Here is a 71,383-nt window from a genome sequence, read left to right as displayed (position 1 = left end):
GTCACCTGGGCCTGTGAGGGTTACGAGGTTTGAAGTACGTTCCTGGATATCCGTTCATCAGACCGTTCATCAGACCGAGAGGCTGCTGCAAACAGTAGGTGGCGTCATAACAAACAAGGGAGACATTGACCTAAATATCAACCAACTTCACTTATTTCTTACACAAAATTCAAGCACTTTCAATGACCCATGATTATTTTGGGTGATTTAGAAAAACTTCCACTCACCTCCGAGTGTTTGTATCCCGACATCCACACGTCACTGGGGAAGTCGAACACCTGAGCTTGTGTCATGTGGGCGGAGTACGGCTGCTGGTAGTCGTTCATGGTGTAGTACAGGCCATAGTTGTTGTTGCACTGGTCCAGTTGGGGACACCTGTAGCCGTTTTTGGGCGCGTACGAAGGAACCGTCATGGTTTTGGCCTTGATCCTGACCATCAACGGTTTCCCCTGAAACACCCGCACTTCCTCTCTGAGATATTTAAAGACCTGAGGACAAACACACACACACACACACAGTAACCCTCTCAATCATTTTGGTTTTTAATCATTATTTGAAATTATTAAATATATATATATATATATACATACACACACACACACATGCATACATACATACATAAATAAATGAATGAATGAATGAATGAATGAATGAATGAATGAAAAGCTGGATTTTTACCTGCTGTGCGTCGGCTTCAGATGTGAAAGTGACGAACCAGTTGTCGTTATTTACAAACTCGCAGCTCACGAACTTGGGCAGATTCTGTCCATCAAAGAGAGACTCCACGTCCTGCACAACAGAGACGTCAGTCACACCGACACATCGCTAACCTTTAATCTCTGTATTAAAGGGAAGTTCTGAAATATAATGTCAGTTGCAGTAGAATCTTTATGAATATTCTTAAGTTATCGTAGACCAAGTCTTTTATTGAAGTGGCTAAAATCAGAGGGGTTAGTTGCTGTGTGGGATGTGGACTCTTACCTCACGAGGCGTCGTGTCAGGGATTTCACGGAGGATGAGAACACATCGCCCCTGTGTGGGCCGGACCTTCTGTCCACACGGCGCCACCTGGACCAGAGGCAGCGCTGCAGTGACGGACAGTTATCACATTTAGTGATTTAAAAAAAAAAAAGTCATGAATACAATTTTTTTTTTTACAGTGTGGAAATCCAGAAACACTGACATTTCAGGATGTCGGAGAGGACGTCCACGTCTGTGCAGAGGCTCTTGACCTTGTCAAGGCTCGCGATGGTTGAGATGGGGACGTACTGGTCGCTGTCCATCTGAGACTTGAGGTACAGGTCACTGCTGAGCTGCTCGCTGTGAACACAGAGGATCAGGATCAGTCAACACTGTCCCTGTTAAGGCCCCACCTGCTGGTGAAGGAGTGTATCTTTTCTCTTTCTGTGTGTATTGTGACCTGTTCAGGCAGGATTCCAAAACGGTCCTCAGCTCTTCTTTGACTTGATCTGGAAGAAAAAACAAAGGTCAGCAAACACACATTTTTGTTCCAAGTAACTTGGATATTTGAAATATTTTTCTTAATTTTTCATTGTTGTTTTTCATTGAAAATACAGTGCTACTAAATTGTATTTACACAGCACCTGTTACAGATAAAGAATCACACAATTGTTCAGTAAAACATAAAATACCAGTAAAAAAAATAAGTTTGTTTAAGCCTATAAACAAACAATAAAAAACAGTTGGAGAACTTCCCTGCAGTATGAAGCATGTGCACTGTGTAATCAAAGCTCCCAGTTGTCATCAAAGCTTTGACACCAAAGCTATGTCTTCAAACACTTATTATTTTATTTTCCTGTCTTTCATCTGTAACTGATCATCAGAACCCGTACACTTTGTCCATTTACACACTTTGAAGTCGTGTGTAGAACAAAACCTTAAAGACACTCGAGTTGTCCGCCATACTTGTTCTGGTCACCCTTCCCAGAGGGTAGGGGTTTATTGAGCTGTAGGAAGCAGCCGGTAAAAATATGGACACTCATCAAACTAAAAGCTTTCATCATTTAACGGCTATATTTAATAAGACAGAGGAAAAGTAGAAAACTGGGTACATTTTCATCAATTGGCTCCTCTGATTTCTAAAAATCAGCTTCAGAAAAACCCATATAGGTCGACCTCTGGCCAAGAGTGAAATAAAACAAAATGTCCCACTAAATGTGTCTATGAAGAGACATGGAGGAATATGAATGGTGGTCCTGGACGAGCAGTTATGTGAAAGACGGCAGCTTTAATAAACCCAAACTAGATCAGACTGATACCTGTAACAGGAGGATGAGTGGACTCTCCATTGACCACAGGTGCTTCACCGGTCAGTATCTTGAACTCAACTGAAGTGGGATCAGCCACGACCTCAACGAGACCCATGTCCTCCAGATGGAAGTCCGACACAAACCCTAAAACAAAAACAACACCCCCCGTCATCCAGCAAATACTAAATCACACTCTTCCTCACAGACGGCGAAATATCATAGTTTTTGTTGATTTTAGTTGTGGAGTTGAGGTTGAGGTGACTCCATCTCACCTTCAGGGTCGGTCACAGGGTCGGTCAGTTGCAGCCACGGCTGCTGAGCCTGAGGGTAGGCGGGGCCATGGACCTCCACGTTATAGTCATGACTGGTCCAGACCTCAGCGTCTGGGTTGAGGCTCGGAGCAGCAACGGGTTCCTGAAATTAAAACGACGAGGCTACATATGACTCATGAGTTCATAACAAAGCAAAGGTTTTACTTTGTTACATCATTCATTTTTCCACCATTTGTTTGCTTCTTAAATGTGAATATTTTCTGCCGTCTTTGCTCCATATAACAAAGAAATCATTAAAAATGAATCGTTGTTAGATCGTGGACAAAACAAGACATTTGAGAACATCATTATTATATACAACAGACCACTTACAGACTGAGTACAGTCTGTGTGCCACTCCCACACACACGAGCCCTGCGGCATCACAGTGCTGTAAGGAAACGCTCCCAGCAGAGCCATGGACGGCTGCAGCTCCGACACCGAGGCCGGGATCTGCTCCACGCCACCCCCCAGCACGCCGTCGTCCTCGGCCACGCCCTGAGCCCACTCCTCCAGGCCCAGCTTGATCCACGGGTGAGGGTAGAGACAGCACGCGGAGGAGTCGGCGTCTTCCCCGAGGAGCTCCGACACCATCTCCCTCATCCCTCCTTCACCCTCTCCCTCCTCTGCGACCGCGTGACCCTGGAAGTGAATCTCGTAAGACGGGAGCGAGGCGTAAACGTCGATCTGACCCGGGTCCACCGTGATCATGGAGATGTTCTCTTCACCATCAAATCCCACAGTTGGAGTCGTGTACATGTCACAGACACTACCGTCAGCGAGGACTTCATTGTCTTCATGCTGTGTCTCTGTGGACAAAAGACAAGATGCCTCTGCAGCTGCGTCCAGGTGGACATGAGAGTTCAATATATCTGTGGGTTCAAAGGACAATGGAGGACAGAAGGACAGATGCTCTCTGGAGACGAGGTAAATCTGAGCCTCCTGGGAAGCCGTTTCTTCCTCCTCACACTCTGCTGGATTTACTTTAATCTGGATTTTGCCGTTTCGACTCACTGGAGCATGTTCCTCAAAAGATGCACAAGGAGATGAGGAAGAGGAAGTGACAACAGGAGTGCTGCTTTCAGCAGAAGGAGGCTGAAGGAGACAACCTTCACTCTCACCCTCAACAACATCCTGAAGACTGATGCTTGGATTGAAAGTTGCAAGCTCCAAAAACAAATCTGGGCCAGTTTTAGTTAAATAAACTGAAACAGCATGTTCCTCCACAAGTTCGCAGTATGGATTTCCAGACGTCACTTCACAGATCTGTTTCTCACCTAGATCCAACATGGAATTATTTGTAACAGGTTTAGGAAACAGGAGTTCTGAATCCTGATTTTGTGTCTTAATGCTGCTCAATTCAAAAGTGGGATCATTTGAATTAACATCAAATTGTTCTGTGGATGTGGATTTGGGTAAATCTGAGGTGAATTTACAAACATCTAATATAGTTGATGTGGTTTCAGGTACAACTGATGTGGTTTCAGGTACATCTGACGTGGTTTCAGGTAAATCTGACGTGGTTTCAGGTACAACTGATGTGGTTTCAGGTACAACTGATGTGGTTTCAGGTACAACTGACGTGGTTTCAGGTAAATCTGATGTGGTTTCAGGTAAATCTGTGGTGGTTTCAGGTACAACTGATGTGGTTTCAGGTAAATCTGTGGTGGTTTCAGGTAAATCTGTGGTGGTTTCAGGTAAATCTGTGGTGGTTTCAGGTACAACTGATGTGGTTTCTGGTACAACTGACGTGGTTTCAGGTAAATCAGTGGTGGTTTCAGGTACAACTGATGTGGTTTCTGGTACAACTGACGTGGTTTCGGGTACAACTGACGTGGTTTCAGGTACAACTGATGTGGTTTCTGGTAAATCTGTGGTGGTTTCGGGTACAACTGACTTGGTTTCAGGTAAAAGTGATGTGGATTCAGGTACAACTGATGTGGTTTCAGGCAAATCTGATGTGGATTCAGGTAAAAGTGATGTGGTTTCAGGTACAAGTGATGTGGTTTCAGGCAAATCTGATGTGGATTCAGGTAAAAGTGATGTGGTTTCAGGTAAATCTGATGTGGATTCAGGTAAAAGTGATGTGGTTTCAGGTACAACTGATGTGGTTTCAGGCAAATCTGATGTGGATTCAGGTAAAAGTGATGTGGTTTCAGGTACAACTGATGTGGTTTCAGGCAAATCTGATGTGGATTCAGGCAAATCTGATGTGGATTCAGGTAAAAGTGATGTGGTTTCAGGTACAACTGATGTGGTTTCAGGCAAATCTGATGTGGATTCAGGTAAAAGTGATGTGGTTTCAGGTACAACTGATGTGGTTTCAGGTAAATCTGATGTGGATTCAGGTAAAAGTGATGTGGTTTCAGGTACAACTGATGTGTTTTCAGGCAAATCTGATGTGGATTCAGGCAAATCTGATGTGGATTCAGGTAAAAATGATGTGGTTTCAGGTACAACTGATGTGGTTTCAGGCAAATCTGATGTGGATTCAGGTAAAAGTGATGTGGTTTCAGGTACAACTGATGTGGTTTCAGGTAAATCTGATGTGGATTCAGGTAAATGTGATGTGGTTTCAGGTACAACTGATGTGGTTTCAGGCAAATCTGATGTGGATTCAGGTAAAAGTGATGTGGTTTCAGGTACAAGTGATGTGGTTTCAGGTAAATCTGATGTGGATTCAGGTAAAAGTGATGTGGTTTCAGGTAAACCTGGTGCGGGTGTGAGGCTGGTGTGGCAGGTGAAGGTGACCACTTCACTGGGCAGTGACGACAGAGTGGAGATGGTGGAAATGGACGACACCTCTGTGAGAACAGTGTCTGCTGTGCCTCTGTGGACAACACCTTCATCACTGCTGCTTCTGCAGATGTTCACAGGGACAGACCGGCTCTGCAGGGAGGCTGAATCCACTTCAAAAGGTTTTCCAGAAAAACACACAACATCGCTCTCCTGTGTCTGCAACAGTTTGAGATCACATCCTGAAGAGCTGAGGCTCTGACTGGATGGAATTAGTTCAGGAGACTCAGTGGCTGCTTGTGGACTTTGGAGGTTGATAACTTTGTGCTCCATGTCCTTAAAAACTCCCTCTGCAGGTTTGTGGGCCTCCAAGTCCATACTCTGCTCCTCTGTGACATTCATCTCTCGGTCTTCATGCTCCTCCTCAAATGCTTCACTCATCCTGTCGTCTGTGGATTCTTCTGCAGCCTCTACACTCACCAGGTGATTAAGATCTCCAGGATAAGAGTCCTCAGTTTCTGCCTGAGGACATGAGGTGGGCAGCGGTGCAGGGTCAGAAACGGGGTGAGAAACAGGATCAGAAAAAAGTTCAGGGTCACATACAGGTTCAGAAACTGGTTCAGGAACAGAGTCATGAACAGGTTCAGGGAGAGGAACAGGGTCAGACACAGGTTCAGAAAGAAGAACAGTGTCAGACACAGGTTCAGAAAGAGGTTCAGGGTGAGGAACAGGTTCAGACACAGGTTCAGGGTGAGGAACAGGTTCAGAGAGAGGTTCAGGGTGAGGAACAGGTTCAGAGAGAGGTTCAGGGTGAGGAACAGGTTCAGACACAGGAAGCACATGTCCAGGTGAGGTGAGTGAATCATCAGAGTGTAGATGTGAAAGGATGGTCAGAGACTGATCAGGAGTGGGTGACAGTGTTAAAGCTGGTTCTTGGTCACATGAGCAGCTGGTGGTTTTAGGTTGTGCGGCGTACGTGTGGACTTCAGATTCCTCTGCGTTTGATTGGCTGGGGACTAAAGACATATGTGCAGCTCTGCGGGGGAAGAGAGCCGTTTCTGCAGCAGCTGTGTCTGCTCCAGCTGTTTGGGTGTAGCTGGGATCATGTTCAAGGTCAGCTGCGTCAATGGAACATATGCTGTAGAAGCTCCGGGTCCTTGTTTCCACACCCTGACACAGTGTAGTGACCACGTAGATTTCATCATTTCCCTCGTCCTCCTCAGCTCCGGGAGAATCCTGCTGCTGCGTCACCTCCTGACTCGGCTCGTCCTCTGACTCCGCCCTCACTGTGACACGTCCAGAACATCCAGGAGCAGGAAACCTGGTCAGAGCTGAGCCACACCTGGTCGGTTTGTGCTGCTCCTGACTGACACAGGAGGACCTGGCGTTCTCAACCACCTTCTGTGTGACTGGATTCTGGGTGAGTACCTCCATATAGGGTGCCGGTTCGCAGCTTGGCAAGGCCGCGCGGACCCCACCTGCTTCTGTGTCCGTGTTTGAATGTATATCTGTGCTGGCTGCGATAATAATAGCCTCCTCTGCTGCTTTAGGGTCCCTCGTGCTCGGCACAGTCACGTTCTGGTCGTCAACACAAACTTTCACTCCTGGACGTCGTCCCTTGTCTTCCTGAAGTGTCTTCGAGGACGGTGTCTCGTCTCGTAGGGACACATGTTGAGCCAGAGCGGTGGCGTGCTGCCTAACCTGCTCCGTCACCTCGGTCGACCCGTGGTGGAGCGTCGGCTGTAACAAACTGCTGGTCTCGGTGTGTGGGCCGGGGTTGAGCTCCTTACTAAAGCAGCAGCCCATCTTCTCCGGCCTGGAGTGGGATTAAAAAAACAAACACTGCTATGGCCACACACACACTCGCACACACACACACCAAGAGCCTACGCGACACAAGCGAAAATCATGAGCGGCTCCTCACGTCGTCTCAGCCACATGCAGAAAGAGACAAGAGCCTCTGCTCCCCACGGCTCACCCCCTCTTTACTCCCTCCCCCCTGACCAGAATAGCCCATGTGAGTGAGCTCACATGTTCCTGCCACTCAACATGTGTGTGTGTGTGTGAGTGTCTGTGAATGCATGTGGAAGCCCCAGTTAGGCTTCAGTTTGAGAGGGTCAGCACATGGTGGAGAGGGAACCAATCACAGAGCAGCAGTGCAGCATTTTCACTCCACCTTTATCTCACCCATCATTCACATTTAGACTGACTTAGTTTTTATTTATTTATCTGCCTCAATGGATCATTCTTAACTCTAAGGCTGAATCCCAATACCACCCCTTAGCCCTCCCCCTTCCCCCTACCCCTTTGTCAGAGTTCCCCTTGGCCCTCAAAACAGAGTTGAGGGAGCGAGGGGTACGAACGTTCCCCTAAGAAATGAGACACACCTCCATTACGTCATCACGTCGTCCGGACTTGACGCTCGCAGACTGCTACATCAACAAGCCGATGCGATGCTTGTTGATGTAACAATCCAAAAATGCCGTCCTCACAAGTAATGTCTGTTGCCTGGGCTATTTTTCTGTTTTTACGACTGTCAGCTGCTAACAAAGACATCGGCGGCGACGCTGTGAGGAGTGTTCACACACACAGTTACAGCGACTGCAGACCCGCTGCATTACCATAGCCACACACACACACACACGGTGCAGAGGGAGAAAGCTGCTCGCAGACAGAGCGGAGGAGAGCGGGGACAGAATCTCCTGTTCTGTCCTGAAGACGTAACTGTGCACTCCGGCACAATTTGTTAATGTTAAAAAAAAATAGCGATAGCAGCTAGCTAACCACTTACGAAAGGAACGCCGGGATAGCATCGGCTACGACTAGCTAGTAATTCAAAACAAACTTGACGAGTGATTCAGAAACACCGTTGACAATTGAAGAAGACCACAATACATCATTACACATGACTGTCGTGATTAAAATACTGAAAATACATTGTGCGAGTCTTTAACGGCCAGCTTTCAAACTTCGCTGACAGGTGACGCGGCGGAAGCTGCGAAATTCCTCGAAGCCCTCCGTTTCAAGTGTGGTCCTGAGGAAGCTTCGTTTCGAGGGCTACGTAGCCCTACGGCTTGGCCCTACCCCTTAACCCTTATGAGAAATGAGACAACACTACCCCTCACATGAACGCGCAAAAACAAGGGGTAGGGGGAAGGGGGAGGGCTAAGGGGTGGTATTGGGATTCAGCCTTAAACAGTGCAATTTTAAAGCAGTCATTAAACAACCATATTCTCGCCAAATAAAAAATGAAATTTAAAACAAGAAACACACATTTAGCCAACTGACAATGTACAATTGTAGCTCACGGTAAAGTATCACAGCCACAATAAGCAGTGTAAAATTGTGCAAGGACTCATTAGGCATTCACCCATCCAATAATATACACAAATAAACGTTTTTTGTAAATATAGTAACAGAATTATTTCTATTTCATTGAAGTTTGAAGAAACTTTTTGACACTTTTTGATTCAACAAATGTGTTATTTGTCTGTATTCTTGCCCGTTTTAGCCAAGACCTCTTGTAAAAGAGATGTTCAAATATGTAAAAGACATTCCTGGATAAAAAATAAGTTTCACTCTCAACAAGTACAGTAGTGTGGTAGTACCTGGTGGACGCAGTAATATCCAGGAACAGATGCTCCGTGGAAGAACGTCTGTTGGAGTTTAACGGACTTCATGTGCCTGTGGCCAGCAGGGGGCAGTATGAGATGATGTTGATGGTCACCACGGCGACTGGCAGTGATGGGGAGAAGTGAGTGAGTGACAACAGCAGCAGGCACAGTGGAAACAGCTGTTTTCATCAATAATGGGGCAAAACTGTGACGACCGTGGCGACTGTCAAACTAATATTCACTACCATTTAACAGGATTTTTTTTAAACTGTAAACTATAACCATCTTAACTATTTCCAGATGTATGTTTAATATAAGATCACAGTCATTTCAGGGCAGAGAAACAAAAAGTACAATTTCAAGCATTTCTTTAAACAAATCTTAGAAATTTAACAAAAAATTCAAACATGTTATCATAATCCAAACATTTTTAAAGGATTCTATACGATCAAATAATTATTGAAATTCAGCCTTATCTGTGTCAACACTGGATTGATTTAGCATTTAATTAGGCAGTTTATTAACTGACTATATAAAGAGTTAGTTCAATGTTTTTTACAACAATTAACCAGTTAATAGACGATTAAAAACATGGAATTAATTTGGTATTTATAAATGTTTGATTTACGGAATATCAAAACAGCTGGAAAATTAAAACATTTAAGGATCTCAAGCAAACAAATATGCAGTTATAATACAGTGGCTAACTTAGCTAAGCTATGTGAAACTTGTAACACTAAAACAAACGTTATTATTAATAAAGAAAAACATTCACAAACGATTTTCTAAATTCATTTCCAGTATCACCTTCACTTTAGTAGGCGGCCGTAAGTTAATTTCATGCTCAGGGACGATACGATAATTCACGTTCAAGTAAAGCGAAATGTAGCCGCGATGCTAAACGGTGCTATAGACGCTAAACGCTAACAGCAGGTTCTTTACTAAACGGACAGAAACGGAAATGTTAAAGCTGCTAAAAAGTAGCATAGCCTCTGGGTTACAGCAGCGTACAACAACACGCAATAACGGAACGGTTGGAGATGCTAACTGAGCTAAACACCGGGAAGGCTATACGAGGCTAACTGCTAAGCATCCGGCCGCCGTTAGATAACAGTTAAAATGCTAATAGCTTCTGCTGCTGCTAACAGAGTCCCGAGTTCTTTCGAGTGCTCTTTTGTTTATTTAATTTATTAGTGGATTCTGTTGTTTTACATTGACCGTGACACAGGAAGAGGAACTCACCTGTCCTCCGTGAGACATTCCTATGGAGCTGCTCACCCAACGCATAATGCCAAAAAAGGTGACTTCCGCGTTTATTTGCGGGTTGCGGGCGCCATCGCCCATGCGCAGTAGTGTTACTCCCATAACGTGAACGAGCCGTCCGCGCGGCGCGTCCATGAACAGCGAAAGGCACGATGGGAGTACGCAAATGACGTGCGCGAGTTGGAGAAATGACTAAAACCGGCCGCCCTTATGATTATCCCATAACTATGAGAAACTAAGTCATAACTATGAGATAATTATGATACTTTGTCGTAATAACAGGATTCTCAGTCATAATTATGAGAAAATAAGTCATTATTTTGATAAAATATCCCATAATTATGAGAAACTACTTTCAGGAAAAAAGGCAAATGCAATATGTCAAGGTAATTAGTTTTAATTTCCTTCACAAATGTTAATTAAATGTATTAAAATGACACCAGCGACAGAAGTCTTCAGTGCTACTACTACTGTTAAAACAAGTTTTATTTTATTCACAAACAAACATATAAAATAAAATAAAATCATTTATCAACAGGAAATTGCACGAGTCTGTTCACAGTTTTTTTTTCCCTGTCGCTAAGAAACTGAACATATGTCGCACAAACACAGAGGAGATCAATCTTCAGAGTGTTATTTTGAGTGAAAAAGATGTACAGAAAAGAGAGATTAGTTTAATATAAACACAGATTTGTTTCTTTTTCTGAGCACAAACGACTGAGTGAAACTGCATCGGGAGAGTTTTCCTGCTGAGACTCGAGTCTTTTTGTTTTTTTTTATCGTAATCTCTCAGACAAAGACGACGATGAGTGACAGAGAGGAGGCAGAGTTCATTCACTGAAGCTGTGTTCCATTTGTTGTCCGAACTCAGAATTGCGAAACTGGGAAACTCGCATTTGTTTCCACGATAAATCAGATGTACATATCGTAATGTTTTCATTTTTAACCATCGACAATGTTTGCATTTTTCTACAATGTTTCTAAATTGTTTGTGCTATGTTTCTATGATGTTTGTGCGATGTTTCTATAATGTTTCTATGATGTTTGTGCAACGTTTCTATGATGTTTCTATGATGTTTGTACGATGTTTCTATAATGTTTCTGCGATGTTTCTATGATGTTTATACGATGTTTCTATTATGTTTGTGCAATTTTTCTATGATGTTTGTGCAATGTTTCTATGATGTTTGTACGATAACAATGTTTGTGATATTTGTACAACGTATCGATGATGTTTGTATGTGGTTTCTATGATATTTGTACGATATTTCTATGATATTTGTACGATGTATCTACGATGTTTCTACAATGATTGCTAGCCTGAGACTTTTTCTGACTTTTAACTGGAACATGACGTCACTCCGAGTTCCAACTTCCGATCCAAACGGAACGCAGCGTCGTACTGTTTTTTCTATCACGAGTACAGGCTCCAGTAGATGGCGTTGAAGAGCAGGTAGGACAAAGGAAACGCCAGGCGTGAGTACGAGTCGATCATGTGGCTGTTGTTGACCAGCAGGTCCACGTTTTCCCGCACAGACCGCTGCCTGCGCAGGCGAGTTCCCGCCATCGGGGGGCGAACGTCCATGCTCTGAGTCGGAGTGGCGAGAGGGTCGGGTGTCGGCGTGGGCGCCATGCGAGGGAACGGCCTCATCTCGATGTCGTTGTCGTGGAAACAGCCGTCGAACGCCATCGCCTGGCTGGCATTGAAGGAGGATGGGATCTGAAAAGGTAAAGACAGTATTTTCCCACTTTATTTATGATTATAACACACAGAGCGCCCCCTACTGGCAACAGAACAATAGACATGTCAAGACAAGTAAAACTGTGTGCACAAGCCAACTTGCGGTTTATAGCCGATCTTACCCAAACTTTAAGTATTTGATCGGAGTCTGCCAATATTGTGTCATAATTATGGCACCACAGCGCCACATAGTGGCCGTTGCATTGAATTATATCTTATTTTTTGTGCAGTTTTTCCATGTTTGTGGGACTTATTGGAGGACTTTCCCAGTGCAGTACCTCCATTTATCCACTAGAGTGAGCTGTAGTGCAAGTTATAAGCTGTATGATTCACAGTATGGTTCCCCTGGTTACCCTGCCCCCCCACCCCCCCACCCCCCCTCAGGTGTTGACCTTTCCCCTCTTCATCTTCCTCATCTCCTCCAGCGTGGTGCAGTAGTTCACCGCCGCATATTCAATGACGGACAGGAAGACGAACAGGAAGCTGGTCCACAGGTAAATGTCCACGGCTTTCACGTAGGACACCTGGACAAAAAAAAACAAAACACATTCATATATATATATATATATATATATATAAATTTATGTTATAATTATAAAAAAATGTTTTATTAGTGTTTTATTTCCAGATTACAGATATCTTTAGAGCATATAAATGATTCCAATTGAAACAACAACAAAAACCTTTATTTTGAAATTATGTGGAATATTGTCGCAAATATCATTATTGTGAGATAGTTTTAACAGTTTTTTCCCCAAAAATATATATTTTTTGTCACATGTTCGGCCCCCTAAGTCATACTAGATGATAAAATAAGTTTAACCATATTTAAATGACATTATACCCATAAGGATAATTCAAAATAGACATAAATTCAATATTATTAAAACAAAAAATATAAAAAAATGTCATCAGTATTGTAATTTAAAACATCTTTTTCTCCATACAAGTGTATTATTTTAGTGTTTTATGTTGTAAAAAAAAAAAAACTTTTCTACGCAATTTAAATGATGTGATAAAAATATCTCTTAAGAACTATTTTCATTTGAATGATTAAATAATGAGGTGAACACAGGTGTGATACCTGCGGCATGGAGGCGGAGACTCCTGTGATGATGGTGGACATGGTGAGAACTGTGGTGATTCCTGTGAGGAAGAAAAACACGAACGGTGAATGAATGGATTTTATTTTGTATATTTAGTGCCCGAGGACCTAATGAAATACCTGGAATTTATGTATTTTCTTCCTAAAACGACACACTTTAAGGCACTAAAAGTTGGTGATAATGGACAAAAAAATATAAAAATATAGGAAATATGTAAAAGTGGCGCTAAATTACTCAGTAGCGCCCCTAAAGGTGAAACCTGGTAGGACAATGTTGAAACTAAGTTGCACCAAATTTTGTCACAGCCCAAAATAAACAAAAATGTCTATTAGCACCATGGCCTCAACTCAACAGGAAGTCAGCCATTTTGAATTTGGCGTCCACATTGGCGAATTGCAAGTTTCATAAGTTAACTATTTCGTCTGAGTGCATTTTCAATAAAAAGATGGAGCTGGTTGTTGATGTTCTGACCCAGTGAGACTCGAGCGGGAACGGCTCTCCTGTCGATCCAGAAGGAGACCCAGGACAACACGACCATCAGCATGGTGGGGAAGTACGTCTGCAGCATGAAGAAGAAGATGTGCCTCTGCAGGATGAAGTTAATGAACAGGCGATTGTACCAACCTGACGATAAAGACATGAAAGGACAACGATTTTTACACAACGTGGACTTTTTTTTTATACAAGAAACGGAGGTTTGTAAACAAGTCACTCTCCTACACCAAAGTCCATCAGAGAAAATCAGTGATTTTAGCTCACGGGGGACACAGGAGCTGCTGGTCTACTGATGAAGATGTTTACGTGAAACATCATGGTTGTGTAACTGACACACACACACACACACTGACACACACACACACACCTGTGCTGCTGTAGAAGGCCAGGCCGCTGGACGCCTGAAAATGTTCGATGAAGAACTGAGACAGGACGATTTCGTCCGTCCTCAGAGAGTCGTTCCCGTTCTTCCAGTAAAGCATCAGGTCGTTCTCATTGTAGGCGTCTGCAGAGACAGACAGAGAGAGAGTGTGTGTGTCTTCTTGTATTTGTTACCTCTTAAGGACCTGTCCAGTCATAAACGCTGACCTTGTCAGGACCGGTCGTCCTCATGGAGGGTATTTCATTTTACAGACTTGTCTTTATGTGATGTACCTTTTATTTCCTAATTATTAAATAGTTTACTACTTTTACTGCATTTCTTCAGTGTCTATAAAAAAGTGTGTGTGTGTGTGTGTGTGTGTGTGTGTGTGTGTGTGTGTGTGTGTGTGTGTGTGTCTTACAACTCTCCAGCTCCAGTGAGCAGTTCTGTGTGTCCAGTGGGAAGCTGCTGAAGTCCATCGAGCAGAGAGCTGTAACAGTGACCCTGAAACACACCCACACACACACACACACACACACACACACACACACACACACACACACACACACACACACACACACACACACACACACACACACACACACACACACACACTGCAGTCATTCACTGTGCCCTGGAAGGACCTCTTGTGCTGTTGCCATGGAAACCCGGGGATCGTTTTCCTTCTCCCTTTGTCTCACCGTCTCAAACCGTTTACCTTTGTCAAATCCCACCCGTCTTCAAAGGAATCGCACGTGATTTACGTCACGTCCCGTCTAAAAAATAGAATTTGACAAAAGCCTCCACAGATCTCAGAAAACGTGAACAAATCAGATTAATTACACCGCCTGATTAAAACCTGAACACAGAAGCTCACTGTAACTGACGTCACGCAACAAAGGAAACAACGCCGTTCTCCTGAAGAGAAGCAAACAGGAGACGCTAACACATAAATCAGACAAATATGTCCGACAACTCGTCTCTTCACCAGCTGTTTTCCTCTTAAAAGTGAAGATGGTGGAGAGGTGTTGTGCCAGAGGCAAGCTAACAGGCTAACAGCTAACGGGAGAACATTTTCACGGATCCTCACAGATCCAGTGGGTTAATCACAGCTAAAGAAGATGGAGCGATGGGAACAAATCATGGACTCAGACTAGATTTACCAAGAGCTGATCTGCACAGCAACGCTAACACACACGCAATCTTTATGCAAGAGATGACGGAAGAAATGCAAGAGAAATAAAAATAAAAAGATAAACGTACAATAATAACAGCAATAGTTGGCTTAAAATCTAGCAAGAAAGTGCGTCAGACTCACAACAATCCACTCTCTAACGTCTCCTCCCACAGTCCTGTACCTGACGCTGTAGAGGATGTTCCCGTCGGGGTAAACCCGCAGCATGATGTTCTCCATGGTGGTGTCGTGGATGAAGGAGCGCTTGGAGTGGACGAAGAAGACGTCGGGGACCCAGATCTTCTTCACCAGGCGAGAGTCGAACGTCCTGCTCTGGTTGTTGCGAGACGGAAAAGCCAGCCGCTCGTCCTTCCAGTAGTGACGCAGGTAGAGGGTCATGGTGAAGTCCTGCAGGAGGATCGATATAAAACCAGAGCACACAGGACTTTAATCGGTCTATTCTCGTCATCACCTGCTTCATATTCAACGAGTGAATGAATAAAGTGAAAAAATCTGTGACTGAAAACAGAAAAGGCTGAAGGTTAAGGCTTATTTTAGCCCATTCATTAATAAATTAAAGTACAGTTAATCAAATAACTAACTCTAATTAACATTACTGATGTTTAATTATAAAAGGTTATATCACACTTGTGCTTTAATGGACAATAAATAACAAAATGAACAAATAGAGTTCTCTTTACGTTCAAATGAAAGTCCACCATTGTCCACCACATACGTGGGTAATATAATTCATCTCTTTGTGGAGTAAAAATGTTTATAAAACAGTGTCAGAGAGTTTTTTTGATCCCGAGCTCCTGGGACAAAAACTCTGTCATGTGTCACTGTCAGCTGTAGGAAGTTACGTGGCCAGCTGAGAAGGTGAAACGTTACGAACCGGACGAAGGCTGCAGACAGGAAGTGATTTCTGGGATTTCTTTTTGACAACTAATTTGTCCATCCCCATAAATGAATAATAAATAGCATGGAGAGCAGCTTCTTACATAGAGACACAGTATTGTATTGAGGGTGAAAAGTGTGTTAACGAGTTGTTGCATGAAGTTCCAGAGTTTTCTCACCATGTTGACCTCAGAGATGCTGTCGATGCTCTCCACCTGCACATCGATGCCCACAGGAATGGCTGCACCTGGAACAGCAGAAGCAACACGTCAATAAAACGCTCTCGTATTATTACACAGAAATAAATACAACGCCATCAGTTACATTTGATACAATATTCAATACTGTTTAGATTCTTCAGAGGTAAGAACTTCCCTGTCACTGTCCAACACATCACTGCACGACCTCACATCCTCAGAAGACACCTCAAGTGCTCTGAAGACCTACTAGAAACTTCCTGAAGGACATTTGGAACGACTACAACCTTCAAAAATCCCAAGAACAAGCTCCTTGCACCTGCAAGACTGAATGTGCCTGGACCTCTAGAACCTTGTTACTGACCACGAAAAGTTTCACAACTACATGTAATATATACCCAGGACCTTCAAGATCTATAATATCCCAATATCCAAATATACCTCTCGAACCTTAGGACCAGAAGAACCTTCTTCGTGTCCTCCTAAAATCTCATCCTCAACAGTTACTACAGCTTCCTAATATTCTCCAGATCCTCCTTCAGGACATACAACCTTCTCGTTGACCACAACAACCCCAAAATACCCCAAGAACCTCCTTAAAGATCCACAGAACATCCTAAATGTTCACCAACATAACAGTTACCTGGAGTTTTTAATAGACCTATAACCTTCTCCAGTTGTGTCGTTGACCACTGAAATGTCCAAAACTATACGCTGCAGGTTTTCCTGAGACCTAAAGAACATTCTCAACAGGTACGACAACCTCACCTAACACGCACATAAACTTACTTAAGTATGTTGAACCTTCTTAATGATCACAAAAACCTCCACACATCATCCAAATGAATTTACTGAAATACCTCTAGAACCTTCTAGAACCCACAGACCCATAGAACCTCAGAGAAGACCAGTAGAACCTTCTAGAAGAGCCTGGAGCGTCACAGAGATCTCAAGGTCTGTTGTATGTTTGTTTCAGAAACTGTTAAATAAATATTTGGAGATAAACTCGTCTTAAATGAAAAGCCTGGCTCCTGTATCTGCTCTCAAACCTCAGTTTGGTCAAACACCGACCACAGCATCAACATCCGTGTCTCCACCACACCATCCGCCTCATTAGCAGATCGGGCTCGTTAAACCGCTAAACCCCTCACAGGATTTGTGCACAAAATAAAAACATCAACACAAATCCCACAACAAGCATCAATCACATCTGCTCACGCCTCCTCCTCCTCCTCCTCGACGTCCTCGTAGGTTCTCAGGACGTCCGTCCACCACGTGACTCCGCTCCGTGGTCTCCCTCTGTTTGTAAATCTCGGCTAATTTAAGGATGTAACCGCGACTGAAGCTCATTCCGGCCTCGACCGCGCGCGCCAGTTTTTAAGCTTCTACTCCTCGTAAGATTTTCCTTCTTCTCGGGAGACGGGGGTTTAAAGTTTAACGATGAGTGGTTATGTAGTGAAGGAACGAGTCTGTGACTTCTGACCACGGTGACCGAGTGGTCACTTTCTCTTTCTGCAGTGACGACTCAAAGCTCAGCAGACACTTCATTAGGTAAACTGTTCAACTGCTTTTTCATGCTAATTGGCTAATCTCAGAACCTCAAACCTTCTCAATGACCATGAGAACCTCCAAACAACACACAGAAACCCCTCAATGCCTACCACTCAACATCCCCCTGAACCTTCTCATCGACCTCTACTGCTTCAAAACACTGACTTTAACTTACTCCAGACAAAATGTCCCCACAAATATAGGTTTTTAAGTTTTTTTTGGACCTCACAAAGATATAAACACACACGGTCTGAGTTTCTGACCCACGTCTGGATGTGGTTGACCAGGTTACATTCCTATTTTCACCCTGAAGGGCACAGAGTATGTGTGACAGCTCGGGCCGTAAACCTGCTGCGACTCGGCTTTGTCTCCGTCCGACTCGCAGAAACCACCAGCGGTGCTGAGTCAACATTCAGCGTCGCCATGGCAACGGCTGCCGCCACCGAGAAGAACCTAAAACTGAAGGTCACTCCATCTCTCGCTCTCTTGAGTGTGTGTTTGAAGTGTGAGGGTGGGTTTTTTTTAGACACGCGTTCAAGAGGAAGTCAATTACGATCTCGGGGATTTTAATGTAAACAGGGTGAATGTGACCGACTATAAACTATAAAGGTTTGATCTTAAAAGTCTCTGTTTGGTCAACTCTTACAAGTTCACCAACCCAAACCCCACATCTAGCGTCTAAAAATAAAAGGTGTGAAGGAAGCTCCAGGTGTTTTAAAACAGGGCACTTGGTTGTGTTTGGTCTTGTCGCATCTGTCGTTACCAAGCAACCAATTCCTGGGAGCTGATGCTGAGATGACTGTGAAGTTGTACGTTCAACGACAAAATTAACAAAACAAAGAGTCTATTAAAGCTCACATAGAGTGATCCTGTTGCACATATATGTTAGTTATGGAGGTCTACTTACATACATTAACTTGTTTTTATGGTCAAAAACCTCCTAGTTGCTGTAAACGAGCCGATAGAAATCCTCTTTTCTGACGCTGTTTCCCAGCCGCGAGATTTGAGACTCAACTCTCTCACCCAGAAGACAGAGTCTTGTGATTGGCCAGTACCAGGAAGTGACATATTCAGTACACCCGCTCTCAGAAGCACAGCTCCCCCCTCTGGAACGGTGGATGCACTGCTCTTCATTATCAAAACATTGTTTTAACAGTGTTTAAAAATAGCTTCTTCATGACTCCCCGCCGCAGTCCCTTTTATGACTTTGACCCAGAGTCAGAAGACACTGTCGCTCGTGAAACACCTCCACAACGGACGTTATTCTTCTTCTGCGGTTCAATGTACGCAACCAGATGTGCCCGGACTAGAGTAGGATCTGCTGTTCAGGAGAACCGCTGTTTACGTAAACGGACCAGATTTTTTCAGAGATCTCGCTGAGCCGAGATTACAATAAAACACAGCGTTCTCAGCAATAGCTGAACTGTTTGTTTAGAACCTTCAGGGCTTCATAAACAAGGTAATGACGCAGATACACGCTAAAAAACCAGCGTTAATTGAAACTTCCGGTCTAGGTCTGCTTTAACAGTCTTTGTGGACTGTGCAAATTAGGGTTAAAATAATTTGTTGAAAGATTTGATCGCATGTAACACAGAGAATAGATAAATTAACTAATCAATTAATATCTAAATACCTGCAAAACCAGGTATAAGTTGTTACAGTTATCCACCAACAAGAAACAACAACAGAGAAAAGTAGAACAACGGCGTTGTTGATTCTGTGTCACCAATAGTTTATGATGTTGATGAAGTTCTCAAGTATTTAGAGCAAAAGGAGGAGGAGGAAGAGGAGGAGGTAAATTGGGACGTCCACGAGAAACATCCGCCAAGCAGTTAAACCGATGTTTGAGAGATAAGATTTGTTACGGCGTGTCACCGTTTTGAGGACATTTGGACGCGTCTTAGCCAAACTTCCACCACACAGAACATTCCACGGTGTTTTCATGGAGTGTGCCAAAGAAGCTGACCAACGTTTGACTCCGGTTCAACATCAAATGTTGGAACATTTGTCACACATTGATAGAGTTATGAGATGTGGATTTGTTTTAGCTGTGATCCAAGCAGCTGACGGTTGGAAACACAATCTTTGCATCTCTGACCAGAAGTTTCTGTGTTCTAATCTGACAACAGTCATTACCAGGAAAGGGACCGTCATTTGTGGGAGTACGAATATAAATCATTTGAAAAAGTTGGTTGCACATTTTCTGGGATTTGTTATGAAAAAGGTCACATTTAGAGCAAGGACAGGGTTTATATTTGAATTGTTTGGGGTCGTACATACAGCTGGGAATCCACCTTCAATACTTGGTGGTATTTAAAAAAAAGTTAATACTTTTGTAACATCTACCAAACTTTGGATTGGCTATCGACATTCAATACTTTTGTAATATCTATCGGATTTCAGATTGGATATCTATCTTCGATACTTCTGTGGTATCTATCAAATTGCGGATTCGCTATCTATCTACGATACTTTCGAGGTAACTGCCAAATTTTGGATTGGATATCTATCTTTGATACTTTTGTGGTATCTACCAAATTTCAAATTAGGTATCTATCTTTGATACTTTTGTGGTATCTACCAAATTTCAAATTAGGTATCTATCTTTGATAATTTTGTGGTATCTATCAAATTGCGGATTCGCTATCTATCTCCCATACTTTTGTGGTATCTACCAAACTTCGGATTGGCTATCATACTTCAATACTTTTGTGGCATCAGATGAACTTCAGGCTAACAAAGCTCCTCAAACTGACACTTCTTTTGTGCTAAATGACGTGTTTTGACGCACTTCTTTTCGCTGCAGGACCTTTTTAAACTTCATTTATCTTTGCACCGATCTTCATATGGTCTGAAGATCTTCAGGTGAACCTCAGGGACAAACACGAGGGGGAAAAACTGCTGGTCTCTGCTTTTCCTGCTCAGCCTGTTTGACTCTCAGATAAAATCAGTCGACAGCTTCAGGTGGTCACATTTTTTCCCGAGGTCGGTTGGAAGTTAATGAAGTGAGTGACAGTGAAAATTTGTGTCAGTTGAACAGTTTTCTGAACTTAAAATGTACTAGTTTTTCATAACAGTACAGTAACAACATAGTAATGGTAATTACTATGTTGTGATTTTGTTATAGCCGTTAATATCAGGGTAATTACATATTATTTTGAATATATATATATAAACACACACATATATATACATACATATATACATACATACATATATATAGCAAATATTTTCTGGTTTCTTTGCTTCATATAACAAAGAAATCACTAAAACTAGGTATTTGAGATACTTTTTTACTTTTTATAGACCAAAACACTCATCGATTAATTAAGAAAATAATCAACAAATTAATAAATTATGAAAATTATTTAGTTAGTTACAGCCCTAAGCTTTACAGCAGTGATGGGTCGCAGGAGATTTATTCAGGCCCCCAAACACATTTTTTGAAATTTTCCCAATCCTTTATGTGTATATGTTTTAAATAACGTATAAAATAAAGTTTTAGTATATTTACCAAACACTTTTTTGAAATTATTCATCCATTATTTACATATGGCTGTAAATTAGACACAAATCTGCTCACATCGGGTTACGATGTTGGAAGTTTGATAAACGCAGCTTATACATTCTAGTTTTTTTGCATCCGTGTGCTTTTAAATCAAAATACTTTAATCCCAGAACCTGTCGCTGCACGTTGCATCAATTCACTTAGTCATAAGCGGCATAATGCAGCTCTAAGGTCGCAGTGGGATTGTTTCCTGTTCAACCTCTACCGTCGTTTCCCCGATCGGAGGCGGACGAGAGGTGGCGGAGATTAAGAGGTGACTCTCGAGGGGAAAGACTCGTCAGACTACGACACAATCCACACACTGACTCAGCTCAGCCGAGCGTAAAAAAACCCTGAAACACGGTAATGTAATGAAAGCTCAGCTCTGACACACGGATCTGTAGGTTTTTTTCTGGAGCTCAATCCCACTCATGACAAACAACACACTCATCCATACATCAGCTTATTTTAGATCAGAAGAAGTGGGAGTTTTACCAGTCAGGAGAAAGTAGGCAAGACTTTTGTCGACTTTAAAACATCCAAAAGTGGTAAATACACTGATTATGATTACTAAAAACTGAACACAGAATTGTGTAACGGTCACATTTAGTGGAAATATAAATAGTGGAAATAGCACAGGTATGAACTTTTTACTGTAAAAAAAAGACCAAACCTAACACTTCAGTACATCTAAAGAAATCTGGTAGCCCGTCTAGAACATAAAAAACTATATGTAACGCTAATGCTAATGCTAAAGGCTTAACTACTAGAAATCACTTCCTCATCGGCACAAAACTGCATTTGCACCGTGCTGCCACCGAGGTGCGCTGTTTGTCGAGTAAAGAAAAAGAAGAAGCGATTTCCGCAAGCGTAGCGTTAGCCGGAGCTAGCTAACATTCCAGCAGTGGTCTTATGATGGATCCGAATAAATTTGACAAATTACTTACCAAACTCGTTCTCCACTTTTTCTGTATTTCTGTAGCAGATTTACAGCGCCACACACAGGCCGGGCATGTGTACTACAACGCTCAGAGTCATTTTGGGTATTGTAAGTGTGAATAAAGACACTTCTTGAAAGGACGCCGTGTTTACGGAAGACTTTTATTTTATTTACGGAATGTTTCATACTTTTACAGTTTCTTAAATAATAAACGCAGCCGTTTAGTTGTGTGTGAACTTTAATGAGACAAGGCTGCTAAACCTGCTACGCTAACAAAACCCTTATTAAGATTATTACCTTTTTTTATGGATTTTAGACACTGATTTAATATATTGATTCACGTTTGCAGTATCAGAATAAATGTGATTACAATTTGAAGCGCTCAAAATGGTCTGATTTCTGTTTTTGTGATAGTGAGCTAAATCAAACTAATTCAATCTGATCTTAAATTTTTTTTTAATACATTTTTGCTCATGTGTGATTATATTGTGGTTGAAAATTAAAAAAAAAAAATTATGAGGTTATGCTGAAAATAAAGGATATAAAACACTGCACTATATTCTTATAGCCTCTGTACGTATTTACGTGTTAACATAGTAATTAAAAAAGCAGCCTAAATGCTCTGCGGTGCCTCGAGTGCGACTTTATTTGTTGCATCGCGACTTACGAGGAGACAATTCGGACAAATATGGCGTCGGTGACGCAATTTGCAGCTGGGACTGATTAAAGTTCGCAGACGGTTCCTTTAAAGGTCGACTTTAACGAGGAGTCCGACACGTGTGTGACACATGGTTTATTTCTGGACAGCTGTCCCACCGGAATCTGAAGAGAGGATGGTTTTGATTCTTCAGCTTCACACACACACACACACACACACACACACACAGGGGCTACAGACAGATCTGGGGCACAAACAGCTGAGATTTCACCCCGACTGTGTGAAATTACAGTGCGTGGAAATACCACAGGGCCGTGGGGCAGACAGTGGTGCGTTTGTTGTCCCCACCCTGAAGGACAGGCAGAACCACACAGACGTATGTTAACCACACACACACACACACATATATGGAGAGGACGGCGAACAGAGCACAGATTACGAGTCATTTACCTGGATTTAAACGCAACTTTCGTCATTTTTCCCATGGGATTATTTCACTATATGTATCTGGCAAATACTGGAAATAGTCATGTTATAGAACAATCACGAAGCTGCCTCAGTCGGCATGTGACGAGGGAAGGAATTCAACATTTAAATCCCAAGTCATCAGTGGTCCAGACCATGACGAGTCATGATTCCTGAAAATGGGATTTAAGCACTAAGGCATTCCAAGAAAAGGCTAAAATAAGACTTTATAACTATTTTTATTTCCACTTTCAATTTAAAGTGATGGGTTTTTGGAAACTTAGCCACTTAACAAACGACTGAGTAAACAAAACCTACATCAGTTTAAGTCTACAATATCTTAAGAACATGTTCACGTCTCTATTTCACTGTTAAACAGACTTTTCCAACAGGAAACTGAAGTTTATAAACCACTCACTCTCCCACACCAGACTCTTCTTGTTTCATTCAATAAAATATAAACATGAGTTCATTAATCTGAAATATGGACTTTCCGGTTTCCCCTTCAAAGTAAAAGCATTCATCTAGAGGAAGGGTTCAGTTCAGGTTTTTTTTTATAACATGCTCCTCGAGTGAGTTTTGAGGATTTTTGGCACTTTTATTTCGTCTGATCTTTCAAAGAATGAAAGGAAGAGAACGTCATGGCGTGGAGAAATGGCAGCATTGTCCTGACAGTCTCTTGTGGTTGAAGAGAAAATGACTGGAGTTCAAGAAAAAATTTAAATGATGATTTAAATACTGAAAACTCAAGTTTGTAAACCACTAACTCTCCCACACCAAACCCCATAGAGAAAATCACTGATTTTACATCACAGCACACAGGAGTGGTTGATCCACTGCTGCCTCCATCATTAAGTTCAAATGTGTCATTTTGTGAATTCTGTGTTTAAAACACTTTATTCAGATTCACCTCAGTGGCACAAAGTGACCACACGAGGCAGCAGTAGACCAGCAGCTTCTGTGTCCCCCTGAGCTAAATTCACTGATTTTCTCTATGGGGTTTGGTGTGAGAGAAGTTAAATGTATATCACATATACATGAATAGCTTTTATTTCTTAAACTAATATAAATATAACCCTCTCACATGCCTGTTATAAAGCCATCGTCGTCATGAGTTTGCACGTGGACGATGCTGCTTGAAGTCGATGTTGCTCAGAGCAGACGTCAGGTCGTTTTCCCACCCCTCCATCTGCTCCAGCCTCAGGAATATAATCCAGATTAATGCACATGAATCCCCCAGACTCACACAACAACAACACTGCGGCACTCGTTATGTTCCAAAAACACACACAATCACATTTGAGAGAGCGCACAAGAGTCCTACTGTATTTCAAATGTATCACTACACACACACACACACGCACACAGGGTGTAATCTGGGTCAACAGTTTTTTTTTTGGGATTGACACATCCTTTGTCTGTGTGACCCAGAGTCTGTCATCACATCATAAAAACCACAACATCATCAGCGTAGAGTGATTTTCTGACAATGAGCAAGTGGATTAAACCAACACAGATCAGGGATGGAATGGGGTGTGTGTGTGTGTGTGTGTGTGTGTGTGTGTGTGTGTGTGTGTGTGTGTGTGTGTGTGTGTGTGTGTGTGTGTGGGGGGGTGTCAACACTGTCATAAACCCTGACCTTGTCAGTACCGGTAGTCTTCATGGAGACCAACAACTGGTCCTAATGAGGCGGCAACTAACGGCTGAGGAACTGTTGAGGTTTAGGGTGAAGATTTGATGTGTTATTAGTGTGTGTGTGTGTGTGTGTGTGTGTGTGTGTCTGTCTGTCTGTGCGTGTGTGTGTCTGACCTCCGAAGCCCGGTCTCATGGCGAAGTCGTGCTCCTCGATTCTCAGCAGCTGCTCAGTCTTTATAAGCAGTGTTTTGGTGCTGTCCTGCCTCTTCAGCTTGTAGTCGATACGTCTGCAGAGACGACAACAACAACACACACAGACACACACACAGACACACACACAGACACACACACGCAGACACAATGAGTGAGTGATTAGTAGCTTCATAATTACAGGGTGAATCTCTGATTAGAGAAATCTCAATTAGTGGTCTTCTCTGTCTTCTCTCTCTCATTCATCCTTTGCCAAAAACACACACACCACAGCATTAATCAAAGGTGTGGCACAGCGCCATCTACAAAAAAACACACGTGCACACACACACAAACACACACACACACACACACACACACACACGTGCACACACACGGAGCACAGACATCCAGATGCTACTGTACAGTACATGAGAAATGTGTTGTTCCAACAAGACTACATTTCCCATCAGCCCCCTGAACATTAAAGGGTAAGTTAAGGGGTGGCTGTATGTCGCATTTTCAAACCTTTATCTCACTGTTTGACAGACTTCTCCAACAGGAAGCTGAAGTTTATAAACCACTCACTCTCCCACACCAAACCCCATAGAGAAAATCAGTGATTTTAACATCACAGCACACAGGAGTTCACAGGAGTTGTTGATCCACTGCTGCCTCCATCACTAACTTCAACTGTCTTCTTTTGTCAATTCGGCTTTTGAAATCATTAATTCGGATTCACCTCAGTGACACAAAGTGACCACATGAGGCAGCAGTGGACCGGCAGCTCCTGTGTCCCTGTGAGCTAAAATCACTGGTTTTCTCTATGGGGTTTGGTGTGGGAGAAACAAACCATATTTCTGATACAGTATGATAATGATTTTAGATTTTTAGGAGAAAGAATTGTTAAAATATTGATATTAAGTGGCTTTAAAGATTTGTTTTGTCCTACTTCACCAAGGAAAGGACTGCTATGTGTGTGTTTGTGTGTCGTTCCTGTGTCGTTATAAAGGACCACACTATGTTAACGACTGGGAGGATTATTCCAAATAAAGTCACCACATCCTTTTTCACTGGTTTTCACTTGGGTCACATGTTATTCCTGGACTACAGGCTGAGTCTCAGGGCCACGTTCAGAGCGAGGTTTAGTGTTCACTGATTTAAGTCCATTAAAAATGTCTTCAGGTTAGTGATGATGAGATTAGTGTCACATTTGGGAGGATTTGATTTTTTTGGGATTCCGGGTTAATTTAGGGGATTATGGAAAATGGGATTTGGCTCAAAAACATTGTGTGACCTCGTAATGATAAATGGACGCGTGCGTGTGTTGTGTATGTGTGTGTGTGTGTGTGTGACAAAGTGAGGTGACTTTCAAAGGGGCTTTTCATGCATCATCAGATGCGTGTGTGTGTGTGTAGCTGTAATTAAACCTCCAACATCCTTAAGTCTGGGTTTCCTTGGTTTCCCTCTGTCAGACACACAGAGCACTTTATTGTGTCTTTAACTTTTGTCTGTTTATTTGTGTTTTTCTGAGGACAACTGCAAATAAACACACAATCTGACACTGAAAAAAACACAAAATAATTCTCTATGGCCTTTGGTGTGGGAGAGTGAGTGGTTTACAAGGGATTAGAATCAATATATTGATTAAAAAAAAAACAGCAATAGGATTCAGCAAATTTGTCTCTCTCCCACACCAAACCCCATAGAGAAAATCAGTGATTTGAGCTCACAGAGACACAGGAGCTGCTGGTCTGCTGCTGCCTCGTGTGGTCACTTTGTGTCACTGAGGTTAATCTGAACAAAGTATTTCGAAAGCCGAATTAACAAAATAAGACATTTGAAGTTAGTAATGGAGGCAGCAGTGGATCAACACCTCCTGTGTGCTGTGATGTTAAAATCGATGGTTTTCTCTATGGGGTTTGGTGTGGGAGAGTGAGCGGTTTACAAACGCACATTTCCTGGTTTAAAAATGTTATTTTGCACATTTTTGCACACGTTTGTGTTGAGAATCCATTCATTTAAAAGGAGGTTGATCATGCAGAACACGACTGGGGTTAAACGGAACGTTTTAAAGAGTCTTAATTGCGGCCTTTTACTGCAGCATTTCTCTGCACAAGCTCCAGGAAACTTTGGCTCCTGCTCTTTTTTCTTTTTTCTTCTCCTGATTAAACAAATAAAAACGTGAGTCAGACGAGGTTTTTACGCACTAATGCGGTCAGAGCAGAGTTACTATGGTTGAACTCATAATCTGAAGTCATCGTTTCTCACAGGAAACCAACAGAAGTGAAAACATGAAACACAGAAGTGGACGAGCTGAAACCTGACGGGAACTTCAGTGTGTGATTTCTTTAAGAAATCAACTTCCTCCACAAATATTTGACAATAAATAAATACTTTTCCTCAGAACCTCAGTATATGAGGAACTGGTTCAGTGTTAGAGTTAAGACATGAGACACAGTCAGAGGTCTCAAACCTGTGTGTTTTTGTTTATTAATAGACTCATTTTGCATTATAAATATGATTTTATTGGAAAACTATCACTTTTATTTTGAGATTACATAAAAAATCATCATAAATATTGACATTTTTCTCAAGATTATGGACTTTTTCTTCCCCTACTGACCAATCTAGATACTCCGTGGTCTCCAGGACATTTGAGTTTGAAGATTCATACGTGAAGGTTTGCAATAAAATCACGTTTTTAATTCATTTGATTTGATTACTTGTTGTAAATGAGTCACTAGTAGAGCTGAAACGATGAATCGATTATTAATCGATGACTAAATTAATCGCCAACTATTTTGATAATCGATTATCGGTTTGAAGCTTTTTTCATGATTAAAACAACATTTCTGATTGTTTTAGCTTCTTAAAAGTAAATATTTTCTTGGTTTCTTTGCTCCACATAAACAGAGAAATCATTAAAAGTGAATAATTTTGGGTTGTGAACAAAACAAAACATTTGAGAACATCGTCATTTCCAGGTTTGACAAACACTGATCAACGTTTTTTAACATTTTTTGACATTTTATGACCAAACGATTAATCGAGAAAATAATCGTCAGATTAATCAATTACGAAAATAATCGTTAGTTGCCGCTCTAGTCGCTAGATTACGCACAAATTTGCTCTTGCCACAATTAAGATTGCGATTTATATAGTAATCGTCGCACAAATCTCTGTCAATTAATCAGTGGGAAAATGGGATAAAAATACAGATTAAAAACACTATAAAACATTAAAAAAATAAAGGTAGAGAACTGAGATTAGGGGAAACAAAGTTGTTTAAAATACCCACAAAGATTTAAATACTAATAAGACGATGATGAATGAAAAGACTAAAGGTGTTTACTTCTAAAAATACAGTCTGAATGTTCCAGACATGAAGACCTGAAGGATCCAGAAGGTCCAAGACCAGTAAAAGGACCTTAACGTGTGTGTGTGTGTGTATGTGTATGTGTGTGTGTGCGTCTCACCCTCCGAACTTGAACCTGCTGTTCTCCTCCAGAAAAACCTCCTTGTGTTTCCTGCGTCCAGAGCCTCGTCCTCCGGTCGCCGTGGCAACGAGGTTGGCCAGAGCCAGAATCAGCAAGTCCACCTTCATGTTTCACAGGTTCCTCCACTGCCGCAGCAGCAGCAGCAGCAGGAACAACATGGTGACCACGTCCACGTCCAGGTCTCTGTGGTCACAGTGAAGACAATAAAGCCATTGTTTCTTTCTCACATCTTCACCTACGTTTGTTTACGTCCGTGTTTCTCTGCAGGAACCTTCACGTCCCGGCCTCCGTCCACACTTCTCCTCTGTCTCTGTCGGTCTGTCTGAGGATGTTTTATCTTTGCATCTTTCAATCTCTGATTAAAATCGATACCAATCTGACACTAATTCCACGATAATCCTCTTATCCGCCGCCGCCGCTGGTGCGGCAGGCGGTCTTTCGCTAACCTACAAACAGACGAGCACACACATCCATCAGTAATCTGGATTTTCTCAGCGGGACAATGGAAAAGCAGGCACCTGGTGTGTGTAAGAGTGTGTGTCTGTTTGTGTACAGTACGAGGTTTTTGGCACACGCCATGAGCTCAAACAATACACAACGGAGACAAAAATGAAAGATGTAATCTGAGCGCGAGCAGAGAAAACAATATCTAATCCAGCACTTCTTTTCCCTCACTCAGGTTTCACTCATCGGGAAACGTATCGTAATTTACAGCAGAGCGACGAAGAAAAAAGATCACGTATAAGATAACATCTGCAACTAAATCACTTCCACATTTCTGGAGGGGTATTTTTTTATTATTTTTTTTTTTAAACAAAATTTCCAAATCAAAACAGACCAAACCTTGTTCCACTCAATCACCAAATATGTGCCGAGTCATATTTATGTCCTTCCTCAACTGAGCTGATTTAAGCTGAGTCACTAAAGTTACAGCATGACACCAGGATATCGTTAATGGACCTTTGTTTAGTCAAGTATAGAACATTTAGGAACAATTACTGCCCATAATTTGAATAAACTAGCCTTAAGTATGTTTGTAGAAGTGTGTTTTAGCTTTAAACGTTTTATTTTTTTTGCTTTTCGTCGCCTTAGAAAAAGCCATTTACACTTTAGACCGATGTGAAGGCCACTGCAGTTCCCTGATGCGCCATTAGATGTCACTAACTCTTACACACTGGACATTTAATATAGAGAAAATCAGTGATTTTAGCTCACAGTGACATAGTGATATTACTTTTTATACCATACATTATATTTTGTTAAATTGGCTATTTCTGTGTGAGATGCTGTAATTTTCCTGATTCTTACAATCAATCAATCTATATATATATATGTGCATATATGTTAATTTATATTACAATACCATATATTATTAAATATTTATATGATATACTAGTATATATATATATATATATATACAGTATATACATTTAAATTGGTGTTGCTCTGGATTTTTTTGGCCTGTTTTTTTTCCATTGTATTTGTGTTTTTTGAGCCTTCATTTTCCTCCAGAGGGATTAATAAAGTTCTATCTAATGTAATCTAATATAATATTTAATAATACTTTATTAATAATAATAATAATAATAATGATAACAATAATAATACTGATGAGTGTATCAGTGTCAGGACTGTACTTGACAAAGCGGACGAACTAAAACAGCTCCACGTTGAAAACGTACCCCATTGACATTTAATGGTGCTCCCTCTGTGTGTGTATGTGTGTGTGTGTGTGTGTGTGTGTGTTTGCCATTTTGCCAATCATGACCAAACTCCACCCATTCAGAGGCTGTGCACACGTGTGTGTGTGTGTGTGTGTGTGTGTCCTCTCTAAATAACCTGTTGATCCAGTCAAACGAACAGCTCAGTCTGAGGAGGCAGCAGAGTCCACTCTTCCTCTGCTCTTCACTTCTTCCTCTTTCTACTGAATTACAGCTGAACTGTGAGTACATACTCTATATATAGATATATGTATACTGTATATATATATATACATATTATTTCTTCTTCTCTAAATGTGTGTCTGTTTTCCTTTCACTTTTCATGTGTACATTTTATTTTGTAATTTTGCCAATTTATTGAACCCACATACTTTTCTCCAAGAAGTGATAACATGAATATTATAATAACAATAATAATAATAATAATAGTGATCCGCTGTAATTAAATTAGCGCTGTGTTATTACCAACAGAAAATGACACAGAAAAAAAATCCATTCATGGAAAGCAATCAGCTGTTGAGATATTGATCTGAATCACAGGTGTTTACTGAAGGATGGAATTAAGGATAAAACTGATTTTTTTCATGCGATAGTTCCGGCTGTTTCCAGGTTTTGTGTCACATCAGATAAAAACAAAAATCTACACCTGCTTAAGTCAACAATGTGCCCACAGTGTGTTTGACTCGCTATCTCAGAGTGTCAGACGCACTCTTCTGACTGGAAACTGACGTTTGCGTCACTTTGGACACAGCTCACTCTCCCCTGCACCAAAGTCCATAGAGAAAAACGTCAATTTAAAATCACAGGGAAACACGAGTTACCGCTGCGCTGCTGCCTCCATCGTGAGATCAAATGTGTTATTTTGTGACTTCGGTGTATGAAATTATTTGTGTTGATTAACCTCAGTGACACAAAGTGACCACACGAGCCAGCAGTAGACCAGCAGCTCCTGTGTCCCCGTGAGATAAAATTGATGATATTCTCTATGGGGTTTGGTGTGGGAGAGTGAGTCAGAGCCATTTTTTGCTATATGCGGACTATGCAGCTGCAAAGGGCCCCACAGCTACCAGGGGGCCCCAAAACTGCAAGTTCAGACTCATATTTTATTATATTTTTGAGAATTAAAATTACCTGTCTTTATTTGCATGTATTGGATGCATTCATTATGCATACATTTGCAAAGCATGTAAGTGTTTGTGGGGTAATCAGAAAAAGTTAGGAATCTCTACCTCGAGTTTGAAAAAAATAGGGGCCCCCAAATAGTATCTTGCATAGGGCCCCCAAACAACTAGAAACGGCCCTGGAGTGAGTGGTTTACGAAATACAAACTCAAACTTGAGTTTCCTCTATAAAAACGCTGTTTACCATCAAGATAAAGCGTCATATATACTCTGAAAGGTCCACCCTGTGTATATATAACACACATATATATGTGTTGGTACACATGTAGAATCGCTTTGTTTTCCCACCGATCTAATCTGTTCGCTGAACTCCAGCCAACTTGGCGGTGCCGTGCTGCCGCCGCCCCATGCCTGCGTCGGAGCCAAACGAATCTACACGGTGACCTCTGACCCCGGCAACAATTGCCCTCGCGCCCTCACCTGACCCACGAACCAGCACACAATCACACGCACAGGAAAATGGCACAAACAGATATGGATGTACCATCCACGATCGGGGGGCATTTCTTCATTTAATTAAAATAGGGGATGTAGCGCGGGACGGTTGGCAACCGTACTTGAACGTCCTCCCATCCTGTCTTTTGAAGACGGTCCTGGTTCCTCTCTGACTGCGTATGCCCCCACTTCCCGGGCTTTTGTTCCCTTTGTTTGTTGACGACTGTTTTGACATCGCGGCGTTAGCCTCCGTCAATATGGAATCGGAACTATACATAAACAGTCTTCTTCTTTGAAGAGGTTTTCAGTAATCACGGCATCTCCATCCCCCATCAAAACACTGCAGTCCATAATATACGTTTCTGTGTGGGCAGGCCCCTAAAATGTCGTCTCGAGAGTCTTCTACTCTGGGTCAGTCCACTGTCGCAGAACTTCTCTGTAACATTGACCATTGCTGCAAACGTTGAAAAAGGACTTATTTCAGCAATGGTCAGTGTTACAGAGAACACCGAGCCACAGAGACAGTGGACTGACCCAGAGTGGAAGACACTCGAGACGACATTTTAGGGGCCTGCCCACACGGAAATGAGTGTAGGTGAATATGCATTCGACCACAAGAAAATGGCGTTTAGGAAAACCTGAAACTGTATCTACAACGTCGTCTTCTCCGTGTTTTTGGTGTAGCAGCGTTACAGCGCCACATACAGGCCTAGCATATTATGGACTACAGTGTTTTTGAGTCCTTTGGGGTGGTGGGGGGATGGGGGGGGTTGTGTGGATGGAGATGCCGTGATTACTGGAAACTTCTTCAAGGAAGCGGAGCAAAGAAGAAGACTGTTTACGTATGGTTCTGATTCCATATGGACGGAGGCTTACGCCGTGATGTCAAACCAGTCGTTGACAAACAAAGGGAACAAAAGCCAGGAAGCCAAGACAGGAAGGGAGGACATTCAAGTACGGTTGCCAACCGTCCCGCGTTACATCCCCTATTTTAATTAAAAAAAGAACCCCCCCCAATCGTGGATGGTATATCCCCCGCTTTTCAAAATAGAAATACGCGTTGCCTTGAAATCTGTTTGTGGCATTTCCCTGTGCGTGTGATTGTGTGCTAACCAGCAAACAATCACACGCACAGAGTCAGGTGAGGGTGCGGTGTGCAATTGTTGCAGAGGTCAGAGGTCACCGTATAGATTCGTTCGGCTCTGACGCAAGCAGGGGGCGCCGGCGCGGCACCGCCAAGTTGGCAGGAGTTCAGCGAACAGATTAGATCGGTGGGAAACCAAAGTGATTTTACATGTGTACAAACATATCCTATATGTGTTTGTTGAGTGGACCCGTAAGAGTATATCTGACACTTTATCTTGATGGTAGAAAGCGTTTTAGAGAGGAAACTCAAGTTTGTGTTGTTTCGTAAACCGCTCACTTTCCCACGCCAAAGTCCATTAGGAAAAACGGCAATTTTACACCACAGCACGCAGGAGTTGTTGGTCCACTCCTGCCTCCATCAGTGACTCCAAATGTCTTATTTTGTCACTTTGGTGTTTGACATATTTTGTTCAGATTCAGCTCAGTGACACAAAGTGACCACACGAAGCAGCAGTGGACCAGCAGCTCCTTTGTCCCCATGAGCTAAAATCACTGATTTTCTCTATGGAGTTTGGTGTGGGAGAGCGATCAATTTAAAAACTTTTTACAATTTACTGTAAGGAAAGTTTGTCCAACAGTGAGATAAAGTGACAAATATATTGTTTACATATTCTTAAACTCAAGCAGGTGTAGATTATATGACGTGAGTCCTGCGTTAAGTGGCTTTAATCCCTAATTCTGCTGTGTTTTCAGTGATCCTGAATTATCACTTTAACAGAAACAAACACATAGAATGTGCACAGTGAGCTGAGGATAAGCTGCGACTGCACCTTAAAGAAATACTCTGGTTGTTGTAATATTAATAACAGTAGTAAATCTTTATGAAGGCTCTAAATCACCTGATTACATTGTTGTCTGCGTGTTACTCGCTGCTGTGCCAAGGACGGAGGATGTGTCTGACCTCCATGTGACACAAAAGACTTAATAGTGTAGTAAAATGTGTTGTTCATATTGTATGAGTCATGTGTATGTATAGACTTCATATGCACAGGAGGGAGTGCTGGGTGATTTTTCTGCAGCTTATTATTCATTAAATGCTTTGTATACTATAGATTATATGAATTTTATCTTTAATTCAATTGTCTTTAATATAACATGGAGAAAATAAGAGATTTTTTTTTTCATTAAATTTGAACATTGAAGAAGTGAAAATTTCCTTTTGTTCTGATTTTTGTATTTCCTGGTCTGTTATTGACCGTTTTAAAGTAAAAGATAATCTATGTTGTTATAACTTTCAGTGATCTGGGAAATGCTAGAGATTAAAAAGTGTTGTTTCAGTGGCAGCTCAGTGACTTGCTGATAATGAGATTATTAAAGGGCGATGCTGTGTATTTTACAGGCAATGGTGTAATGATTAGTGGCGTGGACCCGAAAGCAGACGGAGACGGAGGTGGCTATTTCAAAACAATATAAATTTATTTACGAAAATGTATAACAAAAAGCGACTTCCCAAACGTGGGAAGCGATAGGGGATAGATGGAGAAATAGGAGGAAAATTGTCCTTGCAGCTACTGCGGGGGTGACTCGGCAGGTCGGCGGAAATCCAGCGTGGAAACAACTCACGAACGTGGCACAGGAGATCCCAGGAGAATAGGGAGACCGGAACAGCCAAGGAGTTGAAGACCAGCAGGAGACGTGACGACCTGGAGCGGAGACGAACGGGTAAGTAACTTTGTGAGGTAAGTACAGCGAGAGAGCTAGCAGCATGTCTTTACCCATGTAAGTTCGAAAACGATCTGACACCGGTGATGGGAAATGGCTCCGCCTTTAAGCCCTGCTGATTATACATCTGATGCAGGTGAGGAGGAGCCGCGCAGGTGCAAGTGATCACCGGTGTCTGGGAACTGGATCAGCCACGCCCCCTGCAGAGTCAGAGGAGAGGGGAAAGAGCAGCAGCCACAAAAAACAACACTAATAATAAAATTGAGGAGAAGGTGCAGGTGGAATCGTAACAGTACCTCCCCCTCAAAGAGCGCCTCCTGGCGCTAGGCCAGGCTTATCCGGGTGGGTCCGATGGAAGTCCCTCAGCAAGTCCTTGTCCAGGATGAAATGGCGTGGAACCCAAGATCTCTCCTCCGGACCGTACCCCTTCCAGTCGACGAGGTACTGGTGACCCCGGCCCCTGCGTCGGCTGTCCAGGATACGCCTGGCTGTGTAGGCCTCCCCCCCGTCGATAAACCTGGGTGGAGGAGGAGGGTTGGAGGGTGGGACCAGGTCCGACTCCTCCACTGGTTTTAGGAGTGAGACGTGGAAGGTCGGGTGGACTCGTAAAGCTCTAGGAAGCTTCAGGCGGGCGGCGGACCTGTTGACCATCCGCTCGATGACGAACGGCCCAATGAAACGAGGCGCCAACTTCCGGGACTCGACCTGCAGGGGAAGGTCTTTAGACGACAGCCATACCTTCTGTCCCGGTCGATAGTCTGGAGCCGGGATGCGGTGGCGATTGGCCTGCCTCTGGCTCTGGATGGAAGATCGTTGAAGGGATGACCGGACCTGTCTCCACACCGCATGGCACCGGCGAAGGTAGCTCTGGACAGAAGGGACGGCGACCTCCTCCTCCTGGAAGTCGAAGAGGGGTGGTTGGTAGCCCAGGGTCGCCATGAATGGAGAGATGCCGGTAGATGCGGAGACCAGGGAATTGTGCGCGTATTCCACCCATGGAAGCATGGAACTCCAGGAGGCGGGGTGGCGGGCGGCGACACAACGAAGGGCACTCTCCATGCTCTGGTTGGCCCGTTCTGTTTGGCCGTTAGACTGGGGGTGATAGTCCGACGTGAGGCTGGTGGACGCCCCCAGCGCTGAGCAGAACGCCTTCCAGACCTGGGAGGTGAACTGAGGCCCTCTGTCCGAGACGATGTCCTGCGGGAACCCGTGGAGTCTGAAGACGTGTTCGACCAGTAGGTCCCCCGTCTCGATGGCAGTTGGGTGCTTGGTGAGCGGTATATAGTGGACGGACTTCGAAAACCGGTCCACCACCGTCAGGACCGTGGTGTTTAGGCGAGACGGTGGTAGACCGGTAACGAAGTCCACCGCAATGTGGGACCAGGGACGACGTGGGATGGAGAGTGGCTGCAGGAGACCAGCTGGAGGGCGGTTCGAGGTCTTCCCTCGGGCACAGACGGGACAGGCTCGGACGAACTCGGCAGTGTCCTGAGGCATGGAGGACCACCAAAATCGCTGGCGGAGGAACCGGAGAGTGCGATTGAGGCCGGGATGACATGTGAGCTTAGAGCCATGCGCCCACTGTAACACCTCCGAACGTGCCGCGCCCGGGACGAAGAGCCGATTGGGAGGACCGTCCCCTGGGTCTGGTTCCTCTCTTTGGGCTAGACGAACCCTCTCCTCCACTGGCCAGGAAGCGGCTCCCACGATGCAAGCTGGGGGAATGATCGGCTCGGGAGACAGAGAAGGTGGATCAGGTGAGAATAGTCGTGATAGTGCGTCCGGTTTAACGTTCCTTGACCCAGGTCGGAAGGTAAGGGTAAAAACAAATCTCCCCAGGAACAGGGCCCAACGTGCCTGCCTGGAGTTGAGACGTTTAGCGTCTCGTAAATAAGATAAGTTTTTATGGTCTGTCCAAACGATAAAAGGAAAAGACGCACCTTCCAACCAGTGCCGCCACTCTTGGAGTGCCAGCACGACCGCCAACAGCTCCCTGTTCCCCACGTCATAGTTCGCCTCGGCCGGAGAAAGGCGTCGGCTGAAGAAAGCGCATGGGTGCAGCTTTTGGTCGGCAGGCGAGCGTTGTGAGAGAACGGCTCCCACTCCAGTGTCGGAGGCGTCGACCTCGACAACAAACTGTAGGGAAGAGTCAGGGTGGGAGAGGATAGGTGCAGATGTGAACAGTACCTTGAGTCTCTGGAAGGAGTTCTCGGCGTCATCGGACCAGCAGAATGGTTGCAGCGGAGAGGTGAGTCGAGTGAGGGGTCCAGCCACCTTGCTGTAGTCCCGGATGAATCGCCGGTAGAAGTTCGCGAAACCCAGGAATCGCTGCAGCTGCTTCCGGTTGGAGGGGGTCGGCCAGTCCCTCACCGCACTGATCTTGGCCGGATCTGGAGACAGCTTACCCTGGTCGATAATGAAGCCTAGGAAAGGAACTGATGAAGCGTGGAAGACGCACTTCTCTGCCTTGGCATACAGTTTGTTCTCCAGCAGTCTTTGCAGCACCATGCGGACATGCTGGACGTGTTCCTGCTCGGACTCCGAGAAGATGAGGATGTCATCCAAATACACGAACAGGAATTTGTCCAGCATGTCACGCAGAATGTCATTGACTAGGTGCTGAAAGACTGCTGGAGCGTTCGTTAATCCAAAGGGCATGACAAGGTATTCAAAATGTCCCATTGGCGTGTTGAAGGCGGTCTTCCATTCATCGCCCTCTCTGATGCGAACCAGATGGTACGCGTTGCGAAGGTCGAGTTTGGAAAATATTTTAGCCTTGCACAGAGGGCTGAAGGCAGCGTCCATAAGCGGCAGCGCGTATTTGTTGTGGACCGTGATCTCATTGAGACCACGATAGTCGATACACGGGCGCAGGGTACCATCTTTCTTCTGAACAAAGAAGAAACCGGCTCCGACAGGGGATGAAGAGGGACGAATGAGACCAGCGGCCAGAGACTGGTTGACGTATTCCTCCATGCATGAGCGTTCGGTCTGGGAGAGGTTATACAGCCGTCGGGAAGGTAATGTGGACCCCGGAAGCAGGTCAATGCCGCAGTCGTATGGTCGATGGGGAGGAAGTGAGAGAGCCAAGTCCTTGGAGAACACCTCCCCGAGGTCGTGGTACGCCGCCGGAATCGTGGAAAGGTCTGGTGGCTTGGAAACCGGAACCGGAGAGGTCGAAGGAGCGGGCAGTGCTGAGCGGAGGCAGCGGGAGTGACATGGAACGCTCCAGCTGGAGAGTTGCCCAGACGACCAGTCGAACCGGGGATTGTGGAGCGCCAACCAGGGCAGGCCCAGCACGATCGGGGAGGAAGACGACGGAATCAGGAACAATTGAAGCAGCTCGTGGTGGTTGCCGGACAGGACCAGGGCGATGGGTCTGGTGCGAAGAGTGACTGTGGCCAGGATCTTGCCGTCGAGGTCGTGGATCTCCTTCGGAGTCTCGAGCGGGATCGTGGGGATCCCGGCCTGGAGGGCAGTGTCCAAGTCCAGGAAACAGTCGTCTGCGCCAGAATCGACCAGACAGGGGAGCGTGATCGACTTCTGGTCCCACCGGAGTTGACCTGGGAGGATCACACGTCTCTTTGTGGCACGGGAAACGGCACCGCCTGCCAACACTCCTGCGTGTGTCGGAGGGCTTAGTCCTTTTGGGCGTACTGGACAGTTTGCCCGTTGATGGCCCAGTTCGCCGCAGTAGAGGCAGGCCCCGCTTCTCACCCTCACCGTCCGCTCCGCGGAGGTGAGTCGAGTACGCCCCAGCTGCATCGGTTCAGGTGAACCAGGAAAGGTAGAAAAAGGAGGCAGAGGAATGGGAACCGGATTGTGGGGACGTGAGTGGCTAGTGACGCGCCGGCTACTCGCCGTTCTCTCTCGATCCCTCTCCTGGATGCGATTATCGAGCATGATACACAAGGCAATGAGTGAATCTAAATCGTGGGCGTCGTTCCGTGTTGCTAGTTCATCGCGTATTTCTTTATTCAGATTTCTAACGAACATAGCGCGCAGCGCCGCGTCGTTCCACGAACTCTCCGCAGCGTGAATGCGGAACTGAATAGAAAAATCAGCCACCGATGAATTACCCTGTTCGGTGTTGATTAGTTTGGAGGAAATATCGGACTCCTGAGGAGAGTGATCGAAAACTTTGCACAACTGGCTGGTGAACGACGAGTAACTAACTGAAGCGGGGGCTGCGTTGGATAGCGTGGCCGTTGCCCACTGAGCGGCTCGCCCCGACAATAAGTTTACCACGAAGGCAATTCTGGCGTTGTCATCGGGGTAGGTGCGTGGTTGTAAGCTAAAAACTAGCGAACATTGAAAAAGGAAGCTTGTGCATTTACCAATCTCCCCGGAGAATCGTTCGGGGATGGGAACAAAAGGTTCCCGCGGCGAACTAGTGGAAGTGGCTAAGCTAGCGCTACTAGCCGCAACTACCCGCTCCGCGCTAGCGGACACGGAAGTGGCGGAGGCTACGGGAGGGTTAGCCGACCTAGCAGCATTAGCCATGAGTTCGCGGAGTGAAAGGGAGACCTTCGAAAGCATCTGACTATGGCGCCCGATGAGTACGCCCTGGGCGGAAATAGCCTGCTTAAACGCGTCAAAGTCCGCCGGGTCCATGTTGGTCAGATCGTTATGTAATGATTAGTGGCGTGGACCCGAAAGCAGACGGAGACGGAGGTGGCTATTTCAAAACAATATAAATTTATTTACGAAAATGTATAACAAAAAGCGACTTCCCAAACGTGGGAAGCGATAGGGGATAGATGGAGAAATAGGAGGAAAATTGTCCTTGCAGCTACTGCGGGGGTGACTCGGCAGGTCGGCGGAAATCCAGCGTGGAAACAACTCACGAACGTGGCACAGGAGATCCCAGGAGAATAGGGAGACCGGAACAGCCAAGGAGTTGAAGACCAGCAGGAGACGTGACGACCTGGAGCGGAGACGAACGGGTAAGTAACTTTGTGAGGTAAGTACAGCGAGAGAGCTAGCAGCATGTCTTTACCCATGTAAGTTCGAAAACGATCTGACACCGGTGATGGGAAATGGCTCCGCCTTTAAGCCCTGCTGATTATACATCTGATGCAGGTGAGGAGGAGCCGCGCAGGTGCAAGTGATCACCGGTGTCTGGGAACTGGATCAGCCACGCCCCCTGCAGAGTCAGAGGAGAGGGGAAAGAGCAGCAGCCACAAAAAACAACACTAATAATAAAATTGAGGAGAAGGTGCAGGTGGAATCGTAACAAATGGAGTTTCAATAAGATAAGAGGCTTTAACACAGATTCAGGCTCAGAGTTTGTCCATTTACTTATTTGCATTTTCATGTTATAAATATTGAATTTAGATGTTAAGAAAGTGCGATAAATGTGTGAAATTTAATCGCAATCTCTTTATTAATGTTTAACTCGGGTAGAAATAGAATAAGCAGATTTCCTACAACCTGAAAATGAATTATGGATTATCAATCTGTGACAAAACTAATTCACAATTTACGTTCTAACACCGTTATTGTAGCAGATAATCTTTTAAAAAAAAGTGGGTTTTACTTTAAAACAGTCAGTAAAAAAACAGAAAATAAGATCAAAAGCACAATTATACCTATAAAATATTCATATTTAACAGAAAACCCACTGCACTTTTGTACATATTTTGAGTTTGTGTTATTTTTTGGTTGCCTTTCTAATTTTAATCTATTTAAATGAACCAAAAACACCAAGTCCAATTCCCTGTATGTGTAAATGTACTTGAGAACTTCTTAAGTTTGAATATTTACTTGTTTCTTGTTTTTCTTCAACACTTTCACATTTCCGTAACATTTAAAGGACCAAACACTTTCGTCGTTTCAGGAATTTAAAGAGAAGATATTTGCATTTTTTCGAGCTCACGTTTGCCGTGAACTCATTCCTGAACACATTTTCCAGCTCAGCTTCGTGAAAACAGAAAAACTCGTTCTTCGCTGCGCGAGCAGAGACGAAAGTCTTTATTATGTCATTCCCACAATGCATTTCTTCTTCAGACTTCATTTGAAGTCTCCCACTGAACATTTTAACAGTTTAAAACGATTAAACTAAAGCTCCCATTCATCTTGTTTTGCTAATTTAATTTCGCATTCACACACAGTTTCTGCATTTCTCTCTCGTGTGACTTTGATTTATCGGAGACCTCGTGACCCCGACTCTCTGCGTTAACCCTCTACAACGCGATCGATGGCTGAATCAGCGCCAGGACACTTGTTCCTCTTTGATGCAGGATTTCTCTCTCGCCTTCATGTTTGTTTTAGATCGTCACAAATGCGCTAAAGTGTTAAGATAACACACTCCTCACAGCGGAGTGGAGCGGTAAAGATTAGAAGATGAAGAAGAGGAAAAGTGTTTTTTTTTTCCTCCACAGGTCGTGGCAGAGGAAAGACTTCGTGGCTCCAGGTGTAAATCTGCTTTTAATTCTCGCTCTCTTTTGAGTCTGAGGATGGATCCCACCTGTTCATCAAAGGATCAAACGGGGATTCTCCTCAGAACGCCGCACACGTTCTGACATGTGCTTCCTGTGTCCATATCATCAGGAATGCGACTCTAATCATTTCTTTCGTTCTTTTCTTCTGTCTTTCTCTCTGCACGTGTGAAGCCAAAGCAGTCAGAGAGGAACAAGGACACGACACCCAGGAAAGAAGAAGAAGAAGCATGGACTGACGAGTGTTTGTTTGTGTGCATCTTAAATGTGTTGAAGCTGATATTAGCGCCATGTCAGCGATACACACCGTGGCCTGTTTCCTTCTGTGGATCAGCTTCACCTCGCAGGACAAAACCCCAGGTAAGACACAAACGCCTCTTTGTGCTGCAGCCTCAACCGATCCGTCAGCAGGGAATCGACAGGCAGCAGAACCTGATCCACAGATGCATTCTGGGAGGGAAAAAAAACAAAAACACACATGCACGTGTGAATGACTGCAGGATTTGTGATTATTTACAGAGACAATTCCTCTGGACGTCAGGGTGGAAAAACTCCTCTGACCACAGTGAAATGACAGAGCAGCTGAAGTTAAAAGGAAAAACCTGGTCTGGCTCCACTTTCACAGTCTGCACAGTAATTCCTGTCAACTGAGATCATGACTCAGCAAAGTCATGGGAAACATATGTGGTAAATCTGACTAAAAGATTCAATGAAACTTTAACTCTGTGCAGATAAAGGTGCTACGTTAAATCAGTCCTTTTTTCTAAAGGGAAACCAAGAAAAAACAGATTGTATCCACCTAACAAAAGGCTGACCTCGTAAAAAACCTACTCCACCTTAAGTCTACAACCTCTTTATCTCATGTTTGCCTCTTTACCTCACCATTGGACAACATTTTCCAACAAGAAATGCAAGTTTGTGTCACGCTGTAAGCCGCTCTCACACATGCACCAAAGTCCATTGAGAAAAACAGCGATTTTACATCACAGTACACAGCAGGTGTTGATCCACTGCTGCCTCCATCACTAAATTTAAATGTCTTATTTTGTGACTTCGGTGTTTGAAATCCTTTGTTCGGATTAACGTCTGTGACACAAACTGACCACACGAGGCAGCAGTAGACCAGCAGCTCCTGTGTCTATGTGAGCTAAAATCACTGATTTTCTTCATGGGGTTTGGTGTGGGAGAGTAAACAGGTTAATAAAGCGACACAAACTTCACTTTCCTGTCAGATAATGCTATCTAATGATGAGATAACGCAGCAAATACATACTTCAGATATATCTAACCCTAACCCTTTTGTTAAGTGGCTAATGTGTTTTTCCTGGTGTCACCACTACCAGATAGAGATAGGGCTACAGCGATTATTAGATTAATTGTCAGTTTTTCTGATTTTTCAGCTTCTTATTTGAGAATATTGTCTGGTTTCTTTGCTCCATAGAACAAAGAAATAATTAAAATGTCATCATTTCCAACATTTCATGGACCAAACGTGTAATTAAAAGTATTTATGTATACGAGTATGAACATAATTGTTAGCTGCAGATCTGGATGAAGGCCGTGTGTCAGTTCAAGGTGAATTCACAAAGCTCAGGCTTTAAAGTCAGTGATGTTGTTTGATCGCAAACTTGTAATCTCGTTTTAAACGTGTTAATCAGCTGATCTGTCAGTCACGGGGCTGTAGTCGTGTGTGTGTGTGTGTTTTCCTTAATTAACAGAAAACACACACACACACTTGACAGTTCCCGTTTCTCACAGAGGGAAACGTGTTTGCTCGGTAAACAGCTGCAGTTAAATAAACCACAAACACTTATGCAACGACATGAAATGTCACGTTAGATCGGGAACGGCGGCCAACGTCGACGCGTTGTGCAGGTGTGAGTCACAACAGTGAGTCACAACTCTGCTGAACCTGCTGTCAAAGCCCTGATTCACAGGAGGAGCAGCTGTGCAGGAGCGGTGGGGAAGGTTCTGACAGAGTCAATCGCAGGATAACGTAACAATCAAACCTCTACTTCAGCCAACGTCACCTCAGAAACTCGTGTGTGTGTGTGTGTTCAGCTACACGAAGACCAACAAACGAGAACCTGACACCTGCTGGAACAAAACCAACCATCTGATTCCAGTTTGGGCTCAAATGTTTTCCAAGAGTCGTACAGACTTATCGCTGCGAGAGAAACTGGAGCAGGGGCAGAGGAATAGCTGGGATGATAGGTAGTAGGGTAGGGTTAGGGTGAAGGACGGGAAAGACCGATAGAAGACTCGGTAGGATGGGTAGAGCAATGGATAAGACGAGTGGAAAGAAAGATTTTGAAAGGTTCGTAGGATGGATAGAAGGATTGGTACATATACTGTAGGTAGATGGCTGGGTAGGTTGGGTAAGGTGGGTAGAAACATGGGAAGGTTGAGTGGAAGGTAGGATAGGAAGATGGGTGGCAGTTAGGCAGAAGGATGCATACAATGGGTAGAATGAGTGGAAGGATGGGTCGACTTGATAGAAGGATACATAGGATGGGTAGAAGGATAGTTAGACTTGGTAGAAGGATGAATAGAATGGGTAGAATTGGTAGAAGAATACACAGGATGGTAGGATGAGTGGAAGGATGGGTAAAATTGGTAGAAGGATACACAGAATGGGTAGGATTAGTAGAAGGATGGGTAGACTTGGTAGAAGGCTACATAGGATGGGTAGGATGAGTAGAGTAGAAGGATAGGTAGAAATGGTAGAAGGATACATAGGATGGGTAAGAGGATGGAAAAGATAGATAGGAGACTAGGTTGGGTGGGTAAAACAACAGGATGAGTGGAATGGGAAAACATGGGTAGAAGACTGCAAAGGAAGGGAAGAAAGATTGGTACATACAGTAGGTAGGTTCGGTAAGGTGGATATGGAGGTTGGGTTGTAGGATAGATGTGTGGGTGTGTGTGACATACCTGAGCTCTAACATTTCGATGAATCATATCCTGGATCAGACGTCCACGCCCTGATCACTGATCAGGTGAGAGACAGTGACAAACAACCTGCGGTGTTGTTTACAGTCAGGAAAGATTGATGTACAGACATCAGAGTTATTGTCATTTCAACCTGTAGATCCTGATGAACGTCGCTGTCTGGAGTCTGCACAGACACATCAATCAAACTGTTTGAAACAGCTGATTGATGGATACAGAACGAACATGCTGTGAATTCCAAGAACATTCCGAGGAAACTGCCAACATCAGTGACATCATTAGGATGCTGATGAACAATAAAGCATGTTTACATTTTAGTAATCACCCTCATGGTCGGGCTGGCTCACTTCTAGGATTTCCCAATAATTAGGTTGGGTTTTCCCGTTTTGTTAAACTCATGTGGTTAATGTGGTTCTAACCGGTTTCATCAGTGCAGGCTGGAGTCCAACTCTGGCTGCTTTTTGTCAACACCATTAACAGGTAGCAACACATAATGTTTTGCAGGTAAAACATGGGACACATTGTTGCCCTCAAGGGCTACGGCTTGACAGCCTGTGCCACGTCTGATGACTGATGCCTGAAGACTTGAAGCAAGATCTTGTTGTCAAATGATTTCAAGACTCTCCATAGCTGACAGACACAGGTGTAACGGTTTATTACCGACTTCTTTATTACCGAATTCTAAAGCGGATGAATCTACGATGGATTCATGAAGAAAGAAGATGTTTGAAATTCCACAATAACAACCACGAAATACAAGTTTAACGACCAACATCAGAGATGTATAGAGACTAAGACCAAGATCAAGATCAGAGCTGTAGAGACCAAGACCAGAGGTGTACCTGTACTAAGACCAAGACAAGAGCTACCAAGATCAGAGTTGTACCAAGACTAAGACCAAGACAAGAGCTGTAGAGACCAAGACCAGAGGTGTACCAAGACTAAGACCAAGACCAGAGCTGTAGAGACCAAGACCGGAGGTGTACCAAGACTAAGACCAAGACAAGCACTGTAGAGACCAAGACCTGAGGTGTGCCAAGACTAAGACCAAGACCAGAGGTGTACCAAGACTAAGACCAAGACAATAGTTGTAGAGACCAAGATCAGACTTGTACCAAGACTAAGACCAAGACCAGAGTTGTACCAAGACTAAGACCAAGACCAGAGATATACCGAGACCAAGACCAGAGCTGTAGAGACCAAGACCAGAGGTGTACCAAGACTAAGACCAAAACAAGAGCTGTAGAGACTAAGACCAAAGCTGTACCAAGACTGAGAGACAGACAGGCCCGAGATGTAACACTAGTAAAACGTTGTTGTGTCCTACATGAGCTCGGTCTTTCCTTGTGTCCACAGATGTCACGGTGACGTGCTTAGTGTCAGAAGACTGCGTGCTGCCCTGCAGCTTCAAGCCCGGCAGCAAGGGGACCGTCGAGTGGTTCAAGCAGGACGTGGTGGTGTACAAGTTTGACCAGAACGAAAATGACGACGACGGCGCCGCCAAGCGCAGCAGCGAGGACGACGACGGCGAGGCCAGCAAGCAGCTCGCGGCGCGCGCGTCTGTCTTCACGCACCTGCTATCGCAGGGCAACGCCACCCTGATCGTCAGGAAGAGCGGCTTCAAGGACAGAGGCACGTACAGGTGTCACGTGCGCACGTCGACCGGCTCACATGAAGCCAAAGTTATCCTGAAGGTCAAAGGTGAGTTCCAGACCAATAAAAATGGTATGGTTTTCGTTCAGGTTCAGGTGAGGGTTGAATTCCCATCCATTCTCATGGGAACGTCTAAAATAATGCTATCACTGCCTTGGTATCCATGGTTACCTAGCTAGGGTTTCTTGTGAGACCTCCTGATTCGGAGGATCAACTCTGCTGATCTTGCGAGGCTGGTTTTTTGCTAACATACAGTAGGGGGCAGTGGAGACGGCCCCCAATTTTCATGCAACAAGATATTGAAGCATCTCAATGACTCTGAAGCTGTTAAACTAGGGTAAAAACTCTGGCATAGCTCTACTTCAAAACGTCTCTGTGTACCACACTGTGTTAATATAGCTCTAATGTTATCTGCAGAAGAATGATATCACACGCTGCCAGGTTATATTCGGCACTGGCATTTAGAGTCTATCATCAGGGACTGCTGGGAAACGAGAAAGCATGCTGAACGTGTGTGTGTGTGTGTGTGTGTGAGTGTGCAGCACCCATCCAAGGTGTGCACATGGAGCTGACGAGGCTGAGCGGCTACGAGGAGATGAAGTGCACGGTGCGCAACGTCTTCCCCGCGCCTCGCGTAACCTGGGCGACTGAGCCGCCCACTTTCGAGGACCTGCGACCGGTAACGCGCATACTGGCAGACAAACAGGGGCTGTACACGGTCGACAGCCGCCTCAGATTGTTGAACGGTCAGCCTGACCTCGTCTACATCTGCAAGGTCACCACCTCCTACGGCGGCCCGGTGTGGATGACCTCGCTCAAAGAACGAGGTGATAAACCACAACGGTTCACATGTTTTAAAATCCAACATTGGCAGTCTGTGTTCAAACATATCCTCCCGCCCTCTGGTAGAAATAAAAGGAGCTCAGGGACGAGACCTGACCATCCCCTGCTCCGCCCCTTCTTACCTGAGCAGCCCCTCCCTGGAGTGGAGCTTCTCAGATGGCGAGGACCCCGCCCAAATCCTCAGCTACGACAGCCGCTCGGGGCGCAGCACCTCCGAGTCGCTCTGGGAGGGACACGTGGAGCTGGACGGCTTAAAGGTGCAGTTCGGAGACGGTTCTCTGCGGCTGATGGACCCCAAGCACGCGCAGCACTCGGGCAGCTACGTCTGCAAGTTCCTGGCTCCGTTCAAAACGCACATGGAGCGTACCAACGTCATCATCGACGACCCTGTCGGTGAGGTCAAACACACAGAAACTATCATCAGGCTAAGACAGCTGAACAGCACCGTGTTTACCTTTTGATCCACTGGATCCAGAAGAACCTTCTGATCTGTATAGAACGTTACCATCTTAAATAAACAACAGATTTTATGGGAAAAATGTTTGGCCGATCACCTACCCATCACCCATCTGTTCAGATTTCGCTGAGATACACATCTGAACTTCAGTGGGACCTAAATTGATGCCAAATCTGTAATCTGGATCAGATCCAGATGAAACTTAGACCGACGGTAGAGCGACTGATGCTGCAAATACATATCGGCTTTCATTAAAACTGATTAGTTTTGATGGATATCTTGGATATATTTTTACAGTTTTGCCCATTTATAAGAGGAGTTCTTGAACATTTGATCTTTTTTGTGATGTCATCAGTGGGTAGAACTAATTTTCACGGGAACCTACTTAAGTGATCACCTACCCATCCCAACTGTAGACAAACTAAATAACCACCTAAAAATGTAAAAGTTTAAGAGTTTACTATGTGTGTGTGTGTGTGTGCAGGTCAGAGAAGCACAGCACCGAAACCGTCTCATTGGTGGGTTTTCGGTCTGGTGATCGTAGGACTCATCCTCGCCCTGGCGGGAATGCTGGCCTACATGAAGCTAAAAGGTAAGGATGGCAACACCGCATTGACGGCCAGACTAAACAAAGCCTCATCGCTAACCTTAACCATAACCAGTTCATCATTCATCAGAATCCACAGAAAACAGTAGTTTTCACCATGAATAGACAGACATCAGTTTTGTTATTGAACAAAATATACTGACAAGTGCAGAATATGGGAAGATTAATCATTAATTCAACTTTCAAAGACACAAGAGAGAAACAAGATAAACACAAAGACAGGGCCACAAAATCCACAACACCAGCAGCGCTAAATCATGCACGAGCATGTAAGAATAAAGAAAGTCATAAAAATGTAATATAGCAGTAGAAAAAGCAATAAAGCCATGAGTAAACAATTGTGTAATAAAACGACATCATTCATCACTGAAGGCAAGTCAGTGTTAATGTGGGTTAGAGGCTGTTGTAAAAGCCACACTTTGTGGCATTTGCTGCCATCTAGTGGTAAAGCTGTGTATCACAGCCAACTGAAAAAACAACAATTCTTTATTTCCCAGTGATGATGAACGATTTAAAGCATAATTAAAGTTTTGAGATACCTGTATATAGCTGCTATTATATAATCATTGAGATGTCCTTTTGTTTGTTTGAGCTGCATCGTGTTATTAAATTAAGTATTTGTCATTAATTGTTTCTTTCTGTCTTCCCAGGATCAGGAAAGAAGTCCAAGAACGACCCTGAAGAGGTCACCGAGCTTCATTCAGTCAGAGGTCAGTCATCAAAAAACTGTGATACCCACTATTAGCCACTAGATGGAGCCAGAGAGTAAATTATAAAAATAACTGCCAGAGCACAGAATAGTGACACGACTCTTGTTTATAAAAATCTGTGATCCACAAACTCTTGTTTTGCGCTTTTTTTTTCCCTGTCAGAGAACCCGAGCGCCGTCAGCGCCAAAGGACAACCAGGCCTCCAGGGCAGCGCTCAGTTAACCTGAGAGCAAACACAGAGCACCACCACCACCAGACTAACAGAATACTAACAAACACTGAAGAGCAACGGAGAGCCGTTTCTATTATTTTTTTAAATGAATATACTGAATTATACTGTGTTATATACTGTAAAATGACTACTTTGGTATTTTTGAATGTTTTTAAACCCTGACAATCATCTTCATGTAGGGTTTGTTGAGTCATGATCTTGATGGATCAAAAAGTAAATTTTCATCCAGGAACAGAGGAACACTAATTGGATTTCAACCTCATGGATGAAGAAGGTTCAGTTCCTCTGACACAGTTCTGAGTTCAGCTTTAGAACCTGGTCAAACCAAGTCCATCAATCATCTTCTGCCCTATGAGGGTCGCAGAGGGAGGTGGAGCTAAACCCAGCTGACACTGGACAGAGGCGGGGCATGACGACCTTTCACAAGACCCATATACGTCAACAAATGACCGATCGCGTGCACAGTTTTACAGTCTCCGGGTGAAGACTGCAGTTACGTCAACGTTATTTCAATGTCAAGACTGACGAGCCAATGTTTTGCTTTTGGATCTCAAAGGTTTGGTGGTAGCGCAAGATCACCAAGGCATGACGATGTTAAGGTGATGAATCCCGTGACAGTACTTACATTCAGGATTGTTAACCTCATTCTAATCTGGAGGTCCACCGGGATTCAGACTGCTTTACTTCACTAACCTATATACCTGAGATCGATGAAGAGTGGCATTTTTCAGTATTTCCGTACTTTTGCCAGATTATCTACTCAAATTAAACTTGACGCCTGGCAGTCACGCTCCGTTAGCTGTCTGCAGGGATAAGCCAGCAAGCGCTGGTAGTTTTTCCTTACCGATGGGACTATGGGCCTTTAGATGCCTGGTGATAAAATTACAAGAGAACCTGGGAGTTTGTTCTTCTTCTCATAATTTCCAGGAGGCTGTACACTGCCCTACACAGCCTGAAGATCTCTCTCCAATCCATCCACCATGTCCAGGATGAGCCAATGTTTTGCTTTTGGATCTCAAAGGTTTGGTGGTAGTGCAAGATCGCCAAGGCATGACGATGTTAAGGTGATTAATCTCGCGACAGTACTTACATTCAGGAGTGTTAACCTCATCCTAATCTGGAGGTCCACCAGGATTCAGGCTCTATCGTACCATTCAGCACCAGAAAGTGGCTCATTGTTGGCTCAATTTATTTCTGCTTTACTTTTATGTCACTACCCTACATACCTGAGATCGATGAAGAGCGGCACTTTTCAGTATTTACGCTTTTGTCCGCCGCAACTTTTGACAACTTGCTTTCGCCAGATTATCTACTCAAATTGAACTCGACGCCTGGCAGTTACTCTCCGTTTGCTGTCTGCAGGGATAAGCCAGCAAGCTCTGGTAGTTTTTCCTGACCGATTGGACTATTGACTCTATACTGCCCCCACGATGTCCCACGATAATTGCTTTGTTTCGTGTCTCTTTGAATGCTCCCCTGCGAGGAACCACAATGGTGGACGAAAGGCTCCGTCTTTTCCAAGGGGGTATAAATGGGCCTTTAGATGCCTGGTGACAAAATTACTCGAGGCTGTACACTGCCCTAAACAACCTGAAGATCTCTCTCCAATCCATCCACCATGTCCAGACTCAAAGTTCCTCACCGCAGTAACCATCACACGTCATAATAGCTCCAAATTAGCCAAGTTTCCATCTGCTCTACAGCTTCCAGCAAGAGCCTGGACCAGGACGGAGCAGGACTGTGTGGAGAAAACCTGAGGTAGATGAACAGCAAGCAAACACCAAGCAGGAACCATATAAGGAAACAAAGTTAACCAGTGAATCACAGTGTTATCCTGAAAATTTCCCGAAGGTTTCATGTTTTCAAACGTGGGCGAGACCAGGCATTGTCTTGTTCCTGTTTCCTTCCTGGGGTATTTCTTTTTACAGAAACTACTATAAGCAACCGCTGAAGTAAATACGCACACAATTGTCCTGAGCTGCTTTCAATGCTCTACTGTAACAAAAAGGTCAGTCACTGTCTGCGAGTGACTGTTACAGGACAATGCAGGCAGGAAGAGGGCGACCTTTGACCTACAGTCAAACACTGTTCGTCAGACTTACTCTGATATTTTCACCGTACATGAGCAATACTGTACCTCTATCATGTGTCTATGTGTCATGATTTATGTCATGTTATATAAAAAAAGACTAACCACTGAGCTTGGAGTGTTGTCTTATCATGTGCATCATACACCTGGAACCACACCTGAGATTCCAGTACCACAGTTGTTTATTCATAAATTCACAAAGGTAAAGTAGAATAGTAAATAACTAATAACTAACATGGAAAGTCACTTTATTTTTCATAATTAAAACAAGTTGAGTGTGAATGTTTTCTGGTTCCTTCCTTCCATATAACAAAGAAATCATTCAAACAGAATAATTTTGATTTGTTGACAAAACAAAAGAAACTGGAAACGCTGATCAACATTTTCTGATAATGTTTTGGACCAAACGATTCATCCACAATGAAAATAATAGTCATTTGCAGCTCTAAAACGTAATTAAATGCTAATTAAGCCAACTACAGTTTACAATATTAAGAATATGTTCAAAAATAAAATAAAAATACTACATTCTTTCACCCATTTATCTCACTATATATATTTTTTCATGAACCGCTCACTCTACTCCACCAAACTCCGCCAAAAATCACACACAGAAAACACACACATTTTTAGAAAGTGATTATTATAACATTTGATATCTGATTAAATAACGTCCTCAAATCCGCTTAGAATCCATAGGAAGTGTCGTAAGTTCTCATGACTGCAATACTCGCCTGTGAAAAACCCAATTTAAGAGTATAAATTGGGCTTACTAGGGCCCCAAAGCATTGTGGGAAATGTAGTCATGAGACTTAACTTTTGATTTTTCCCTAGACATGATTGTCAAAGTATATTAAAAGTGATTTTATTGCATTTATTAATACATTTAAGTTAATTTAACACATCATAGAAAATAGTTAAGTCTATTTAAAGAGGAGGGTATTCAGTAAATTAGTGTTTTTAGAGCCAGACTGAATAAAGTATTTTGAGTGTGATTGAGACAATGGAACATACCACCCACTGGCTCAGTGACTCATTGAAGAGTTGCCAGTGGCTCTGCATGGTGCACATAAGTTTTATATTTTTTACAGCGCCTGAAAAAACTATGATTTCATCGTGCTTTTACAACAAAGGAGGAGACACCAGTACAGAGGAAGGAGTCAAATAATACAATAACAGATACAATTGTGGTTTCACATGAAAACAAAGTCTTTAAGAAGGGGTTTTAGATGTAACCCAGGCCAGGTCATATTTATGGTAAAATCTCTCATACAGAATACCTTTATCATCCAGTTTTTGTTATAAAACGACTTGCCTTTAATCGTAAAATACACCTGTTATGGGGAGAAGTCGTGATTTTATGAATGTGAATATGTTTATGAAACAAAAGTTGAAAAAGTGATAATTTGACAGAAAGTGAACAATGAAATCAGTCAAATTCGACTCCAGAAACCCCCCCGGGAGCAAAGGGCCGGTCAAAAGCAGAGTTGGTCATGCAAGTTGAAGTTACTTCCTGCAAAACCAGATAAACATCTCTGACACACACACTGGAGACTGATTCACTAGGGCTGGCCTAATCCTCATCCTAACCCGGAAACCCGGACCCTGACCCTGACCTCAACCTAACCTTAAAGCACACCTTCACTTTAAAAATGTAATCATTTATGTTATGGGGACTTATTTTTTTCATCAAAATGTGGGGACTTAACTAAAAGAATGATTTTAACATGACTTTTATATCAATAACAATCAACACAGAACTGAATAACCAGGGGGTTCTGAGGGGTAGGGTATTTTTAATTTACTTTTTGGGCCTTTTTGCCTTTAATGGATAGGACAGTGGAGAGAGACAGGAAACAGGAGGCAGAGAGGTGGGGATTGACATGCAGGAAAAGACCACTTGGTGCAGGATTCGAACCAGGGTCGCCTGCAGCGAGGACTATAGCCTCAGCATATGGGGCAGGTCAGGTGCTCTACCATCTAAACACTGGGGTAGGGTATTTTAACAGCTTGTTAGACACAGATTTTGACCTTTTTTTTTTTCCAATAAAAGCAGTTCATTCAACAACTAACTGACTCAACAGTCTTCATTGTGTGTGTGTGTGTGTGTGTGTGTGTGTGTGTGGGTGGGGTGAGTGTGGGAGTGTGAGTGAGAGAGAGAAGGAGGGCGATAAGGGAGAGTAAGTGAGAGCATTAGTAAGAACTAAAAGTAGATTCAGCTGCTCTGGCTCGTCTGGTTTATCAACATACTTCATAACCTCTGACAAAAGTGGATCTACATTCCTGTCAGGAAACGACAAGATGTCGCTGCGAAACTCTCGGACTCTTTTGCTGCTCTTTTGTTGTCTCTGGACTTTCACCAGAGCAGGTGAGTGACTCCTGATTTTCCACTCCACTGCGACTGTGTGACCTTATGTGGTCAGGGCTCGACACAGATAATGTCGCTCAAAAGGCTCGAGGTGAGACCAAATGATCCGTTTCATTTTGAGGCCGGGGCGCGGTGACTCACCATTATGATCAGAATTTAATTTAGTCTTTATAAAATGTCAGAAAATGTCGATCAGTGTTTGTCAAACCTGGAAATATTCACCTTTAAGAAGAAAAAAAATCACACTCACTTGACTTAATTAGGGGAAAAACAACATTAAAAGCGATTAATCACTTATAAAATGAGTTGATGACTAATTTATGCATTGATTAAAGGTGCCATATGTAAGAATGTGGCCAAAAGCAGTTACTACATTCAAATTCAAAATACTGAGGTCTTTTAGGTTTCGTTTTCTGATGTAACTGGCAACCCGTGGTTGCTCGGCAGCTGAGACTCTACTGACTGCAATGATTGGTAGACGGCGGTAGGTGGCGCCACATGCCAAAGCATGATTTCAAAACATAAACATGATTTGCAGTCTGCAAAATATTTTTTTTAATGCAAATATTTTGTCTGTACTGTTGTTGTTGGTGAGTTCAGTTTGTTATATGAACATTATTCCTGAGTCTCTGTGACATATTAGGGGGATTTTATGGCCAGTTGCTTTAGATTTATTACATAATGCACCTTCAATAATCCGTTACTACTATGTAGCCTTCAGTTAGCATCAAAGCTCAAAAAAAACATTTAAATAACTGTAAAAACATGGTAAAAACTCATTCTGGGGGTATTGAAAAAGAACAATTGAGACACTCATGTGATTTTACACTAAATATTTACCTTGAATTAGTTTTTTTCTAATTTCTGCCAAATGAAAAAAATTAAACTCTACGCTAGCCCTTTAAAACCATAGTCCAATAACTTCAGTTTCCTATCAGATCAGATAAAAAGTCAGTGATCTCATCTCCAGAATATGTTCACTTCACGTCTTTATCTCAGACAGACTTTTTCAACAGGAAACTGAAGTTTGTAAACCACTCACTCTCCCACACCAAACCCCATAGAGAAAATCCCTGATTTTAGCTCACAGGGACACAGGAGCTGCTGGTCTACTGCTGCCTTGTTGTGTCACTGAGGTTACTCTGAACAAATGATTTCAAACACTGAAGTCACAAAATGACACATTTGAACTTGGTGATGGGGAAGTAGTGGATCAACAACTCCTGTTTGCTTTGATGTTAAAATGACTGATTTCCTTTCTGGACTTTGGTGTGGGACTGTCAATCATTCATAACATTCAGTTTCCAGAGGAAGGAGCAAACATTATTACTCATGTTTTGCAGACGTGTGAGCAAAGATTATATGAAGTAAATCCAAGTTGTACATTTTTGTCACTCTGTAAACTCACTCACTCACTCTCCAACACCAAAGTCCATAGAGAAAATGAGTGATTTGCGAGGACACACGAGCCGCTGGTCTACTGCTCCCTCATGTGGTCACTTTGTGTCACTGCGGTAAATCTGAATGAAGAAATTCGAATGCCGAATTAAAAAAAATTAGACATTTGAACTTAGAAATGGAGGCAGCAGTGGATCAACAACTCCTGTGAACTCCTGTGTGCTGTGATGTTAAAATCAGTGATTTTCTCCATGGGGTTTGGTGTGAGAGAGTGAGTGGTTTACAAACTTCAGTTTCCTGTTGTAAAAGTCTGTCTAACAGTGAAGATAAAGACGTGAACATGTTCTTAAGATATCGTAGACTGAAACTGATGAAGATATTAGGCGAGTCTTTTGATAAGGCGATAAAGTCTTTCTGGTTTCTCTGTCGTCTCACAGACCATGACATCTCCTGTGTTTTCATGACACGGTGCATCTTACCGTGCCAGTTCCGGTCTGGTCCGGAGACCGTCATCCACTGGATTCAGGTGAGCGCCGGAGACGTCCCCGTCCACGCGTTCTACAAGGACAAAGACCAGCTTTCGCGCCAGAACGACCGCTTCAGAGGCAGAACGTCGCTCTTCAACGACGAGATCTCTCGAGGGAACGCCTCGCTGCGGCTGACGTCCCTGCAGGTTCTGGACCAGGGACGATACAAGTGCTACACCAGCACTAAACCTGGAGAGAGCAAGGAGTCCTTCATCAACCTGAGAGTGGACGGTACGGAAAAGACACACTTTATATTCACAACACAAGACAAACCCTGAAAACTACGAGTAAACAAACCTGAGAAAAAGCGGTCATTTGTTTTAAAGTTTCAGAGTTTGTGCAAAGGAAAAAAAGGATTGTTTTTGTAATACTGATTTTGGCCATTGGTGGGTGCTGTGAAAAGCCTTCTTTAAAGGTGCCATATGTAAGAATGTGGCCAAAAACGGTTACTACATTCAAATTCAAAATATCGAGGTCTTTTGGGTTTGGTAACTGGCAACCCGTGGTTGATCTGCAGCTGAGACTCTACTGACTGCAATAATTAGTAGACGGCGGTAGGTGGCGCCACATGCCAAAACATGATTTCAAAACATAAACATGATTTTCAGTCTGCAAAAGATTTTTTTTAATGCAAATATTTTGTCTGTACTGTTGTTGTTGGTGAGTTCAGTTTGTTATATGAACATTATTCCTGAGTCTCTGTGACATATTAGGAGGATTTTATGGCCAGTTGATTTAGATTTATTACATAATGCACCTTTAAAGACCATTCATGCAAATTCACAAATTTGCGTAACTGTAATAAACAGTTATGGTCTGTCTCTCCCAGTCTACGTACAAAAAACAGCATAACATAATTGGTTTATCCCGATCATTTAAAAGGGGAACAGTCAAAAATCGGCTGATTTATTGGTCAAAATGCTTAAAATAATCTGATTTCTCCTCTTTATTAATTTGGATTAACTGTATCTCCAGTGAAACAGATTAAAAGAGTGGATTAAAGCAGATAAGAAGATGACACAAAGTGAGACTAGAGCTTCAAGGTGATAAATATGGATATAGATCATAGCCATAATTTAAATGTGAAATATTTAAATTGTGTTCACCTTATGAACAAAATAAAATAAAATAGCCTGTAAAAGATGTTCAAATTTGTAACGGTTTTGTTTGAGACAAACTGTTCCAGAGCTCAGGAACTCAGCAGATAAGGTTTTTACTCCCTGGAAGAAAAGACTGATTTATTCAAGGCTGTGAGAAACAAGGTCACGAGCAGATTAACAAGCAGTTTCTGTTTCTGTCTGCTGATTATAATAATCCAGAATAAGTCCATAGTCCTGATGCATGATAAAAGTTAACATGTAGTTGTTTAGCTGAGTGTTTGACTCTCTTTAAAGGTCTAGTTTGTAACTTTTAGGAAGGTTTTGTGACCTTTGTGTTAGTTTTTAATCACTTTCCATGGTTTCCACGACCTTTACAGCACTTTTCCACTATAAAGTTCTAACTCTACTCCCATGGTGTTTGTTTTTGATATCTGCTCTGTGCAGGTTCAAGTGATTCCAATGCCAAACTGAAGATAAAGCCTTAACCCTGAGAACACAGAGCTTTTCGGCTGCTTTTTTCCATTACTATGTGCAGCTTTATATCACGATTAAAAATGTAATCTAAAATCAGTCATAACTCAACAACAACATAAGAAGAAGAAGAAGAAAAGATAAAATTAAATTAAAGCCTGAACATGTGACCTATAAACACACCACAGAATGTCCATATAAGGAGTTGTGTGTATTATTCCCACGACAAATTGCCATGGGTGCATTTGGTTCATACCAAGGTTATATATATACACATATGCATATATATACATACATATACACATATATAAATGTATACACTCTTTTTGGAGTCCCTGCTCGAAAATCACATGCCCAAACTAAATAGAGTAAATCTCTGCAGTTACAAGCTCTATGTGGATTATCTTGGTATCAAAATAAAGATAACACTTGTGAGATTCCACCAGAGGTGTAAGTTTTACTGCCACTGTGTCAGAGTAAATGTACATGGAACACAGCATAACTGAAGGATTTTTTCTCTCGCCTAAAAAAATATTGCATTTTAAAGCAAATATCACCTTTAAAATATGCAGTAGGAGCTTAAAAACACATGGAGGTCATGTAACAACATGTGGACATGAGCTGTGCAAAGTCTGATGCTGCTGAAATGAAGCAGAGGGAAATTGCAGCGGTTTTAGTAAAGAGATTTCTAGGCTTTCTCTCTTTTGGCACAGCTTGGCACCATCTGTGCCATTTGAGATTTTTTAGGTACCAAATTATTAAAAACCCATTTAATTGTATTTATATGTCACTACAGAGCTAAAAAGAACTTGGTTTGAAAAAAAAAAAAGATAATAATAAGTTTGATAACACGCTGTAAATCGATGCTTCCTGTGCAGTGCGTAATAACAACTCTGTGGCTCTGCAGCGTCTTCACTTACGCAGCGTCTTCAGTTACGCAGCGCCATAGCTCTGGCTTACCTTGGTCAATTAGGGTGATTGACAGCTCATTTTAAACCTCTAAACCGGTAGAATGCGTGTGAATCACTTCATTAGCGAGTCAAAAGGACATAAATGCATAATGACCCATTTGTGCAGACATTCGCCTTTCTCTAATCAGAACTATCTAATGTCGCTCTGTAATGATCAATCAGACCGGGATTTGTTCCCAAAGCATGCTGGGAAGTGTAGTTCTTCATTAGAAGTGGTTTTCTTCCAGTGGAAATAACTTGTTTTGATAAACAGCAAAGGTAAGACAACTTTTCTGCTTGCATTTCTTGAAAGTCAGTTGTTGTTTTGCTCTTATTTTGCGGCTGGATCCGTGAATCTTGGTCGTAGAGTGATAAAAATGGTACCGCTGGAATCTATGGGTTCTCCGTTGTCCAGTCGACACGTGTTTTTTTGTTTACATAATCACGCTGACGCTCCGGTGCTGCTTTTCAATGTGTGCGCTGTAACGTTTTTTTTTCCACTCCTGCTGGTTTGATCCATCTGTTTTAACTGTGTTTGGTGAACATAAGAATGATTTATATAAGCTTTTAGCTGAGTTTCTGACCTTTCTGTCGGTATGCAGCTTTACTGTGTTTGTTGAAGTTAAACATGGTTTTATGACACTTTTGTCGCTACCGTGAAGAAGAGATTAAAAAGACCATGTAAATGATATATTACATGACATAATACTGTCGAATACATCAAACTGTGTGGTAATCAATTGATTTAACATTAATTTCTCTTCATATGAAAGGAAATTGCGAATTTAAATGAAGGAAAAGACTCTGTGTCGTCCTTTAAAGAGTTTGTGTGTCTGTGTTTGTGCAGCGCCGGTGAGTAAAGTGGACGTGGTGAAGGTGAAGAACGTCATCACCTGCAGCTCAGAGGAAATCTACCCCGAGCCTGAGCTCACCTGGTCAAACCTGACACAGCAGCATGGATCTACAGCACAGCAGGACCATCTGCTGCTCTACAGCATCAACAGCTCTGTGACGCTGACAGACGCTGAGGATAATCTGGATTATTACAGCTGCAGCGTCACAACACGCAGCAACAGCTGGAAAACCTCTCTGTTTAAAACCAGTAAGTGTGTAAAAAATACCTGGGATTTAGTGGCATCTAGTGGTCGATGTCCAGTATTGCAATTGAGTGGATTCCCTTCTTCATGGACCTGTGTCAGAAAAACACAGTCGTCATTACATTTCATGGTGATAATGAATACATTAAAATTTGAGGGACAGTTCAGGTTATTGACATGTACTGACACTGAAAAAAAAAACAGATTTTAGACGCTCAAAATAAGTAAATCTACACCAACTGAAGGCTATAAGTTACCACTCACTCTCCCACACCAAACCCCATAGAGAAAATCACTGATTTTAGCTCACGGGGACACAGGAGCTGCTGGTCTACTGCTGCCTCGTGTGGTCACTTTGTGTCACTGAGGTTAATCTGAACGAAGGATTTCAAACACCGAAGACACAAAATAACACATTTGAACTTAGTGATGCATGTTGAGCAGTGATCTACTGTGTGCCGTGATGTAAAATCACTGATTTTCTCTATGGGGTTTGGTGTGGGAGAGTGAGTGGTTTTACAAACGTCAGTTTCCTGTTGGAAACAGTGAGATAAAGCAGTGAACATATTTTTAAGACATCGTAATCTTTGTTTTTTTTCTGGTGTTCGACTGCATGTATTGGTGAGAAAAACCTGATTATATATTTAATATTTGAGGCCATAATTGCAGTCAGACGAGACTGAAAGACTTCAGAAAATCTTGATGCTTTTCTTTCTTTATTTCAGCTCATATGAACGTGTCAGACAGTGAATACACACTCACCTGTCTCAGCTCAGCTGTGAACACCAAACCTCTGTCACACATCACCTGGAGATTCAACTCCAGTGAAATCATCGCGGAGCGGCACGGCGGACACGACCGGTATAAGGTCACGTCGCACTGGGAACAGTGGGTCAAGGATGTGTCGGAGTCAGGCGACCTCACGCTACGTGATCTATCTGCAGATCAGACTGGAACGTACACGTGTGAAGTCAGCGACGCACGGGAGACGTACATAAACAGCACCTTTGTGAGGATACAGAGAGGTGAGACAACACAACAACAGTGTTAGAAAAGAAAGCAGACACGATACAGCACTTTCGAAGAATTTCCTAAACTTGTTCCATCGTGTACTGAAAACATGGCCGCCATCAGAGACATGTAAACCACTCTCTCTCTCACACCATGTGCTATGTTAAATCACTGATTTTCTCTATGGACTTTGGTGTGAGAGAGTGAGTGGGGGCGACAGAAATTGGGGCTTTAATCCAACGTAGACTCTATTGCGAGGGACAAAAGGAGGACTCCTCCACGAACCCAGATAATTTCCCCCAACCACAGTGGCCTTTACAGACCAAAAGGTATGGAAACCACATGGAATTTACACAACTGAACCATGCTAAATTTAAATTCCCAGCAAAATAATCTGTAATCTGGATCAGATCCAGATGAAATTTAGTCTGATCCGGCATACACACACCAAATTTCATCTGGATCGGTGCTGCTATATAAGGTCCCTTTAATGTGAATTAATTCGTCTTTAACGGCCTATGATATACATTTTAGTCAAGAGCTGAAATGTCCCAGACTTTGACTTAATTTTCTTTCTTCATGAACATAAAGTCTTAACTCTAATGTTGTCGTCACTGCACTTGTTGTATTTCACTAATTCTGAATCTTTTTGTTTCAGACACGTCGGACTCAGTTGCTGCGATTGTAATCCCAGTTTTAATTTTGGTGGCAGTTGCAGTCGCAGGAATTGTAGCAGGACTCTGGTATTGCAATAAAAGAAAAAAGGTAAATAATCTTAATCCTAATAGTGACAATATTTATGATCTCAATAACTTTGTTTCCTGTTTGTACTAATGATACTTTTTTTTACTCAGAAACCTAACTACAATCCCGACACCAACAATATGTGAGTACACAGTATGTTATAGAAGATGATTATTTCCCTGGTTTATTCACCTCAATAATGTTGCTCTGACGCATCTAATTAAATATTAGCTCGATGCTAGCTGCGCTATCAGTTGCATTCATTTCTCCGATGTGCGAAGCCTTGGAGTCGACGTCTGTGAAAAATCTTTTTAGGTAATAATCACAAGGTCACGCATTAATTACGCATGTGGTGGCTTTTTCCCAAATAGGTGTAGTAGTATAATCTACAGGAGATTTATAAGGACTTTAGTAGTTTTGAAAACACTGCACTATATTGTGGTGATTATATTAACTACTATTTTCAATAAAGATGCCCAGAAACTATGAAAAAGTATTTTTCCGACCCAAATAAGTGTTGTAGTATAATCTACAGGAGATTTTCTTTAGTAGTTTTGAAAACACTGCACTGTATTATGGTGATGATATTAACTACCATTTTCAATAAAAATGTCAGGAATTTATGAAAAAGTATAAATCTTATCTCAAACAGGTGTTGTAGTATAATCTACAGGAGATTAAATCTGACAAAAAAATAGACAGAAATTGTTACTGTTTACGAGGAAGAGTGGAAAAAGAGGACGTCGAGACTTAAAGATGTTTGTCTGAATTTCATTTACAGAAATGAAGGTGAAGAAATGACACGCATGACAAAATAACACTGGAATCAAAGTAAAAGCTCTTTTTTTTAAAGAGCGAGAAGGTACGACTCTACGACTCTTGCGTCATCCCGGCCCTGAGGTGGAAACACAAGTTGCTCATGGATTTTTGTCTCTGGAAAAGAGACAAGCGAGGTTGTTTGACCTTCAGCTCAGTGAGAAGCAGACATTCAGGCCTGTTTGGAGGCAAACATGAATGTAATGAAGGACAAGACAGATCTGTCCTCTACCTCACGTGCTGCTCCTGCTGCTGCTGCACACTCGGACAAAAACTGTACATGACTTATTGGATGTTTTTATAAATTATCTATTTATTTATTTAATTAATTAATTAATTAATTAATTAATTAATTAAATAGATAGATAATTTGTGATAATGATAAAAAAAACTCATCTGTGTGAACAGATTAGATGTCACTGCTTGTTACAATCTGCAGTCTCACCATTAGATGTCACTCATGATCTTTTTGACGACTGATCACTGATCACATGCAGTTCAATTCATGCAACAAAAAAAATAATTATTGTTTTTTTTGCCTAAAATATAATTTCAGTTTGTTTTAGTAAAATATTACAGCTTATTGAAAGTGTTCATTACAATTTGTGTTAAATTCAGAATTCACAGATCAGTATGTGTGCAAATATGAACAATTCTAAGGTATACGTTTTTTAAAAGAGTAAAGAAAAATGGATTTTAAGCTGCACTTCATCACTTTTTGGTTTGTGATAGGTAGAATTTTCTTCAATTTTGTCTAGTTTTTCCTCATTTCAAGACTTACTACAGTCTGAACGTGGCAACGTTTGCAAGCTAGCTTTAATAAATCTAGCCAAACAAAATTTGCTGACGGATAATTTTTTCTTGAATCAAGAAAATTTCAATACATTTAAGAATATTCAGCAAGAATAGTCAAGTAGCGCTGTTTTCCCAGTGCAGTCTTTAAGTGGCTAGTACAAGCTAGCTTTAAGAATTCTTAGTGAGCTACATTTGCTCACCACATATTATGACTATATTATTAAGATTATATTTTTCTTGAATCAATGAGATTTTAATCAATTTAATAATATTCTCCGACTGCGTAATGCGTTATCCGTCTGCGTCACCACATAGACCACTCGAGCCTTTATACTTCTGCGTCGTGGTGACGGATAGGCGCTGCAATTTCCCGCCCGATCAGTAGGGGTCGCTGCGCAAGGTTGTTGTGCTTTTGGCTACAGTGAGCAATGGCGTCCGAGGGAGAAAGACTGTTGTTGTTGAAACAGTGGCCGTTTGTCACTTTTCTGTGTCCCGGAACGCAGTTTTAAGATAATTTAAGGCGAGAAATTGGCCATTTAGAATATAAACGTGTGATGTGTGTGTTAAGATACGACGTATTTATAGTTCGGCAGCGACGAAGTCGGCGGTGTTCAGCTCCGCCCTCTGTGGACGCTCGGTGCTCACTGTGAGCCGGCACAAAGCAGCTTAGCTCGGCCTGTCCTGAGGACCAATCGCAGCTCTTGCCGTCTCCGTTGTCCCTTGACGGAGTGACGGACACTTAAAATAAATATTTTGTGCAGTCGGAGACGACGTAGAGGCTCTTCGACAGGCTCTGCGTCGACGCAGAGGACTTTACGCAGAAGTATAAATTGGGCTTTACACACTGGACCTGTAAAGTTCTGTGAGGATTTATGGTGCATGCATATTCAATTTGACAATTTGATTAGATACATTAAATGTTAAGGCTAATTTTCTTGTGTATTTGTGATAATAAGTTGTGAAATTAATAACTTTGGACTTTTTAAAGCACTGAATTAAAAAAAAAAAACTAAACATTTATTTATATTTTTTTAGACAACACATCAATGTCTTTTTGTACTGAGCAATAAAAACACGTCGTTGATAAACTGAAATCATTTTTCATTGGTCAACTCCACTTTCTGGATGGACAAAGAAAATCCGTAAGAGATTTCATTGTGGACGAGTCATTGTAATAGTTCTTTGTGATTGCATCATTCCCCTCAGTTGCTAGATTTAGCATCTCTCAATTGTCTGCTCTACTGTAAATCATATTAATTTGAAGTTGCGAGAAAGAGAATTGAAATGCGTAGTTTTACGTAAAACATCCGGATAATTGCACCGATGATGCTAACGGCTATGTTAACAGACTTACTGGCCCACCATTTGTATTTGTTATTGTTAGTTGATAGTGTTTCCATGACATTGTTTAGAAAACAAAATCACTCCGTTCACTGACATGGAAACAAATTTCAGTTGTTCCGGTTGAAGTTGTTCCGGTTGAAAAAAGCCTTGAGATACTTCCGGTACCATCTATACGCCGACTTGAACAGAAGATCGCAATTCGAAGACAGAGTAAGATTCTGCACAGAACTGTCAAAGGTACCTGCACAGCAAGTTTCATGTCTATTTATGTTTTGGCACTAATGGAAGTGGGTTGCCCTTAGGCTTCGATGACAATACACGTGTTGTGCTGTATGATTTCCAGACAGCTTCAGGTCCTTCATCCTGAACCTGGGAACCAGCATTTCCTACAATTGTTCCTCGTGGGAAGCAGGAGTCAAGAATGAAGTCAGACTTGTTTGTGTTTTCATTAATTCTTTCGATTTCTCGAGGTAAGTGAGGCGTGCAGCAGTTTGATTTTCTTCCGATCTAACACGGAAACATCGCGGTAGATCCTGGTCGACCATTTTGGTCCACGTGCCACTTTGACTTTGAACAAAGAAAGTGAGATCACCCGCATTAAAATGTATTACTACCATCATGTACGACGTGTATCAGCATATTAACACAACACAGGCAGTGAGTGTGCAGTGAATATTAGCATGTCACGCAACAACGCGTGTCTGGGTTCACTATTCTGCATAGCATTAGCTTGCCAGCTTGGCCACTCTGTTAGCTAGAATGAGTCGTCAAACTCTCGTGTTAGCATTAGCAGATATTGAGAACAGCACGTCCCTGATGTGGCAAAAATGATATATATTTACAAATACAACACACATTTGCTTTTAGTTAGCATGAGGCTATTGTGCTGTATATAGAGCATTGATTTAGATGTTGGCCCAGCCTGTTGAAATTCACTCAAAAGGTGTTGCTTTATGAGTTTCTTAAATTGTAATACAGTAATATATTCTTACTCGTCAGAAACTGTCAGTTAGCAGTGGGAATAGCATTAGCATCAGGCTAACCTCTTGTAGTTGCAGCAGTGCTGACTCACTGTCCTCTAAAATGGCTGTAGATTATTGAAAACACTGTTCCATGCTAGTGTTGTTTCAGGGATAAGAATATGGCGATAAACACACATCATACCTTTAGTGAATGGGATTTGTTTAGATAACAGTGTGTTTTAACTGGTTTTAAAAGATTCACACGGTCACATTTCTGGACTAAAAGACATAATATTTTTTCCAGATGTTGCTGCTGCTGCCGATGCTGAGGTCGTCTGTGAATACAACATGAACTGTATCTTACCATGTCGTTTCCAGAACGGCAGTGACATTGTCATCCATTGGGTGAAGGTAGAGAAGACGGGAAAAGACATTCCTGTGCTCTCCTTCATGAAAGAGAAGGTCCACCCTAAAGAAGGGTTCATGAACAGGACATCACTGTTCATGGAGGAAATCCTGAATGGAAATGCCTCGGTCCAGCTGAGGGAGGTGAAGATTCAGGATGGGGGCAGATACATGTGCTATGCCAGCATATTCATTAAAGAACAGGCAGAAAAGTCATTCATCAACCTGAAAGTAAACGGTAAGAGAAACAGTTTTTTCTCAAAGTATTTTGCATTTGTTTAAAAAAAAAAAAAAAAAAAATACTTTTGCAGATTTTGAAAAAAATCACCAGAATTTTAGAGAAATGTACACAAATGTAAATAAATATGAAATTTAAAATTCAGATAAGAACTTTTTTTTTTTTAGAAAAATGCAAAATACTAACAAATTGACATTTTGTCACAAACATTTACAAAATGCAAAATTTTAGACACGTTTTCATGAAAAAAATGCACCTCATCGACAGAAATGACATAGTGTACCTTTAAAAGTATGAGGCAAGTATGAGGTATAATAGTGTTTCTTTGTGTTTTTGCAGCTCCGGTGCGTAAAGTGGTCGTGGTGAAGGTGAAGAATGTCATCACCTGCAGCTCAGAGGGAATCTACCCTGAGCCTGAGCTCACCTGGTCAAACCTGACACAGCAGCATGGATCTACAGTACAGCAGGACCATCTGCTGCTCTACAGCATCAACAGCTCTGTGACGCTGACTGACGCTGAGGATAATCTGGATTATTACAGCTGCAGCGTCACAACACCCTACAGCAGCAGGAAAACCACTCTGTTTACAACCAGTAAGTGTGTAAAAAATACCTGGGATTTAGTGGTGATGTTGAGTATTGCAATCGAGTGGATTTCCTTCTTCACGGACCTGTGTCAGGTAAAAGGTCAGAAAAACACAGTAGTTATGACATGTCATGGTGATAATTAATACATTAAAACTTCGTTTTAAATTATAAAGATTGGAGGAAACATAGATTCACACCTAACCTTTAAGTTAAAGCGACAATTCAGGTTATTGACACGTACTGACTGATGTTTGCTGCTCACTCGCGAGGACACAGGAGCTGCTGGTCTACTGCTGCCTCGTGTGGTCACGTTGTGTCAAGGAGGTTAATCTGAAAGAAGGATTTCAAACGCTGAAGTCACAAAACAAGACATTTGAACTTAGTGCTGGAGGCAGCAGTGAAACAGTGAGATAAAGCAGTGAACATATTTTCAAGACATCGTAACCTTTGTTTTTTTCTAGTGTTCGACTGCATGTATTGGTGAGAAAAACCTGATTATATCTTTAATATTTGAGGCCATAATTGTAGTCAGAAGAGACTGAGACATTTCAGAAAAACTTGATGCTTTTTCTTTCTTTATTTCAGCTCATATGAACGTGTCAAACAGTGAATACACACTCACCTGTCTCAGCTCAGCTGTGAACACCAAACCTCTGTCACACATCACCTGGAGATTCAACTCCAGTGAAATCATCGCGGAGCGGCACGGCGGACACGACCGGTACAAGGCCACGTCGCACTGGGATGAGAGGGTCAAGGATGTGTCGGAGTCAGGCGACCTCACGCTACGTGATCTATGTGCAGATCAGACTGGAACGTACACGTGTGAAGTCAGCGACGCACGGGAGACGTACATAAACAGCACCTTTGTGAGGATACAGGGAGGTGAGACAACACACATAATTTATTGATTTTTTATTTGTCTACATTTTTTCCATTTTACTCTCCTCTCCCATACATGATTTTAAGTTAAGTGGTTGCACCAGTCAAGTGAAAAAAAAGTCCAACTTTCTGGGAAAAAATACGCTCTATGATTTAAACTAAAACATATTTTCTTCTTTCTTTCTTTCATTCAGAGAAATCCACCATTTCGACAGGAGAAATTCAAGCAATAGTAGCAGCAATCTTTGTTGTCCTTGTCGTTGTTATAGGAGGTGTAGTGTGGTTTGTGTGTGACAAGAAGAAGAAGAAGATCAAGAGGTATAATAATGCTCCACTTTCACTTCTTTCATTGTTTCATTGATTCTGACATTGTTTTTATTGATTATTTTATTTTGGTTTCAGAGAGAGAGATTCGGCAGCGCGGTAAGTTTAGCCACATAATAAATTCCTCACATGATAAAATCTACGTCAGTTTGAGTCTACGATGTCTTAAGAACACGTTCACGTCTTTATCTCACTGTCAGACAGACTTTTACAACAGGAAACTGCAGTTTGTAAACCACTCACTCTCCCACACCAAACCCCATAGAGAAAATCAGTGATTTTAGCTCACCGGGACACAGGAGCTGCTGGTCTACTGCTGCCTCGTGTGGTCACTTTGTGTCACTGAGGTTAATCTGAATGAAGAATTTTAAACAGTGAAGTGACAAAATAAGACATTTGAACTTATTGATGAGGCAGCAGTGGATCAACAACTCCTATGTGCTGCGATTGTAAAATCATTGATGTTCTCTATGGGGTTTGGTGTGGGAGAGTTTGCAGATCGCACATGTTTGGTTACTCAAACACGTTTTTGATGCTGACGTTCATTTCATTGTGTTTGCAGGGACACGGAACTCAATCATATGATGGGTGGAGAAAATCAGTCGTAAACAACCTTTTCATCTTCCATCGACTCAAGAAGGAATATATGGGGGCTGCTTTTTCACGCTTTTTCTGATCTTTACTCTCTTACGACTGTTACTTTGAAATAAGCTGGATGAAAAGTGTTACTGTAATACTCTGTTCACCTTCAGTGATCATGACTGAGAAATTATGATGTCATTATTTATGTCAAGACTGAGAAAATGCCTCTAATGCCGTTATATAGTGCTGGCCTTTACTCGGCTCTACTGGGTTAGGTATCGGTCACGTTGCTTTCCATCACACAAACACAAACACACAAACTAGTGACTTAAAGCAGTTGTTTACATAATCATTCAGTACTTCTTGCATAACACTGAACTGAAATATGACTGAATGGGTGGTGATTCGGCTCACGATCGCTATCTTTTGGCAGTGCTGTTGCTAAATACACCAGACAGCTCTGTTAAATTAGATTTTAGACATTTACTTTGCTTGATGTTGGAGATAAACGCAATGTTTTCAGGATTCTCGGTAACGAGAAGTGCGCATGCCAAATCTTGTCGGAAACAGAAGGGTTTTAACCGATCTACAGGTCTTTGATTCTTGTGTCGTACGTCATGCTCATGACTCTTCCAGTGACAACACACTCAGTGGCCGGCAGTCTGTCGACGTCACATTTTTCTCGCTAGGAAAATCATCAGAGCAGGTACTAAAAAGAGCTGCAGGTACTATCGCTGAAGGAAAAGCAAAACGACAAACGAAAAAAACTGAATAGAGTTGAGCTCATAATATGTTGTCTATTTATATACATTCAATGTATACATTGGTAGGTACCGTTTAGTTTACGTGAGAGTTTACATTTGCAGTCGTCCTGAGGAAAAACTACTACAAACTAAATCAAGTTGTGTTTCTGCTTATGATTTACAAACAATTTTTTTTTCTTTCTAAAAAGAGCTGTGATGATATTCAGGTGTATGTTAAGATCCAATAAACATTTTGTATCAATGCTAACTCGTTTGTAGCATTTTCATAATTTGTGTGTGTGTGTGTCGTGTAATTAATTCAATTTTTTGATTTCTTGCAACATGCTGGTAAAAAATATATGTTTGAAACCTTCAACGAAGGTTACGACTCAAGTTATTCAAAATAAAGCAGAGTCTTCTGAGTCTGTTACGCTGCTTCTGTCATGCTGCCATTTCATTTATCATGACATTATTTTTATTGATTATTTTGGTTTGGTTTCAATTGGAGATGTGGCAGCGCGGTAAGTTTAGCCACATAATAAATGCCTTACATGATAAAATCTATTAATCTTTTGAAACCACTGGTTTAGTTCACCATGTAGGGATTTTATTTTTCTGTATTTAACGCTGACGTTCATTTCATTATGTTTGCAGGGGCACAGAACTTGATGTTATGATGGATGGATAAAATCAGTCGTAAACAAACTTTTCGCCCTCCATCGACTCAAGAAAAACAATATAGGGGTTGCTTTTTCACGCTTTTTCTGCTCTTTACAGTCTTACGTACGACTGCACGACTGTTACTTTGAAATAAGCTGGATGAAAATGCTTTTTGGATCCCGAATCATGTGAACAAATGCTTTAAATCACAAGGTACCCATGTCACACAGCTGTTTTGACTTTTTGCCACTTCATGTTGTAAAATGTTCACTACTTTGTCTAGAAAATGGCTCTAATGCCACTTTTCCGTTATACAGTGCTAGCACTTACTCTACTGGGTTTGGTATCAGTCACAGTGTTTTCCATCACTTCATAGTTCCTCCTCAATGTGGGCAGAGTCGTCATCGCAGCGGCTGCGTGAAAGTGCCATGGCGTTGTTTTCTACGAGACACAAACACAATAGTGACTTACATCAGTTGTTTTCTGTGTAAAAAAAAATGTGTTTACACAATCATTCAGTACTTCCTGCATGACTGAACGGGTTGTGATTTGGATCATGGTCGCCTCTTATGGCTGTAGAATTGTCAAAACATTTTCAATGAGTGAGTTTCTTCTTTCTTCTTCCAAGATATGGTTCTCTATTCCATATCTGGCAATTATTTATTCAACCATTCAGGGATTACGGTACTGAGAAGCTGAAGTTCCGCAGTAGTACAGCGGGCTACCGTAACGACAAGTATATGGGCCTGTACAGAGGCGATTCTAGAGTCTGTAGGGGCCCTAAGCAAAAATTCCCAGGGTGCCCTTCCAACCAGTGTTCATCACCATTATGTTACAAATAATCTGACACCAACGAAATTAATGAAATAACATGGAAAAACCTTGTAATTAAAAAGTATATGAAAATATAAATGTAAAGAGCAATAAAATACTGTAAATAGCTTTTAAGAAACTATAAAAACTTAGTAAAAAAAAAATACATTACACTGTAAAGAACCCACATTATAAAACTATAAATATATAGAACAATAAAATACTGTAAATAACTGGAAAAAAAACATATATAAACTGAGTAAAAAGATATGCATTACACCGTAAATAATCCTCTTCATTTTCCAACTTGCAGAACGATAACTTCACACAGGTTAACGTGAGGTGGGGCCCCTTTAGTGAGGCCCCCTATCAGCTAGGGGCTCCAAGCAGTTGCCTGCCTTGCCTGTTCACAAGCTGCGCCTCTGGGCCTGTATCCATCTATATTCTAGCGCTTTATCATCCACATGAGGGTTGTGTGGGGGTGCTGTGCCAATCTCAGCTGACAGTCAGGTTCTTGGTCATTACTGATAGAAGTCAGAGTATGTCTTTAAAAAAAATCCTCTGAAACAGTGAGGCGTGTCTGCTAATGCATTTTTAATTAATAATTTATAAGGGAGGTGGAGGAGGAAAAAAACGCTGCCCTGCTGGTCAGACCAGTCGGACCAGGCTGAGACTAATGACTCATGAGCTCAGCTGAGATTTACTTTATCATCACCAAGGTCAATGATGGCTGCACTCGCTGGTCTTCTCCTCTGTTGCCTCCTGCTGATCGTCTCTGCAACAGAAAAAAACGGTAAGACATCCAGCATATTCAGATTATGTGGACAGAGCCCGTGTTAAATTAAGATTATTAACCATGAATGGCATTTATACATGACAAGCTCACAGTGTGTAAGTGTTTTTAGTGTGAACGAGCTGCTGAATTAACAAAACTCCTGTGGAGGATAAAGCAAAGTGGTAGAAGATAAATGAATGTTCCCAAAATCTCTGATGATAAATTTCTTCCAGATTCTCCTGAACGTGTCTTGCATTTTCTGTGCTTCCAGAGTTTACCATCACTTGCCAAACGTCAACGGACTGCGTTCTCCCCTGTCGGTTCCAGTCTGACGGCAAAGGTGCGAGGATCATGTGGTACAAGAAGAAAGCCGTGGTGAGCTGCACGCGTTACGGCAACACCAGTTTCGTAGTCGGCCACAACTCACCGGCCGATAAGTACAGAGGGAGGACGGGGCTGTTTGCAGACCAAGTCCTGGAGGGAAACGCAACGCTCCTGCTGAAGAACGTCACTCCGAATGACGAGGGGAAATACTTCTGCGTCACAATGACTGCACCTCGCACCGATGAATCTGGAATCATCGCACTTTTCGTAGAAGGTACAGGCTTTTTGTTTTCTTCAACGTACACCGTTGTGTTTTTGTCCACTAGCAGTGCTGTGGAGTTTTAAATCAAGACTTTTGCATTACAATTCCTGTCAGGGTTAGACCGAACAAACTAAATGTAGAATTTGCAAGGTTGCCCAAAGTCTTGAGTTCAGTTGACCACAGCTTAACCATGGCTCCAAAGTCAAATTCAGTTCGAGGCTTCTTCAGAAGTTCAATTCTCATCCAAGAGGCTTCTTCAAAAGGTCAGTTCTCATCCAAGAGGCTTCACAAGTTCACTTCTCAACTGTCTCAACTCTTGGATGAAAGGTGAAACTCAAACTCAAGCACGTCCAGTTGCCTACAGCTAACTCCAGAAGATGACTACGACCTGGTTGAGTGAGAACTTTCACAGATATCCAGATAAGC

The 71,383-nt window shown here is 42.6% G+C and overlaps 4 protein-coding genes across 8 annotated transcripts in view; 2 read left to right on the top strand and 2 right to left on the bottom strand.

Annotated features, from left to right (window-relative positions):
* Positions 1-7,306, bottom strand: part of LOC310937486 (uncharacterized protein) — a 10,285-nt gene extending 2,979 nt beyond the window's left edge. Inside the window, exons 1-9 of one of the 2 annotated variants that reach the window (XM_083901767.1) lie at positions 2,915-7,306; positions 2,543-2,684; positions 2,280-2,414; positions 1,421-1,469; positions 1,184-1,320; positions 982-1,085; positions 679-789; positions 228-488; positions 6-85 (exon numbers count right to left, since the gene is read on the bottom strand). In XM_083901767.1, coding sequence (XP_083757893.1) covers positions 6-85; positions 228-488; positions 679-789; positions 982-1,085; positions 1,184-1,320; positions 1,421-1,469; positions 2,280-2,414; positions 2,543-2,684; positions 2,915-7,123 — 5,228 coding nt within the window. In that variant the 5' untranslated portion in view covers positions 7,124-7,306. The remainder of the gene's footprint in view (positions 1-5; positions 86-227; positions 489-678; positions 790-981; positions 1,086-1,183; positions 1,321-1,420; positions 1,470-2,279; positions 2,415-2,542; positions 2,685-2,914) is intronic. The other variant, XM_083901768.1, reaches the window with a different exon arrangement.
* A 4,302-nt stretch (positions 7,307-11,608) lies between these two features.
* On the bottom strand, positions 11,609-41,676 carry LOC310937552 (gamma-aminobutyric acid receptor subunit rho-3; the record flags this gene model as incomplete). Its single annotated transcript, XM_083901835.1, has 11 exons — positions 41,543-41,676; positions 28,630-28,833; positions 25,136-25,248; positions 16,148-16,215; positions 15,256-15,479; positions 14,319-14,401; positions 13,904-14,041; positions 13,513-13,665; positions 13,020-13,081; positions 12,328-12,459; positions 11,609-11,914 (listed from the first exon to the last, which is right to left on the bottom strand). The coding sequence occupies exons 2-11, from the start codon at positions 28,755-28,757 to the stop codon at positions 11,609-11,611; spliced, it is 1,407 nt and encodes a 468-aa protein (XP_083757961.1). The 5' UTR covers positions 28,758-28,833; positions 41,543-41,676.
* LOC310937553 (CD276 antigen-like) lies at positions 30,513-50,970 on the top strand. Its single transcript, XM_083901836.1, has 8 exons — positions 30,513-30,592; positions 41,410-41,595; positions 45,544-45,888; positions 46,383-46,667; positions 46,750-47,076; positions 47,625-47,732; positions 48,398-48,457; positions 48,620-50,970. The coding sequence occupies exons 2-8, from the start codon at positions 41,526-41,528 to the stop codon at positions 48,682-48,684; spliced, it is 1,260 nt and encodes a 419-aa protein (XP_083757962.1). The 5' UTR covers positions 30,513-30,592; positions 41,410-41,525; the 3' UTR covers positions 48,685-50,970.
* A 2,034-nt stretch (positions 50,971-53,004) lies between these two features.
* Positions 53,005-70,082, top strand: LOC310937192 (programmed cell death 1 ligand 2-like). 4 transcript variants are annotated; one of them, XM_083901409.1, is made up of 7 exons: positions 53,005-53,146; positions 54,982-55,302; positions 58,440-58,694; positions 59,415-59,714; positions 66,669-66,792; positions 66,877-66,897; positions 67,361-70,082. In XM_083901409.1, exons 1-7 carry the CDS (start codon positions 53,080-53,082, stop codon positions 67,404-67,406), a joined length of 1,134 nt encoding a protein of 377 aa, XP_083757535.1. In that variant the 5' UTR covers positions 53,005-53,079; the 3' UTR covers positions 67,407-70,082. The 4 variants fall into 4 exon arrangements, with proteins under 4 accessions (XP_083757535.1, XP_083757537.1, XP_083757536.1 ...); XM_083901411.1 differs by lacking the exons at positions 66,669-66,792; positions 66,877-66,897; positions 67,361-70,082 and adding exons at positions 60,413-60,465; positions 60,555-60,586; positions 61,226-63,148; XM_083901410.1 differs by lacking the exons at positions 66,669-66,792; positions 66,877-66,897; positions 67,361-70,082 and adding exons at positions 60,359-60,465; positions 60,555-60,586; positions 61,226-63,148.
* The last annotated feature ends 1,301 nt before the right edge of the window (positions 70,083-71,383 follow it).

Source organism: Microchirus variegatus (assembly GCF_963457635.1).
Source record: "Microchirus variegatus genome assembly, chromosome: 15".
In the NCBI taxonomy this organism is placed as follows: Eukaryota; Metazoa; Chordata; class Actinopteri; order Pleuronectiformes; family Soleidae; genus Microchirus; species Microchirus variegatus.
The sequence above is the reverse complement of the archived record's forward strand: the minus strand, read 5'-3'. Positions and strand labels throughout refer to the sequence as shown.

Excerpts from the sequence above, each read along its gene's own strand:
- LOC310937553 (XM_083901836.1), top strand. The coding sequence starts at position 41,526 with ATGTCAGCGATACACACCGTGGCCTGTTTCCTTCTGTGGATCAGCTTC. Across the intron at positions 41,596-45,543 it reads CTCGCAGGACAAAACCCCAG|ATGTCACGGTGACGTGCTTA; the intron begins GTAAGACACAAA and ends TTGTGTCCACAG. Across the intron at positions 48,458-48,619 it reads CGAGCTTCATTCAGTCAGAG|AGAACCCGAGCGCCGTCAGC; the intron begins GTCAGTCATCAA and ends TTTCCCTGTCAG.
- LOC310937192 (XM_083901409.1), top strand. The coding sequence starts at position 53,080 with ATGTCGCTGCGAAACTCTCGGACTCTTTTGCTGCTCTTTTGTTGTCTC. Across the intron at positions 59,715-66,668 it reads CTTTGTGAGGATACAGAGAG|AGAAATCCACCATTTCGACA; the intron begins GTGAGACAACAC and ends TCTTTCATTCAG. Across the intron at positions 66,898-67,360 it reads GAGAGAGATTCGGCAGCGCG|GGACACGGAACTCAATCATA; the intron begins GTAAGTTTAGCC and ends TTGTGTTTGCAG.